A 69,959-nucleotide genomic window follows, 5' to 3' on the forward strand; every position below is an offset into this window, starting at 1 on the left:
ATTCTTTTATGGATGCAAAGCAACAAATTTTTTTGTTTTGCATCCATAAAAGGAGAAATTTGATGGACTGTTGGTTTGTCCAGTGTCATTGGAGAGGTGTCACTTTCACCCTCCAATCCACTGTCACCTTTGGAAATCTATAAATGTTGGAGTCAGAAAATAAACTTCCCTTTTTCTACCTTGAGAACAGCAGTGTATTCACATCTTGTTTTTTCGTGTCCTATAGTGACATGTCCCTGACCCACACAACTGGCCATCCACCAAATCTGGCTATCCTGCCGGGACCTTTGATCATGACTTTGAGCTTGTTAGGAGCTAAACTAACAAGATGATCTTAATGACATTTGCAGCTGAAGCCAGATGGGACAGACCAGTCCATGGAATAAGAGAGCTTCTATGAACCCTTGGTCCTACAAAGGTCTTCTAGGAATATGTGGAAAATACATCTCTTTGGGTGACTGAAGCAGGCACACAACACCACAATGCCACGTGCTGGTTTGTGTGTTTGCCAGTCAGGAGGAGCTTTACTGTATCAGGCAGTCTGCTGGGAACTGACCTTGGCAGGGTGATGTGGAGGATCAAACATGAAGTCTGATGATGGGCACAAATAAAGCCTGCCCCCACAATGTTGTTTCATCTATCACACGTGTGAAGAAGCTTTTACAGCTGAGCTCTTTTGATGGAAAGGGCAAGCAGAGATTATCTAGTGTGGTTTTCTCAATCTGTGTGGCTGGCCTCCCAGGGAAAAGCTCTGATCTTTTCCTAGTACAGCACTCTGGGGCAAATAAGAAATGGAATGTGTGTCATTTATTTGTTTAGTTCTTTGCAGACCCCCAGCACCTTGTGCTGGCCACTCAGTGCTGAATGCTTATTATTCAAAGGATGGCTCCTTGTTAGGGCTAATCCCAGCCTTGAAGAAGTCAATGGGAATCTTCCCCTTGACTTGAGGATGCTTTGGATAGAGACACAATCTTCCACACCTCACGTTCCCATTGAACTCAGCAGGGTGTCTGGATGTGCAAGGAAGGAGCGCTGGTCCTTCAGTTGCTCAGTGTCAATATTAACCACCAAAGTAAATACAAGCTTTCCCACACTTAGTAATTAAATATGCTTCCTCTATTCTCTGCCACTTCTTACCTTAAAGGATCTCCATTGTTTTGGTTTAGCACTAATGGTCATATCTGGGAAGCATGTTTAGAAGAGGGCACCATAATCCCAAGTTACCAAGTGATGTTAGAATGTATTTTTTTAATATGGAAATGGGAAGTCAGAGTTTAGTGAGTGGGTTTTACATTGTTTCTACAATAAACAAATTAAGTTCATCCTGATCATGTGCTAAAATACTAGTTTAATCATAAAAGATAACTCATCTTTTTCTGCCATCTAGTGACAAAAAAGGCAGCTAAGCCAGTTTAAAGACCTTCTAACTATGTCATTTTATTCACTCACACTCAGGCAATAATACACAGCTATCAGCATGGGTTTTTCTGGCAGTCCCAGAGCATTTTGTGTGATTTGAATGGGGGATAAGGCATAGACCTTGTGTTTTGTCCTTTCATGTATCGCCCATTTTGATAAATGCTTTTAGCCTCTCATCATGTACATAACGACTAGGTCAGCCTTTCAATGCAGAAAGAACATCCTTAGTGTAGAAATCTACTTGCCATCCATGTCTTCAAAGAAACTCACCTGACATCATCTGGGGAGACTCTGTCTCTCTGACAAGGAGCATTAAATTCTTCCTTCCACCACTGACAGGCTATACACAAGCACACACAATACAATTATGCATTATTGGTATTAAGATAATCAGCGGCCACCAGGGACAAGCAAATAAATAGTTGCTATATTTAGCCCAAAGACTGTATATTTCTCTTTCTTTCCTTCTGCTGAAATTGAAACCATGCCTCACTGATATCAGTAAAACCATTAATCTACCTAAAATTAAATTATATGTTTAAGATGCTTTGGTCGAGCAAACCATTCACCTCCTATTCCATAAAAACTTCATTGTGAAGCTGTGATATGAGTTCAAAATTTTCCTAATCCTTGCCTAACCATTGCCTTATACAAATATAAGAATTAATTTTCTGGATTCTTCTATTTAGGCACCAGTATAGATGCCAGAAACCCATTTCTCATCTTTTAAAAGCATCTGAGTTACAACAGTCGTTCTATAAGGTTTAAACAGGTTGCCTGATTTTTCCCTAAATGAGAAGCCTCATTCACATCCCATTAAAACATTTTTTAAAAATCTGCAAACTTCAATACACATTGGATCAGACCCAAGATAAGCCCATGAAGAAATGGTAGTGACATTCAGCCTCTGAATAATCCTCACCACTTTGGGAAAGTATATTACCTCTGCTCCTTTTTCCAGACAATGTCAAAGTCATCAGATAAGGTGAGCCAGAATGACAACATACATTAACATATCACTGCTATCTTTACATTAAACATTGCAGCCTTATTAGCAACAGCTGGCTACCTCATTATACTCATCAGAGCAAGCTGACAGACTTGAATTAACAAACCAAAGCCATTATTTTTGCATTGTTTCCAGTGAATTATGGTATTGTTTTCTTCTCTAATAATGGGGAAGTGCTGCAGTGTCTCATTACCCCTGTGTAAGGCATGTGCATTACTAATGAAGACCACTGTGCACTTGGGAGTGTTGTCTTACAGGTATTTGATTGTTGAAGATGTGCATATGTGATTTTTCTGAACTATGACATCAATATGGTTATTGAACAGTAATATACCCCATCACAGAAATTTTGCTGTCATTTTAATGATGTGATTTCAAAGACCATCTATGCCAAAACACTGCACTTTTAATTTCCAATAAAAAGAAAAGGGTTCACATAAAAATTATGTGATAATAAAAACCACTTGTGTCAAATGGATATCAAAACTCTATGAAAACTAGTCTTTTAACTGGGGTCAATGGAAAGTAATGAGAAGTTTTATAAAATACTGAGGCACCAGCCACATTTTATAACTATCTCATAGAAATAACAAGTCCATGACTGTATCTTCTCTAAACAAATGAATGCTATAACATTTTTGTTTAACTTTACATTCTCTTCATTGTCTTTAAGTCTCTTCAGGTACATCACTTTGCATTTATGTGAGCAAAGGATGTGATCTCTTATCTCTGAAATAAAAATGAAATAGAAAACCAAGCCCAGCATTGTTTTTTGGGGTTTCCATCAAGCAGGGTCTTGCTGGAACAAAGCCAGATGACTGTCCTTGTCCCCAGATACTCCACTGGCACAGGCACAGAGGGCTCTTTGAGACATTGGTCTCTGAGATGAATAAGAAAATACTGACCATAAGGGAAAAGAGATATTTTCAGACATCATCATACACTCTTATTTTTTAAATATCCTTTTTCCACTTTGAGATGTTTTCCCATTGAGATGCTTTCCCACAAACTCTCCTTATATTTTATTAATAAATAGACCACACAGAGAAACTTTGGATGAAATCTGAAACACAAGCTGAGAAAATAAGACACTGTGATCCTCAGTCAGTCATGTTTCATCAGTGATTAGTGTAATGCAGCCTCTGTAACTTTCAATATCACAGATCAAACCCTAGAAGGATGGGACAGATCTATAGAAAAATTACCAGTGCTTTTTTTGTTGGTTTTAGGGACTTTTGTTTAGTTTTGTTTGGTTGGGAATGGAGGGGAAAGTTGTAGCTTTTTTAAGGGGGCTTTGCTGTGGGTTTTCTGGTTTGCTTTTTCATGGGCTTTTCCAGTTTAGTTTTTATGGTGAGGAAATATTTGTAACAGCAAATAATTGTACATTTACAGTAAACCATAAGAGTGTAAAGCATTTACTTCAATGAGTCTAAACAGACTTAAGCATGTATATGCACAGAAACTTTAGAAACCTTAAAAGCCTGATTTCTGTATTTTCACGATGACTAATTTAGAGTAGTAATACTGGTGTCTAACAATAACTCAAGAAGGAGTGGCCTCAAAACTAAATCTACCAGCCTGTAGTAGTGGGATCCTTCTGAGTATATCCAGACACCTGTGGATGAACAGGTCACCCTGCTCTCCGCTGCTGTCAGTGCAGAGCCAGACAGTGAAGTCAATGGTGGTTTTGGAGCAATTCATTTTATCCTAAATTCGTTTTCAATATCTGATGGACATGAATCACAGATGGAACTCTGTCAGCTCAGCTGACTGAATCTACACCCACTGCAGATCTACAGGTCTTACAGGGCAGCAATACCCACATCAAAGACACCTGAAATTGAAGATATCTCTACCTTATTCCTGACTTGTGATGCATTCTGAAGATTTGTGATATTCTTTTTTGTTCTCAGCTGAAAAGATATAAGCAAGATGATGTCTTCTATGTATACTAAAATGCCATTCACTGCAGCTATTTGTCAAATTCACAAGGGTAGGAGTCTGAGGACCTCACACAGAGGATGTTCTGGTTAAAGATGCTGTTTTGGAGATGCAACATAAAATAAGAGGTGCTTATATGAAAAGGACTGAAACCTTCTTCAGTTCCTAGAACAGGTATTTAAAATAGTTATGCCTTTTTATGTCTTCATTAAAAAACATACAATTTTATTTAGACTCTAGTTATATACAATGTCTATCTTGAAGCCACCTTGTGGTATGAATCTCTCTAGTCTTCTTTCTAAATTATACATTAATTAACCAGATTTGATTCCTAGAAAAAATAAGCTATTGTCAAATCACTGAGTAAATGTAGAGACTAAATTTAATTCCTGAACCACATGCACACACAGCCGTTCTGTGCATGTGTTGACCTATTTGCAGAGGGTGTGATCAAGAGTTTGTCTGGCTCAAAAGCTCCTGTAGCAAAGCCCTAGAGAGGAAATGCTGTGACGACAGCAATGCAAAATGCATCTGTCAGTTGTAATTACACTGCTATTTATTTACTCAGGGTAGACACTTGTACCTTTAGAAATAGATTGAGACAACTGTCTGATTTAAAACAAGTCATGAGAGACATGGTTATAGCCATGAGGCTGCACAAAGTATGGATGTAGATGTACTTATGGCTCTGTCCCAGTTTTTGATAGTATCAAACCTAGGAGGACTTTAAGGCTGTGAATGGGCAGTTACCCACACAGATAAAAAGATCATTTTAACTCTTATTTGGAATAAGTTCATTTGGTGAAAATGTGAGATACAATTACAGGTTTCATTTAAAAGTAGTTTTATAATAAAAAATCAGGTTACATTTTCCTCAGACTACCAACAGCAACATGAGCCTTATGTTCCAGTTCAGTTTATGAAGCCACTTGCCTCAGTGACCAGAAAACCCAAAGATACAACTTGACCCAGGTTTGCTCACTTCCAGAACTGAGCCACAGAATCTGAGCCACCATGGCTGGGAGACACGTGCACAGAGTTGCTGTGGATCAGGTGGCATGTGGTAACTTGTCCACGTGCCTGTCCGTCCTCCTGGCCTAGTTAGAAGGATTTAAATAGTATTTGGGTTTTATTATTAGATTCCATTATATATATTTGGCACTTTATTTATATACTGTGGATAATATATATCTTTTTAAATGCATGGCAGAGTTATGAATTGAGAGGGCCATCATTTCAGAGTCAGAGTCTGATTTTCAGGCTAGAAATAGTATTGTGTGCTGGTTTACAAGCTTCTCACCACTTTTCTGCTTCTCCCTTCTCATGTCAGATGAAGGATATTAATTTACTAAAGTCCCAAAAAAGCAGTAAATCATCACCCACCATGCAGTGACCATTGTGCAGACAGAGACACAAAAGACATTCCTACTTCTTCTCTTTTGCTTGAGCATTTAATCCAATTTGCAGTCTCAGTGTAAGTTATGGGAATCAGTGATAAGAGTTATGTTCCCAGAACCCACAGAGCATCTCTGTGCAGCAGTGAGCTAAAGCCTCCCTTCACAGGGAAATATTTTAGTCTTTCATTCACCAAGGGCCATGAGAGTCCGATGGAAGGAATTAGCTGTGTGCCAAATATTATTAATAACATTAACATAGCAAGGACTGTCTACTTACTGCCAAGTAAAATAAAATTAAATCATGTTAGCATAGTGGGGAAAACTCATTCAATAAAAAAGAACAAAAACAGTGTGATTATTTGTTCTAAGGTCTGAATTAGGACATATAATTTCAGATCTCAGGCCACATGCAAGTTTGGAGTTATTTTCAGTCATTTTCTTCATTTCTTTGTTATATAGTAGCAGGCTGATCCACAACCATTTTGCTGGTTCACAGGGACTGCCAGATTTTCTACTCATCTGCAGCTAGGGCTACTTTGAAACTATAGCTGGGTCTCCAGTTTGTCACATATGCATGGCTGGTTCCCCCTTGGGATCCAGAAAGGCTGCTGTGCTGGTAGCTCAGTTCCACCATCAAAAACAGCCTTGAAGCCAAAGGTCTCAGGGAAAGGGAGGGGGTGGCAGGAGCATCTCTGCTATAAGGACAGGTTGAGAAAGTTGGGATGGCTCAGCCTGAAGATAAGGTGGCTCTGGAGAGACCTAATAGCAGCCTTTCAGTACCTAAAGAGGATCTACAAGAGACCTGGAGAGGGACTTTTGACAAGGGTGTGCAATGACAGAACAAGAGGGAACGGATTCAAAGTGAAAGAGGGGAGTTTTTTATTAGTTATTAGGAAGAAATTATTTACTGTGAGGGTAGTGAGGCACTGAAATGGGCTGCCCAGAAAAGCTGTGGATAGTGCATTCCTGGAAGGGTTCAAGAACAGGTTGGATGGGCCCCTGAACAACCTGATCCAATGGGTGGCACCCCTGCCCAAAGCCAGGCGGTGGAACTAGGTGATATTTAAGGTCCCTTCCAGCCCAAACCACTCCATAATTCTGTGCTTCTGTGACTGGCTCTGCTATCTGTGCAGCCAGCCAGCTTGACTGACTGTTAGCTTTGTTTCCAGGAGTCAAAAGCTATTCCTTTTAGGTACCCAGAGACAGAGCTTGTCACTTTTAATGAAATGTCATAAAAAGAGTCCAGTTGAAAAGAAAAAAAAAAGGCTTTCACTGCTTGTGGCCTTTTTATTCCTTGCTAGCTTTTTACAAATACATTCTCTGATTCAGCCAGCAAAGCTTTGAACATCTCTGCTCTGCTCATAACTGCTCAGGATTGGCAGTACCAAACTAAGGGTAATAGTTAAGGGTATTAGTCCCTGCTATTTGTCATAGGATTTGAGATTTGCATTTGTCCACAGCTTTTACTTGAAATCACATGTAATGTTACACAAATCACATCACTAGATGATGTTCCAGGCTGAGTGGGCCCTTCAAATGTGAAGAATCAGCTCTTACTGTGGCCTCCAGCCTAGGGAGTAGTAAAGATCCAGCTGCTTCTATAAATAGGTAAACGAAAGTTATTCACATCATTAAATAATCTGAGAGAATATACTGTGTTCTGAGTGCACACTATGCAAGAAGCAGCAGAGAGACCCAGAGAAACAAGGTCTTGATTCTCACATACCCACAAGATGATTTGTGTATTTAATACCAAAAGTACAGAGAGCTAGTCTGGCTGGTACTGGATATAAATGTCTGTACTTCCATTGCTAGATACATATTTGTTCTTAAGGTTTTGCAAATGGACAGATACTTGGGACCGGGAACATATGAAATCCATAGAAACTGTAGCCATACAAACATCTGTGGATGGACACATAAGGACACACATCTGTGATGTCCTTAAGGATGTGTTGATTTGCACTACTGTAAGATGAAATGAAACTAATGTTCCTCACTGTTTCTTAATAGAATACTGTGAAGCATTTCTTGATCCTGAGCATTAACAGTATTCTGCTAGAAGCAGGGGGAAATTATTACTGTTGAGTAATCACTGCCTGGAAATTGTGGTGTTGTCACAGAATGGTTCCAAACTGAGCTTCCAGGATTCAGCAGTATCCTATTATACGTAATAGGCAATTGAATTCAGCCAGACAGTTTGTGCTACACAAAGGAAAAAAATACTCCTGGATCTATTTAAAAAAACATTAAAATTGAATTTTATTTTAGTTTTGAGTCTTAAGCATCAATTATGCCTTTTCTTTTTCTGTAGTTGCCTACACAGGCATTGATATTATATAAACTATTATTCAGAAAATGTACATATAGATGCCACTAACTGTATCAGCACACTTTCCCTGAGGATCATACTGGGAAAACACTCTAGATGAAAGTACAGATGCAGAAATGCTGTTATATGATGACTTCATTCAAAAAAACATCAGTGATGGCAAAGAAAGAAGAACAGTACCTTTCCTAAGCAGCTCCTGGCTCTTTCAGCCAGCTTCATTTAGGGCCACTGGTCTATGATTAGCAACATTTTACTTCCAGCCCAAAATTCAAACACCTTTATTAATTTTATTTTGGCAGAACCTAATGTTAGCAAGAGGCATTAGCATTTTTAATATCTGGGAAAAGAATTTCCTGTTCACTTCTATTTACAGTTGTTTGCATTTCATTATCCTCTATTTAGATTAAGTTTTAATAGTTTACCCGTTTGTGAAAATCTACAGCAATTTCCTTCACCAGATCTAGTTCTAATGAAAGAGTAAAGAAGACATTTTTTAGCAGCATTGCTGACGTACACTACTGGTGATATTACATTTGAAATGCAACAGTTCTCATAGCAGTAAGTATGGAAAGGAAGCTGGGGTGACCCGTATTTCAAATTCCAGTGGTTGTTCAGACAGAATTCTGTTTGTTTGCAATGATGACAAAATGCCTGTTGCTACTTTTACATTGCAAACCATTTTCCTCCTGTGGTTAATTTACTCCAGGTGAACATTTTGGAGAAACTCTGTGTGTAGGATCTACAAATAACTAGGTTCTTTAAACAGATTTTACTAAACAGTATTAAATACTATATTTCACAGAAATAAAAATGGCATGTCCCTGCAATAATAAACACTGAAGGAAGGCAGAGGGAACACCACATCCTCCTGCACTGAGACTCAGGGAGAAATCCTCTTGGGAAGGTGAAAATGGATTTACCATGGATGAAAGAAAAAGGATACAGTGTGAGAGGATGCTATTTTCTCAGCCTTAGGCAATATACAGCACATTTTTACCAGCTGGAAAAGTGTTGCTGTCGCTCACAAAATAACTGTGGTAGAGCTGCAACTTTGATTTTGCCAGATTTGAAGGGTCACATTCATGAAGTCAAGATGATAGGGAAAAAGAAAAATATATGCAAGAAGACTACAGTGAGGACCACTGAAAGGGACCAGGAAATTAAATCGGCACAAGAGGTTTCTCTATGAAATAGCACATATAGTAATACTGATCATCTGCATCTCTTCCAAATTTTAATTATTTCAGGAGTAAGAGCCACAGAAAAAGGCCTGGAAACTCTTTTGAAAGGACTGCACTTGCAGATTTTGTGTGTGGTCTTCTACTTCCTCTCTCCAACATGTAAAAGGTCTTGCTGGCTCACTTACACTGCCATTTTGTGTTTATTCTACAAACTGAATTTAGGCTGAATTTGATAGACAGTGAGTATCTGCTCTTGGAATGATGGAATTGCCCGAAGACTTCATGATTATAAACAAAACATTTTAAACAAGATTCTCTTCCTATTTATTGAATTGCAGCCACATACTCCCACTTTTACTGTGGTTTCCGTTTCACTGTATTCACTTTGTGGGATTCTCTGTAATACTATCTTAATTGCAAGCTTTCTAGTCCTTTCTCTAGCAGTATTTACTCACCAAAATCTCAAGCATGCAGCTACCAGCATTCCCATGGTATTGGTTCTAGTTTGTTTACAGTAGTTTTGAAGTTGCACAACAAAGTCACATATTCCAGTGCATAATATGCTAAATTTTTAGCCAATTTATATCAGCACAGCCTCACATGATCAAGAAAGCAATACCATTCTCTGTTAGCTGGCATTGCACCCACAGACTTGGGGAAAAGGTTTATGTCTGGGAGCTGAATTAAAATCATAGACATTTGAGTACGTATAATTAAAACAAGATTCCTAGTAAATTCATGGACATGTCTGAACACTTTCAGCAGAAATTTTCCATGGTTTTTAATAAGATTTACAAAGAATTGATACATAAATTGAAGTGTGGCGCTGTGGCCGATCTCCATACCTGGTGACTTCTGTCTTTTAAAATATAAAAACATAACCAGTCTTAAATTAAATGCTATACAAGCTGTTCAACAATTTGTTATAATTCTCTGAACAGCTAAACTAAAAACAACTGTGTTCCTAATACACCCTTCAGTGCACTGGAGTGTTTGCAAGCCTCCAGTTTCACAAACTAGCCCAGGATTTTGTATAAGCTTGGTTTGTAAAAGTTCACTGACCTAATCACCCACAGGGCCAAGGTTGTTCAGGGTCTAGGGAAACAGTGTGTTCTTTAGGTCATATTTCTTTACTAATTTAGGGAAAGACACTTTCCCTGTTCATTTTACAGACCAGCAAGATGCTGGGTCTTGTCTATTTTGTTACAACCCTGGTGGAACTCCAGAGGAGACAATTCCTCTTACCCAAGGAGGAATACAATATCAATGTCAAGAATTGAAATAAACGTCAAGCAGGAAATTTTTACCAAAAATTATTCCAAGTTTCTCCTGAACACATCAGACAAAATACAAATAATGTGTTGCAAGTTACAAAACAATGAAACAAAGGCAGTAAGTTTCATAAGGTTGTCTTTAAGAGGCATGTGACATCTGGCCCAGGAAGCAGTGCTCCCTACAAGTCAGGTGATGTTTTCTGACACCCTCCTCAAGGACCAGGCACTGGCCAAGTCCAAACCAAACTGCCAGCCTGGGATGAACCTGGAAGAGTATACAGAGGGAAAAGTACTGCTGACAGGTGACAAAGAACAAAAAAGGAAAGTTTTGTGGGAGCTGAGGGCTCAAAATGGCCTGAGAGGGCACTGAAGGGAGAGCAGAGCACAGAGGGAGAACTAAGGAGCCCCGCAGTGCCCACAGCTCACAGAGCAGCTCCAGACCAGGAGCTCCAGACCAGGTGATGTGCAGGCTGCTCCACACTGGTGCCTCCAGGACAGAGGGCTGTGTCCACCAGCAGCCAAGGTCTCCACCTGGAAACCTTCTGCAACACTGTGAGGAGCCTGTTTCAAGCACTTTTCAGCTACTACAAGGAAAACAGGATGGTTCTTCTCATGTTTACAATCCCACTACCCAGTCTTTTTATGTTCTTGGCTTTCAGTTAATTTTTGGTCAACATCTTTGTATTTTTGGCTCGCCTACTCACATCTTCATCAATTCATGGAAGCAAAAGCCTGTCCTCTATGTTTGAATTCAATTCAGAGGGAAAACCCTCCATCCAGGTTGGATTACTTACTAGTCTTACATAAACCTTAGTTTTAGATGATGTTTCCCATCATTGCAGCTATCTAATTCCCTAAAGAGTGTACTTATTTCTTACATTTATTCTGAATTAAGGACATCTGTTATACCTTCCAAGGTCTTTCACCAGAATAATATTATATGACCTTTCTGTCATTGTCCATTAGTACTAATACAATATTTATTGTAATTCAGTCACTGACATAACCTTAGATTCACTTCTTTCCTCTACAACCTACTGGTTTGGGACACCTTCAGTCTTTATTTCAAGGTGTGTTACACCTCCACAGCTTTTCCTTCAACACCATAGGATCCTTACTTCTTATCTAAAGTAACCCCTTTGCTGGTCTTATTGATTTTGCATTATCTTCCAATCCTGTGCACATGCTTACCTCTTCTCAGACAATATATAGTTTATCCTGTAAAAACTAAATCTTGTTATCCAAATTCTCAAGCCACACAAACACTTGGTAACCTCTCTGACCTCTGTCAGGAATTGTTTATTACACTACCTTGTTATGTAGTCCCCTTGGTGGATGCATACCTTGGATTTATTACTTAAAAATCTGCCCCATTCTTCCTGATCAGCAGAGGAAAACACAGCTTATTTTCTTATAAATACTTCTCTTCCTCAATTAAACACATAAATCCCCCCCTAGCTTGTTCCTTATTCATTTTTCATCAGCCTTTATTAAAGGAAATATTTCCACAGTCAAAAGAATTCTTTGAATGAAAAATATTAATATTTTGTTTAAATTATGTGGTTATTAGCAGTTTTTAGCAGTAACAGGATAAAACAAAGCACATTGGATCAATTCAATTTTCAAACCCAGCTGTGGAAGAGAACAATAGAGACAAAATAGTGATTCCACACAATGGCTTGACAGTAGTTTGCAAATGAACTGAAGTATTTAAATACTCAAGCCTGTGCCTTCTTACAAGTCATCAATGCCTCTGCAGTACCTGGAACCCACTCTGGCAATCTAACTGAAGTCCCTGTCCTTCAAAGAAGTCCCTGAGTACTTCTTAACAATCTGGGAATAATTCTATTGCTGGGAAAGAGAAAGAAACAAGATCAGAGAGAGAAACACATAGAAATGTAGAGTCTTTCCTTTGGGGAGTGTTTCCACTTACTTGGTGGACTTTGTTCCAGGCTTTTGAAGAGAAATCCTGACACAATTAATTTGTGGGAATTTTGCCACTGACTTCAATGGTGCAGGATGTCACCCTTCCTGTTCACACGGACACAGATCAGAATCTGTGAGTTAGTAACCCAGAGGCATGACAACATTTTCTTATACATAAGCCAAGTTTTTCTCTTATTTCTACTTGACCCAAAAGATGACTAGATTTGCACCACAATAAACAAGAACTTGCTTTGGAGGCTAGCATACATCTCCACATATTGCTGCTTTGCTTAAGGGAACTCTGTTTTGGATAAACTCTTTCTCAGTCCAGACAGGCAGCTTTCATTTTTCTTTTCCCTTTCCTTTTATTTTTTTTAAGAAGTAAAATGCAAAAGCATTCTTTAGAATCAAAAAGTGTGTTCTTGACTATTAGACTAATATAACCCATGTTCTGAAGGCCTCAACATGTTGCAAAACACTGAATATTTGTCCTGGTTTAGGGCAAGTTTGGGAGATAACCCCCAAAGGGGCTTCTCTACAAAAGCAGGTTCAATTGCCCCTCCCCCAAAAACTGGTTCGGGAGAAAATATCTCCTTGGAGAAAAAGTGGAAAGAAACCTTTTAGTTTCAGCTACTCTTTGCTAATGAGGACATTTGACAGTAAATATGAATCAATTAGGAGAGGTATGTTTGTGTTAGTAAACCCTGAATTGGCCTTCATGTTCCCAAAGTCTTCTGTTTTGCCTAGAGAAAATCAGTCCAGGTGAGAGAAAGTAATTAATTTAGAGCTAAATGTTGGCAAGTTTGAATCAATAACTTTCTGTCTCCAATCCCATTACATTTTGGCCAAAGAGTATACAAAAATTAGTCATTAACAAGAACAGTCAAACAGAGAGATCCTGGAGATGATTATAAAGAGCTACATATTAAAAAAAAAAAATTAAAGGTTATGTCTTCATTCTCCAATTTTTTTAATGTCTCTAATTTCTCTGGTCTACAATAGCCTCCTGTTCCATTACTCTGTTAAATGGTTCACTATATCGTGACAGCCAAGGGGTATAAAGCTCTTCTAATATGTACATTTAATCTAATGCTTCAGTGAGAAAAGGTATTTCATTCAGTAGAAAATTTCTTTGCATCATTAGTTTTTTCTCAATGTTTTTATGGCTCATCCAATTAAATGTATCTTGTAAAATTAAGATGCCTTATTCTGCCTTGTGCTAGGTGTAAGTCTAGAGGGCTGCTTCCTAAAAAGCAGACCTAATTGTCAAAGTCAAGCAAGATAAATGCTTGGAGTATCTTAAAGCTTATTAGAAAGCCCATGATAACCCCATGGTAGCTGTCACCTGCTGCTGAACTATTCTAGCAGGAAATTACCATACATGCCTTAAAGCCTTTGGCCAGTTTGGTACTGTAGGTCTTGATCACTGTGTGGAGCAAAGCTAATCCTTGCACTCCGTGTTCACACCTCCCCAAACATGAAGAAAGCTTTCAATGACAAATCGTCACTAGCCAGCATGCTGGAAAAAAGTGGATGACAAAACTGAAATATACAATAGCAAAAATGTCATAAGAGTTTCTGAGACCTTGGTACCAACCATGCAGAGTAAATAGTGAATAGATTCTATGCAGTTACATCCTATGAATTAGGTTCAGTCTGGGTCAATTTTCACTATGATATGCCAAGCTTTGAGGGAGAAAAGTAAGGGGATTTCTCAGTTTAGGGATGGGTGCTGTTGGCTATTGCCAGAAATATTCTGTTTTCCTCAGAAAAAATGAACTGCCTGGAACTGATAGTTGCAAGCATTTTGCCTGGTAATTGGCAGACAAGTCCAATAGATATATCTCTCCAAAAATTAAGAAATAATCCCTAACTGAGCCTTGCCGCTTGAACTTAAAGTGTCCCTAGGCTGTATTTACAGGGTGTCTGGTTACAGGAATGGACACTAAAAAAGTAAACACCTGCAAAGGAAGTTTTAAAAGTCAGCTGCACTGCTGCATTCATGGCTGTTGTTTTTGCTTCCAGAAAAACAAAACAAACTCTGTCTTTATTTGACCAGTTCTAAAATAATAGCCTGGAATAAAAAGAATTATATATTCTAACATATGAAAACAAACACCCAAATTTTGTATAAAATTACTTTAAAATCTTATGAATCTTCATTTTTGGTTGCACCCAAACTATGAAATCTCACTTGCTGATTGAAGAGAGCAGAGATGTTGACCTAGTAACAGAGTCTGGCAATCTATTTGTCCTTCTTTCCTATAATAAAAGCTCTTCTTCAAGACACATTGTCTGAGAAGAAACCAATCTCCTCTTTGACTTTGTAGGTGATCTAGGGATTGACTCGTTAAAATGTCAGTTTTCTCCAGGGTCTATATAGGCTTTCCCAGTTAAACTGCAGCCAGTCAAAGGTCTCTCTTTTTTGTTGAATTAGATTTCAAGGAGTTAAAAGAGAGATAAGACCACCCCCTACACACATACTTAGATTTTAATGAATGTTAAATCTGCCTTTAATGAACGTTAAACAGGTAGGAAGATCAAGTAAAGATTAATCAATGATAATGACATCTCTCTATTTGATCACATTCACAAGCATCTACTCAAACTTTAAGCTGCTAAGCCAGATTCAAAGCCAACACTTCAAATGTCTGGGAAAGGGACGCTGTCTGCCTCACTTGGACCAGCACTCACTCCTTATCCTCCTAACCTTTAAAGTATTTTATAGCCAATATGTGCTTATCATTTAATCATTTGACAACATGGTCAATAATTACTATCACCGTATGTCTCAATCTGCTTTCTCAACTCTCATCTAACCCTTTGGAAGTCTTTTCTGAGAGCCTAGCTCTTTCTCCTACTTTACTAGTTCTTACTTTTACATTATCTTTCCAATCTTCAGGACAGCAACAGGACTTTCCCTGTTCTCTGCCCTTTTGGAGACATAATCACTGTAACACAATAGTGTGAAAATCTGTCTTCCTATGTCTGTTTGAAATTTGCTGATTATTTTCCTCTTCTTTCCTCTTGTGAAATACCACAACATTTTTCAATTAGAGTAGGTTCTTGTTGCAACTGCTATCAAAGCTCTGTTATCATAAAGCATCTGTCCTAAATGTAAGAACATCTGTTTCCCAAATTCCTTCTTGGTCCCTAGACAACTCATTTCTTTGATAGCTCTTCTTTTTAAAGGAAGCATTTTTTCTTCTTTTTTTTTTTATGAACTTGGCTTTTAATATTTTTATTTTCATTTAACATGTTAAGCTAGTGCTTCACAATATTAAGTTATGAGATTCTGTGCTTTTCTTGTCATTATTTCTGTAGTACAATACTTACCCAAGTAATATCACTGTTTCAGTTTCTCTTACAAGAACAACTGGTCCTACACTGGTCTTTAAGTGCCCAAGCAGTAAGGTGAAGAATCCTGGATTTCATCCTCTCTGAAATGCAGACACTGAGGTTATGAAAACAGTCTAAGGACCACTGGCCCTAGATACCATTCAAGTTCATTAGAAGGCAGCCATTTGGCTTCTGTAAACTCTTTTGCAACTTTTTAATTTCACATAAATATTGCTGAAACCGAGCATATCAACACAGGTCTTCTAAATTACTCCCTGAATTTTGAAGTCCAGTCTTAGGCAGAAGAGCAGAACCCTACAATTTTGCCAGAATTGAAGGAAATTAAATGCTCAGCAAGGTTGCAGCTGAACTCCCATTGAAAATGTGGTGCTGTTTTTTTATCATTGCTGCTGAGACATTGTCACGTTAGAGTGGCAAATTATACAATCACTATGGTACAAACCGTAGTTATACACTATTTCTCCATTTGGATCCTGTGCAAGCACATAACTGCCAGATAGTCAGAAAGGTTCCTAGCAGTTATTTTCTTTTTCTTTAGCCTGAGCTGTGACTATTTTGATCACACCTTTGAGCTCCGAGTCTCCGCGGGCAGCACCTTGTGGGCAGTGCCGAGCAAACCTTGGGTCAGCCACTGCTTCACAGCCGTGTCCTGTCTTGGAGCACAGAATACTTTTTGGAGCACAGAATGTTTCCTGTGGGTCTCCATCCCAGCTACTGCCCCAGGCAAAGCCGGCTCAGCTGGTGAGATCTGATTCCTTCCCACACCATGCGCTTCCCACTGAGCTTTCAACTCTGGCACACCGGGCTGGGTGGTACAGCCAGCAGTCACCTCAGGACTATTGGCACAAAGTCTGCCTGGCCACTAAACAAAGAGATGGGCATGAGTTAGTGACCTGAAACAAAAGAGGCTATAATAGTCAAAACAATAAACAGCAGAAGGAGATCAAGGTATAGGGTGCACTATAAAAGTGGAGTGCTGGGGCAGAAACAGTAACTAATATAGAGTCAGATAGGGACGGAGTCTGAGGGAAGGGTTCCAATAATAAACTGGTGTTAGGAATATTAAAATCAATGAGACACACTTGGGCCAATAATGGAATAGGGAACAAAGAACTTTCTAGCAAATATTAACATAAGAACTCCCGGGGGGGTGAGTTTTTGCTCACCATAGCTATGGGAATTTCTCCCTCAGCCTTAAGCTAAAGCCTTCATCCTGCTCAACCCCAACATTCAGTCTTAGAAAGTGCCATTCACCCACCTGCCTAGTCCATCGAACAAGTGAGATGTGTCAAACCAGATTCCTTCTGGCCTTAAATCAGCACTGCTTTAGGGAGCTATATTCAGCCTCAGTAAGTAAGGAATGGGGCAGGAAGAAGGTAAAAATAAAAAAGATGCTGTCTGCAGAAATAGACTTCAAATATTCATGAGGGCTCCTGATATGGGCTCCTCTTTCAATTGAGTAAACCCTGAAACCTGTCCTGAGACCTGTGGTTTGCCAGATCCTTCACACAGATAAGGAAAATAGACAGATTGTAGCACTTTTAGTATTATTTTTCATTATTGAATTGAAGGTGAAAGGAAACTGAAAACAGCTTGTCCTGTGTGGTTTTTGAAATAATAGCAGTGTGATTCATGAGTGACTTGGAGCTTTGAGGAAATTAAAATTGGGTTAGACAGTCAATTCCCTGACTCCACGAGCTCAGTGCTTTCTACTGGAGTACCCAGGAGTAATAACATTGGCTTCAAAAAAATTGCGCAGCCCAAATCAGTAGCTGCAGTATTATGACTGAAAAAGCTGGACAAAAGTGTTTAAATGAGCTTTGAAGTTTTCAGTTTCACCCTGAAGTACATTTGTGCCACTACATTTGCCCTGCTTTTCTTACTTCAGCAGTTTCTGGAGATGATCCATAGAACTCATTTTGCTATCAGTCAGTTTGCAGCAAGCAGGAGGATCTGTTGTTGAATTTCCCATATATTAATGTACTTAGCACACTTCTTTTTGGGGATTAAGGAAATTGCCTGTGTTCCTCTGAGACTGCAAGTTAACACTTCTTTGTAAATGAGAGTGAAAAAATGTAAACACCTCAAGAATTCACAGCAGCACTGACCTATGAAAATTAATACCAAGGTGGCTTGTGCCTCTCTTTCATGCTGGCAGTTTTCTGAAAGGCTGGTAAAAATTATCTGTTGATCTGTTCCTTTATGGTATTTCTCAAGGACCTGCTACCATAAGTTCATGAGGACTCAGATTTTCCTTTCAAAAAAGACATGGATCCATAGGCCAAAACAAGGAGAAATTGAAGAAATAAATCAAGCAATGTAGAAAGGATAAATCAGGTGGGATCCCTCATGGTGATGTCCAGATTCTTGATTTCAGTCTTGTAAAGCAAAGAAGGAAAGAAGGCACAGGGTCCATTGTCAGCTGTAACTATTGACAGTGTGGGTCTCACACCTGACTCATCACTTGCATTCCCTCTGCAGCCCATGGTAAGAAAATCCAGTGCTGGAGAGCAGCACCTGTGTTTAGACTACAAGCATCTGTTTCTCTCCACTGTCCCTGACACAAGGTTAGATATTTAGTCCTGCCAGAGCACCAAAAACATCACCCAGCAGCCCTCTCTTCATAGATACATCTAGAGTTCCTAGTCACTGAGGTTTCCAACACTGAAAGCATCTCTGTCTTGGCAGCACTGAGCATCTTGGCTTGCCTGCTAAGCCTGAATTATTCCCACATCTACGGACTTGACATTCCCTTCCCGGTTGTGCATCCAGCACTCAGTGTAGTAGGTTTACTCACAGTACCTTTAGGGCATCAAACACTCAAGGCTTGCCCTAAGAAGACGATCTCCAGCCACAGTACAAAACACTGAATGAGAAACATCTCCCTTGTAGTGCCCAAGGGCATCTCCATCCTTGCACCCCAGGATGGCTCCCACATGCTACATTTGTTCTCAGTGCCTGAAATTCTTCTACTCTTCACAGAATAATTAACTACTAATTGGATGAAAAAGAAGCTAGAGCAAATCTTTACAGCCCCCCAAAAAACATTTCTCATTGAGCTTTCAATCTGTGAAGTAGACCTGACAGCCTTTGAGACACAACAAAAGACCAGGAAGGACTTCAGTCACTCCTACCCCCTTTCGTATACCCATCCATAGCAAAATAAAAATTACTGAAGAGGTTCATTCTAGGGACTCTAAGGCCTGCTGACTCAGCCTTTTATTCATTTCTAATACTGGAGATCACATAATTTGAAATACTCAGGATTTACTCATCAGATATTTTGTTTTAATTGAAAGTTGCAGGCACAAAAACAATGTACAGTGAAGAAGGCAGGTTCCTGAAGGCACACATACAATATGTAAAAGGCAGACATACAATACGTAAAAGGGTATTATAGAATAAACAGGCCAAATTTTTCAAAAGAAGCATGTGAAATAAGGCTTTAAAATTCATATTTCCACACCAGTCTCAACTACAACAAACCAGGCCTTACTTTGACACAGCTTTATTTGATGACATTTCTTTTTAGAATCACAGAATTATTTAGGTTGGAAAAAACCCTTAAGATCTTTGAGTCCCAGCTGTAACCCAACACTGCCAAGTTCATCACTAAACCAAGTTCCTAAGTGCCACTTCTACACACCTTTTAAATGCCTCCAGGGATGGGAAAGACACCACTCCCATGGGCAGTTTGTTCCAATGCCCGACGACCCTTAGTGTGAAGAAATTTTTATTACTATCCAACTTAAACCTTGCTACAATCTCCTTTCAAGTAGCTGTAGAAAGTAATAAAGTCTCCCCTAAGCTTCCTTTTCTTCAGGCTAAACAACCTCAGGACATTCAGCCACTCCTCATAAGACCTATTCTCTTTAGGTGTGTGTATTGGCATTGAACAGCCTAACATCAATTACCCATCTGAAGAAACAACTCTTGACCTCACAGTGTTCTAAACAGAGATTTGGCAATTGCCAGCAAGTAAATAATGCAGTGGTTTTAAGACATAATGACACTTTTAGGAACAAAGCTCTGTGGTGTCACAGGACAAAGAAAGAGATGGTTTCATTGGCATTTTGGCAAATACAGCTCCATCACAAAATTTTGGTTCTTGAAGGCAAAAATTAGGTTTTGAGAAGCAGCTAAAGTAGCCATTCTTACCACATTATGCTAATATATCATGTGTTTAGAAGTGTAGTTGTCAGTATATATGCAATATATGAGCTGTGCTGAATAGATATGTATATATACACACACCTGTACTAAAATCTGACACAGCTGAGTAGCTCTATATGGGAAAAATAGGTGGAATTGTCTCTATATTTTCTTGTGACAAGTCAGTAGAAAAAAAACCAAACAACTCTGCCTCCCCATCCACGCTGCCATGGTCTCCAGTAAGGGTCCCACTGCTGCTGGAAGATCTGCAGTACTTATAAGAAGCAAAAATTTGCCCTTGAATGAGATCTGGGTTTGTTGTTAAAGGCTGAATATCAGCTGTTCCTTTCCACTCATACTCTTTGAGCTGCAAGGCTCCTCTGCTTCCACCCAGTGAATGGGCCACAGGGAGTGGGAGGTGGGGCACAGGTTACACAGCCTCTCCACATATAGGCTCTCAAAATGACTGAAGAGATTTCTGCCCTTCCTCCCCATCACTCCCTTTCCTGGCTGGGGAACTACAACCATTCTGATTTATTAATTTAAATTAAAGAAAACCTTGTCCATAATTTGCAAAGTCCGGATATTGAAACAAACAATATTTTTAATGAATCCCTGAAGTTTCTTCAGTTCCTCTTAGCTGCATAAAAATAACTATATTACAAACCCCTTGTGAATCAAAAATAGAGCATTTTGCCAGATCATACACAGTATCAGGAAGAACAGTCAAAATAGCTGACAACCCAAATTGCAGCATGAATATCTACAAGTGAAAAAACTCATACAATACAGACATTGAAGAAGCTATAACCAGGCTTACAAGTAAATTATTTCCAAGCCAAATACAAGTAAAAGTTGATACATTCTAAATTAGCCAGTCAGCTCCAATTCTCGCAGGAGCCCTTTTTGTTCATTGTCTTGGGCTCCCTCTGACAGAAGATTGATATATGTTACAAGAGGTATTGCAATGATTTTACTATCAAATAACGTGTGGACAAAAGTGCCTGTAGACTGTGGTGGCAAAGGCTCAGTCTGACAAGGACCTCTAGGGCAGCAAGAATATTATCGTTGTCACCTGGCCAAGTTTTCACAGAACAGCAGTTCATTTCTCTCTGTAGTTTTTATCTAAAGCCATGTGTGAGCACCGTTTGTGAGCTGGCTTTAGAGAAAACAAGGTATGCATGAGAAGGGCTGTCTGCTCTATGTTTCAATAACAGCTTAAATTTTCAGCATCTTAACATCTATTTCTTCTAAGCCACAGAATATTACAGAGGTAAAAAACCCCACAAAATCTTAAGTGGAAGCACCATCATCTTTTGAAAGCTCTGACAACAGAATTAAGATTTATCAGCTTCTCTTTGACTCAGTGTCAATGAGCACCAGGTACCAAAACTTTTGAAACAATCCTATTTAGAACCAATATTTTAAGCCCATCTCAGCTGCATAGTATAACAACACTTCTTAACTTAGCATTGAAATAAAGGTTATGTTGTAATATGAATACTTGGAGTAACATCTATAGTTGAGTCAAATATGCTTGCAAGATTAGTGAAAATATTTCATTCTCTTTCTAATCATGGCACTAAACCACATGACCATAAAATCCTGATTGTTATTTACACCCATTATGATTATGTTAAACAAGACAACAAATATCCATTACCACAGAGATATTGCATGTCAATGTTATTAAAACCATATTACAAACTATGTTTCCTAATAAATTTCATTCAATAAAATCCCCTGATAATAAGAGTATTATTAAAATAATATTAGGGTTAAAGCAAGAACTGGCACAGATGCCTGATCTTTTATCCAGCATGAAACAGAGGTTCAGTGAGACAGCATGCAGCTCCCCTGACACAGCTTAGCTCAAAATTCGTAGGGGTTCAATGTTTTGCCATGTCTTACCATCACAGGTATATTATCCCAGTATAAAGCAGAGCTTACAGGTGATGGTATTAATTGTTATCACCCTTGAGCCTTTTGCCAGGACAAGAGAACAAGATCTAAGTAAGATCTGAATTTCTTGGGTTGCTATTTCTCTTAGCACATTTCTGTCACATGTAGGAGTTTAGTCATGAGAAGTTCTTTGCCTTTCTGACAACTTCTTCCCCTTTACCTGGCCCTGTTCTTTGTTAGGATTCCTGCATATCACCAAAATCAATTCAGTAAGTGAACACTGCTGGCCATATGGCAGTGGTAATTCTGATACATTTGGTATATCCAAGAATAAAGTACGTGCACCAGATTAGGAGTATGTAAACTTTGCTTGCCTGCCTTCCCCTTTCCTTCGTGCTGCTTCTCAGGATGCTTCTGTTGAATATCTCATTCTCTTCATCATAGAAATTATCTCTAAGAACTTCATTAAATCGTGTCACCAAATGTCACTGTGACCCAATGACACGAGGGAACCCAATGGCCTAAACCCTCCTCTTTCCCTCCCTGAAGTGGAACTGTGGCAGTGCTTCTCACACCTTCTCCAGGTTGCACCCAGCCCTGAGGTAATCATATAGCATCAATCCTGCATTTTTTGTCAGAGAAATTGTTCTAGAGAGACTGAAGTTATCTTTTATTAATTAATACATCGAGTATATTTTTAAAACAACGAACAAATAAATAATATACATGGGCATCTAAGTTTAGGACACAGATTCAAGATGGTTTATATTAATGCTGAAAAATCAAAGCACTCTAAAACAGTTAAACTACAGTTGGGAAAGAATTTATGGATGCACTACTGCAGAAGTTCAATCCACTTCTGTGCTGGGAAGCCCCCTACACTAACATAGAAGTGGTTCTTCCATTGGGAAAAAATAATCTATTTCTAAACAAAATCCCCTAGCTACAAATCTGTGGTGGGAGAAAGATTTTCAATAAATCCCTGGTATAAGAGGTTTTGCCTCAAACATATCTTCTTGAAACAATCATTTTATAGCTAAATAATTTGCCTGAAAAACATTACTTGTGGGGTTGATTTTTTTTTGTGTCTGTGTGTTTTACTGTGTAATCTGCTAACAATCAATTCCATATGGTCTCCAGATACTCAATGTTTTAAGGATTCTGGAGTTTTGTATTTTACTTCCCTGCATACATACAAAAACACCCTATAATATGCATGTTTTTCTATCCCCTAAAATCATGTGTAAAACTACATTTTACTATTAAGTACCATCATATCTTACATAGATAAGTATCAGAAATAGATAAATGTTCTGTATCAGATGTAAATACTAAACAATTTTCTGCAGTTCATTTAAAGTATAATATAGTCAAGGTGTAAATTTCTATGCATTTATAACCTCCTTATACTTTCAGCTAAATTAAGCTGTCTAACGTGCTACAGTGCAGATAAAGCAGAGAAAGCAAAAGGTTTTATACTGTGAGGTTCTGTCTGCAATCATGCCTTTTTGTTTAACACAGGAATATGCTTTTTAAGTCACCACACAGAGAGAGGCTGTTGGTGAAAATCTTTCAGAGAGCCAAGTCAGCAAGGCTGTGGCTACCTGGTGCACTGAGTAAACCCTCACATGGAGAGAAAGCAGCCTGCAGTGGGCAGAGAGGTGAGAGGGGAACCTCAGGTTTGCTCTACCATTGCCACTAGTTTTAAAGAATGCTGTATCCCAGCAGGGAGATTTTAACACTCTCAGGGTTCATCCCACCCTAAAACTGATCTAAGTGTGACTGCTGGGAAAGGGCTCTTCATCACCCACATCTCCAGGGAAACACATTTGGTGATTTTGCCTATAGAATGAATTGTTTTAAACTAGGGACTAAACTTTCAGCTGCTGCTCCTCAAGGAGATGTTAGGGAGCCCATCTGCCTCCCTGCCAACTACAGAACAAAGCAGAGTACTGGATCTGGCTGGGGCAGCAAGTCACCACCAGTAGGGTGGCATGTGCAATTAGGGTGCTGCTGGTGCCACAGCAGTATCCTCGTTGGGCTGTTTCCCCACATCACAAATTTCTTTATTTTCAAGCTGATTCCTTCTTTGTTCAAAAAGTAATCAAAGTCCTTGTAATTGCCCAGCTACAGTTTAATCTAGCTGACATTCACTGCTTTTAGTGTTAATATATTTGGGCAATTCGTCACAGCTTTCTGTACTTGATCAATTCCAGGCTTAGCAAGGATTTTTATCCAGGACATTCAACCAGGCTGGGTCATGTGAGCTCCTTCTCAGTCATCCTCTCTAGTCATCTTCCCAAATTTCCCTTCCCAATCTTCTTCAGCAAGCTTCTTTTCATTCAGAATTTAAGATATTTCCCATGAAGGCAGACCAAGAGGTCTTCTAGCCTAGTGACAACAGGAGATATCGCTTCAAAGAGCACTCTTAGCAATTTTTTCCAGTCCCAGAGACTTATGAAATTTTTTTTCTGAGCCTTTTCTGATTTCCTAATGCCAGGTTTAGGCTGCAGGTAAGAGGCTTGAAAATGGCTTTCAAGCAATGTTGCACAGTGCCTGTGCAAGTCACTCAGTTACACCATTCTCCAAGAGTAAGATTCAAGTAATTTTTCTTGAAATCTTGATTGTGACAGATCAGTAAACACAATAGAATACAAAGATAGATGGATAAACATGTCCCAGTATATTAACTCATTAATCTAGTATTGCTGAGATATTTGTGACCCAGTGACACAAAACTGCACTGTCTGTGAGCATGCTGAGAAAGTGAAGAACTGGTGCTGAATCAATGTAAGTGCTGCTGAGTCAGCCCTCCAGGAGTTCAGCACATTTCATCATCCTTAGTGATCAAAGAAAGTGAGGGGAGCTAAGAGCAGCCAGCACTACCACCATCCCACACACATAAACCCTCCTGCCACACACCACAGAGCACTACTGAGCAGACAGATAATATTCCATGGGAAACAAGAAGTTTCTGCTCACCACAAGCAGTACTGTGATTAGTGGTAGTATCAGAAGAATCCCTGCCAGAGGATGAACTCCTAGTCTATACTCTTTCCTAAGTAGATTTTTTAAGTACCACTTAAACAAACAAACCACTGTTCCTGGTTTGTCATATGAATAAGGGGAAATACCTCAAATATTATGCACACCAAATGAATTCTTGGGATTGCATTTAAATGCATCCTAGCTTTGATGACTCTTTTTCTGTTCACCCACATCCATACCATTATCAACCAAAGGTTTTTTGCCCTACAAACTTCCTTTCCCAGGTTCTGAGCAGGCAGCAGACTAGACCTAAAGCCTATGCTGAACAGCATGGTCTTCAAATTGAGCTCTGTCAATGATTTGAGCGACAGACTTCAATGTAGTGCCTTGAGTCCCCCCACAACTGCACAATTGGCTAAAAGCTCAATGGTGTTTGGAAAATTGGAATTCATTTTTTCTCAGATGATGTGCTCTTGGTTCCACCCTGATCACTGTTACTCATGTTCCAAATGCTGAAAGAAGGCAAAAACCTTTTCCCATATAAAATAAACAGGGTAAATTTTTACTTATGACTAGATACACACTCTGTGTCAAAATTTGAAGCCAGTGCCACAGAGAAAAATGCTCATACAAATAGACTTATAGTTACCAGACTCTGAATAATTAACAGTGGAACAATAAACTGCCAGAAGGCAGCTAATCAGCACTTGGGAAAGCCTCCATTCCCAGACATGTCACATGGGTGGGTACAGGTGTAGTTACGGGAAGAGCTGCTCCATGTACTGTCACAGCAAACCCCAGCAAACCTCCAGACATGCAAACACTCTGCAAATCTCCCATCAACAAGACATGCAGAATAAGGAGTGAGAAAGGAAAAACAAGTCAGGAGTTGTAATAATTTTCCTAAGAGCCAAGAATAAAATATAGATCTTCCAAGTTCCATACTAAAGCCTTTTCCACCTTCCACTAGGATCTTGCTGTTTGCTGCTTTTTAAATTCTAAAGCACAACCTTAGCATGAATTTCTGGAAAAGGGCTGATTTTTCTTTTGTGTTACTAGCACCCATAGCAACAGGCAATGCCATTTGAAGTGAAGTATGTCCTATTGTCACTTCCTGACATGAGAGCAAGATTTGAGACCCCTCAGTTTGGAATAAGAAAATTAATCTATTCAAAGATTTTTAAGCGGGATACTTGCCAATTCCTTCTTGACAGGGAGGAATAAAAATAGCAAATATTTCAATTCCCATAACCCAAGTATCCTAAAGTATTGCTGGATTCTCTCTAATCTTCAGCCATAATTAGCATGATTAATTACAGTGTCAAGAACAGCAGGTCTTCCTCACCAAATCTGCATGACAAGGTTTTGTTAGTGTGTAAGAATGAAGTACCAGCTGTTTATAGAAGAGTGACCGTTCTTGTGCACATGTTCCAGCTGGGGCCACACAATAAAGTTAAAACATGTAAGAACTCAACATTTTTGTCTATTTCCACATATGCTTTGTGTGTAACTTCACTCATTGTCTCTCCATATGTATATATAATACCCTTTGCCCTATTTCTCTTCTGCACACAGCTGTATGATTTTAACTCACACAACTAATTGGAGAAGATTACTGATAGAAGCATTTTTATATACTTACCTTTTTATTACTAGGAAAGGAAAAAAGAAAATATCAAGAGTCCTCATTTAATCAAATGTTTGATTTCAATTGTCCTGGTCACTGGGTCCTTAATAAGGTTCCCTTGCTTCTGTTGGACAGGTTGAGACCTGAGTTCAACCCTCAGTATGGACTTTGTGCACTTTGTGATAAATATATTTAAAGTCTGTTCTGTTTCAGAATTCTCCCTCCTTCTGTGCCTTGACAGTTCCAAGGAAGGGAGGAATCTGTAACAAGCAGACACCATTTCAGTGAAATATTTGGTCAGTTATGCTAGAAGTCCAAAAGGTATGTAGCAGCCATCTACTGCTCCCATTAACAGAAGTGAGGAGCTGGTACCCCAAACAAGATTTCAGTTTCTGCCAGATCCAGAGTCCTCCACACAACCTGGGCAACAGGTTTTGCGACCCTCTGACTACATCCCACTGGCCTCCTGTGGCCCTTGAAGCCTCTCCACTGTATCTTCAAATGGAAAGTGTCTACTCCACATTATGGTGTTGGCAGCTCACTCCCCTTGTGAGATGGTGCACAGGGGTCTCTCAGAGCTGGACAGAAGTCATCACCATAATTGTCAACAGTGTAGAGAGACAGGAAAAGCTAAGGATAAGCAAGGAGAGGGAAGGATCCAGTCAGCACAGTCAAATTCCTTCAATGCTAGTTGGTGAAGCCTATCCCTGGCCTTATGACTACATGTGCAGTAGTAAACTTAAACCAGGCAGGGAACAGGTTTGAGTGATATCTCGTGACCGCCTCTACCATCAACTCCAAATAACAGTGCTAGCCACAATGGAGAATTCATTCCAGTGTGCTTCTTTGACCCACCTCTTTTAAAGGGAACAGTTTAGACATACACTTGTGAGTCATACTGTGAGGATATGCCCAGGTCAGAGAACAGTCCTGACTTATTCTCTTTAGTAGCATAGGTGTGGCCAAAGGGTGAGAACACTGCATTCCTGTCTCTATTTTTCTTGTAGCCTGCATCTAAAATGTATTTGAATGATTGCATTTCTTGCTCTGCACAGAGCACACCATAAAAACACACTAAACTAGGTTGTCTTCAAATCCATTCTGGAAGTGTATTTAGGATTGAAAACTTGTTTGCAGCAGCACTGGACAGTCAGATTCAGTTGCTGCATTGGCATCATTTGGTTCCATGAGATCCGATGCACTCCCAAGCACATTGCATGTCCACCAACACCACACTTGCAGGTCACAGTGCCTCATTGGCAGCCAAAGCTGGGACTTGGATGTTGCAGTTAGAGGTCCAATAAGAAGGTGACAAGGAGGGAGAACTAGATCTTGCCCATTTAAAGAGTCTGCTAAATCAGTGTTGAGCACATGAGTGCTCTTCTGTATCTCACACGCCTCCATGTGGCATTCAAAATGCAGATTATCTTTCTGCTTCAGAAATGAAAGCTTCAGTAATCAGCAAGTCATTATTTGAATAGGCATAAGATGAATTCCTGCAGCTGACTTTTCGAATCTCTAATTTCCTCCTTGGTAGCTTTCATAAATGATAGTGAGACTGAAATGGATAGGTACCCTTCCTTGGAGGTTATTAAAGTAAATATAGCATTAACTGGATTTGGTCCCAGTGGAAGTGTACTTTGATCTCCAGTCTAGGTAATATTTCTCTTCCTCTCTTCAGATGTACTCTATCTGCTCTCTTTAGAAGTTACAATTGCAAGACCATCAGTTATTTAAAAGGCCTGCCATGGCAGGATTTTAAAAGCAAACTCCAATGCAAAAGCTGTACTTCTGAGGCTGAAGAAATACAATGCCCACAGCCTTTTATTACACTAAGCACTGAAGATTTTCAAGAAAAAATAAGATAGAACCCCTCAGTTTAGATACCCTTTATCTACTCCTTCCTGGAAAAACAAGATTTATGACTCCAAACTGAGCACAAAGGAAAATGAAGCACTGAGAAACACTGAAGGCATTCAGTTTCAAAGAGAGACAGTGTAATGTTGTGTCCTCAAAAACATTTGCTATTTTTGAGCTAAAGATTAAATAATGCTCATTAAATTAAGCAGTGTTCAGTGTCAGACAAGAGGTTGATTGAAAGGTTAGAATTCAGCACTTCCCTACTACCTCTGTTCATAGACCATTCCTTCACATGAGCATCATGTTTCCTTGCATATAGTTTGTCCCATTGAGCCTCCCCTCAGTATTTTCCTACTACTTGCAAGATCACAGCTTTCAAATCTTCCCTAAGTACATAGGATCTTAAACCCTGGTTTTCATAATGAAGGGAACACAAAATGTTTCTGAAACACATCATAATATGTTTTGTCAGTTCCTCCCCAAGACAGTGATTCTTTCCAACTCCCTAAACATGGTGGAAGAACAAATTTATGACACAATATGTATGCCAATCAGCAGGCTGGTGGATGCAGGAAAACAACTCATTGTGACACCTTAAGATTTTAGCCTTTATATTTTTCAAATCCTGTGCTGCATTAGTGCATAACTCTAAACTTCATATAAAGTGTAAACCACTGTCTTCACACTTTGGTCAGACAAAACAATTCCTCTGGGCCTGGAACCCAAGGACACCCTACAGCCTCACGCCCCAAAAAGTATAAACAGAAGTGAATTAAGGGGCAGTGACTTCATAACCTGAACTTGTAATTGGAGAATTAACCTCTGATATAAATAGACCAAACTTATAGCTGTCTGAAAAAATTGTGACTGTTGTCCACCTTGGCTGTAGCCTCTGGGAGGCTTTTGCCTGCCCAAGGTGTATCTGTTGAAGGCCTTTAATAAATACCCACTTTATTCTCCTAACTTTGTCTAGCCTCTGTTCTAGGTAGCCACTCCAAGACATCAACGGAAAGGCTTCTACATCTCATGAGTGTTTTAATGACCAACTAAAATCAGTCAAGATACTTTCACCTTTTTTCCATTTATCTCCCTGGGTGAAAAAGTCACAGATGTCTGTCAGGGAACATGATATGATGTTCAGCCAAATCATACAACACTGACATTCAGTTTGAGCCAGAAGGATGATGTGTCACATGTGCACAGCAGGAAAAGGAACTTTCCCCAAATCTTCAGTGTGAAATTTTGTGCCCAGAGTTTAGAATAATTGCATTTCACAATGCTGCACCTCTGAGTGTCTCTGACTGGCAACAGATGATGTGAATTAAACAGTAGATTACGTCAACACTGCCAGATGTTATGCTAACCATGGCTCCTTTCCTTTGAGGAAACTTTGTGTCATGAAACTCCTGACTTGCTTATTAAAACAGTGATGAATACACAGCCAAGCTACATACTTTGGGTCAGGAGTTTGAGTTTTCTCTTCATCCAGAAGGACTGCAGATGTAAGTGGAGAAGAATATATGGAGTTTTCCACACTAGAATAGTGAATTCCCAAAAAGTATTTTGACAACAGATGGGTCAGGTGATATGGGAAAATTGTTGCAAGTCAGGCTGACTGGTCCTGCCTCTGAATTTCTGTTTGCTATTGCTTTTGTTATCTGAAATTGACCATTGTGAGAAATTTTAAGTTATTTAATATATTGTCCATTTTCTTCTCTTTCTGTATGGTGCCTTGCAGGTGAGAGGGGGGAGTGTCTACATGATCCTGGGTTCAAATTATTATAATATTTCTATTCTTCAACACCAGCGGAGGACAGAGGAGAGGAGACTTCCTCTCCACAAACAGCACACATATGATCTGTCTAGTAAAGAAAAATAGAATCCCAGTACCCACCTGGTGATGTCCTCCATGGCAGCACTCACCCCAGTGGTGCTCCATGACCTTACCTCATCTGGCCTAGTCTGTGAAGTGAAACAGAGCCCGCAAAGGAGAAAAAGTTAAATCTGGAATGCATTTAGGCAGCATTATAGAAAGGAGCTAAGCACAGCTGAAACATAATGAGCACTCCAGAAAACCAGCCCAACAGCATTGATTAATTGCCCTCAGCCTTTTTTAAATGAGATCTTGAGAAAATCAGATCATCTCCAAATGGAGAGAAAACAACCAGCAATGAATAAAACAGCCAAGACAGTAGTAAGCTAGCTTCTAAAAACTGTTGGGATTTGAAAGAATGATACATTAACTCTGCTATTTAAGTGATTATTTTTACTGTGGCTCCCCACGGGTCTGATCCAAAGCTGACAGTCATCATCCGGAAACAAAGGCCTGTGGCTCCACTCTGAACTGGTGCTCCTTTGTGTAGTGAGCTCTGCTGTGTATGTGCCCCATAAATTACATCTGCAGTTTTCTTACTAGCAAGGATGAGAAACATTACCAAGGCTGAAGCTTTGAGGAAGAAAAAGAAAATGTTGCTTATGGCTGTTCCATCGATATAGAAAGATGCAACAGGGTAATACCTATGTCAAAAAAAATTTAGACTAAATCTCTGAGGAAAAAAAATCATTAAATAGTATGTTTCAGACTGTTAAATATTCTCCCTAGACCAGAGAGAAAAATTTCCCTAAGTATTAAGAACCAGATTAGACAAGAAATTTGCCAATATGCTGCAAACAGTAATTCCCCTCAATGGAGTAAGTGGTCTGCAGGGGTGCTTTACATGAAACTTTTGTGATGTGGTTATTTATATATAACACATCTCCCAGATGGTCCCTCAAAAGAAACACACATCTTCTCCAAGGACTGCTGTCACCTCTAATTTTGGAGGCCCTTTTCAAGAATTTGCCTTCCCTGCACACCACCTTGGAGCACAGAGGTGACAATCTGCTGCTGCCCCTTTGATGGTGCTTAGAGCAGTGAGCTCTGAGAAGCCCTGCAGTTCCCTTATTTCCATGTCCACACACAATTGACTCATTAGCTAAGGTGCCATGCTGGCACACTGAAGCCTCACAACCTTTTCCAGCACTCCTAGCCCATCTCAAGCCAGCTTTGGCACCCAAGCAGCACATTCCCCATTGCTGATGCACCGGTAGAGGGTGGAATAGTTATTTTTCTTCATAGTAGCTCATATGGTGCTATGTTTTAGATTTGTGCTTGAAAGCAGTGTTGAGGACACCCTGACGTTTTTGTTATTGGTGAGCAGGGCTTACACACCACCAAGGCCTTTTCTGCTTCTCATGCTGCCCTGACAGTGAGGAGGCTGAGAGTACGGCAGGAGCTGGGAGGGAACACAGCCAAGACAGCTGACCCAGCTGAACAAAAGGATATTCCCTACCATACAGTGCTGTGCTCAGCATATACACCTGGGGAAAGAGGGATGAAAAAGACAATGTTTAAACATATGGTATTTTGTCTTCCTAAGTAACTATTGCATATGATGAAGACCTGCATTCCTGGAAATGGCTAAACATCATTCTTCAGGTGGGAAGTGGCAAAAGAATTTCTTGGTTTACTTTGCATTGCTTACTTGGATGCACAGCTTTTGCTTTACTTATTAAATTTGTTTATCTTAATGCATGAATCTTCTTATTTTTACCCTCTCAATTCTGTCCCCCAGTACACTGAGGGAAGTGTGAGCAAGCAACTCTGTGGGGCTGAGTTGTCTACCAGCACTAAAACCCAGTAAGTGGTTACTCTGGACTGACCCAGAAAGGATGTCATTCCACCCAATGAGCAGAGTCACCATCAGTGTCCCTAATGAACATTGCAGGAAATGAAAGAATATGGGGAAATCTGTTTTTTGGGAGAATACCAAATTTAAAATGAAAAGCAGATTATAAACTTCAAACACATGTGACAAGCTTTGTGGGAACAGGAAATCCTGGTAATGACCATCAATATCATGGGTTGAAATGTCTATGTCACACAGACACATCAGATTACAAAAGAGGCAGCACAACATAGTAACTCAGCAAGAGCCTTTTGGGGCCATTTCCATGCTTATCCAAGTATCATGAAGCCCACAGTTCCTGTAAGGAACATTAGGCACACAATTGTAGTGTTTGTCAGCCTGAAAAAGAGAAGGCTTTGGGGTGACCTAATTGCAGTACTTACAAGAAACATGGAGAGAGACTGTTTATAAGGGCATGCAGTCACAGGGCAGCAGGGAACTCTGGAAGAGAGTAGATTTAAGTTAGATATTAGGAAGAAATATCTTCACCCTTAGAACTGTGAGGCACTGGAACACATCACCCAGAGTAGTTGTGGATGCCCCATCTCTGGAAATTTTCAAAACCAGATTGGATAGGGTTCTGAAAAACCTGGTATAATGGGAGGTGTCTCTGATGATGGCAGGGTGCTTAGAACTAGAAGACCTTTGTGGTCCCTTCCAACCCATGACATTTTTTTGATTCTGTGGTATTTCCCTCTGTAGTTAAAGAGGCACCTTCAGAAGGAAAGTCATGCAATAGCAATCACCAAAGACCATTGTCACTCTCCCTTTACTTATATGTCAATTTAGTATGTTAACTGGGGCATTACAACAGATATTTCAAGTTAGATGGCCAAAAGCAGAACAGGAAGGCCAGGTAGGCTACTGTAGACATTTAAGATGATTAATTCAAAAGAAAGAACTGTCCTTAGACCACTGAAAGGTGCTAAATATCTGTCAAAGTGAAGAATCATTCATGACCATTTCATTGAGATCCTGCCATCATGGTTAAACCAGTGTCAACCCACTACTACTCTTCAAAACTGATCACTTATGGTGGATATCATATGTGCAACTCTTTTGGACTTTGGGCCCCATCAAGATAATATATGGAGGTCTCCATATGCTGACGGAGATCACAGCTTCCACTGCCTTCAGAGCAAGGAAGACTGGTTTGGTCTTCCACACCTCACCTGCAAATTGGTCATCGACATGGACTCACTGTGTCTTTCTTGTGTTGGGGGTCATGGGGTTGGACACAGTGCTACAGGTGGGATATCACAAGAGCAGAGCAGAGGGGGAGAATCACCTCCTTCAACCATGATTGTTGTTGTGAATCTTTCAATACAGCCCAGGGTGCAGTTGCCTTTGGGCTGCAGTCATGCATTGTCACTTCCTCCCACTCCATGTGCAGCTCCCACAGAGCCCTGCTTGCTCTGGTTTCAGCAGGTTTGCTAAAACATTGCTCTGTGATTTCCAGCTCGTGCTCTGCATTGCATTAGCAGACTCTACTCCAAACAACCAGCTTATTCTGCTTTCCCTCCTGGGAATCACTCCGTGGGTATATGAGGGTCTCATGGCCAGACCATTTATCACCAAAATGCAGTATCCCATAGTCATGCCAGCAGTAAGTGAAACTATGATACATAACTGTTGAAAAGACTCAGAGCTTCATCTCACTACATTGGGTGAGAATCAATTCAAAGACTGTAAGCAATCAACATGTGGCATTGTTTTAATAAATATTCAAAATGACAACCATAAGGCCCAGCCAATGCCAGGAAAGCAAATGTCCATACAAATTTTCTGTGGTAAGCACTTTCCACACTTAATATATCCCTAGAGGCTACTGTTGTCATTACTTCATGTTTCAGTTATTTTGAGTTTTTCCACTTCTATATACTTCTTCACTAAATCCCTGTGATTCACTAAAGCCCTGTGAACACATCTATCCACTGCACAACTTAAAGGGATGTCTAAGGCATAGATACACTGCACACTATCATATGGGAGCAGCACTATGGGTTCATTCCTATTAGAGCACCGGCATTTTGCAGAAGAATGCTTCTAGTTGTGTAGGCTTTGCAAAAGCATTTTCCACTCTTTTTTCTTCCAGTCATACCTGGGTAATGAATTCTTCTGGCTTTGAAATGTAACTTATTGACCACCTTTATTTTTTACCATCCGTAGCAGCAACATTAAGATTTGTAGAAAATTTGCAGCAAAAAGCCATAACATCTCAGGAAGATTTCAGCTCTCCTTCACACTTGGGAACAGCAGTGTGTAATGCACTCACACAGAGAAACAAAAGGCTAGTCAGTTATTTAAATATTGAGAATTCTGAAGTTGTTTTTCAAAAGTACATCCATTGATATCAATTGAACACAAGGAAAGATATGCTAGAAGTTTAAACATTATGTGAAACTTGAGACCTGAAGGAATATCTACAAATAACATGTCTAAGAACAAAAAATCCAATTCATCTGTAATCAAGGAACAAAAACTTATCTCAGATGGACCTGTCCACAAACTTTTTACACAGGTTTCATATGGAAATCACATATCCACTGGAAGCCACAAATAGGAGTCCTCAAAAAGGAAGATACTATGAATCAAACTTTCTATCTACTTACACAAGTATGATTCATGACTTCTCTGCTAAGTGTCTGTGAGTGCACTGGTGTGGGAGCAGCAGAAACAAGAGCAGATCAAAGCACTGCTTTTTATCCTAAATAGGCATGGTTTGAGTTTACCATGATATGGAGCAATAGCAGATGCAAATTTGTACCAAGCTTTTTTCCCAGACTCTCTTCCAGAAGAGAGAGAGTAGCTATTCTCTTAATTTCAAAACTCAGACACTAAAGTCTACAGATGCATTCTCAATGATATATTTGTGCTTAAAATATCTGATACACACACCAGATATAGAATAAGAACACATGCACAAAGAATCTTTTGTGCATGATCCATGCACAAAGAATTCTGTCACATATAGTATAAGTCCTGTAATATGACAACACTTATAGTCAGCATGGAGAAAATAATGCAGAAAGATTGTGTAAAGAACAGCAGTAATAAGGGCTATAGCAATTATAGATGTACCTTTGTCGGCCTGGGAAAAAACCCATAACTTTGTAAAATACTTAAATTTGCAAAAATCAAGGGTAGTCTCAGCAGCCTAGCTCTGAAAGTAGGGTTTTCTGTGGTATTGCAAATGCCAAATAGTTTAGAAAAGCAAAATTATTTTCTGTAGGTGTCTGAACCAGAAAAATGTTCCTCAATCTTTTTTTCGTTTGGATGATCTCCTAGTTCTACCCACACATTGTACTCTTAATCCTGCTGTGCAGTTTAGCTAAGGAGGCCACAGAGATTGCATCACATGGGGTGAACTCCAGAATATGTGGGGAAATACATGAACTTTGCCATATTGGGGATGTGGGCTTGGACTCAAAATGAAGTTAGTTATTCTTGCTGTGGTACAATTTCTTTTTTTATCCATCACAACCATTTAAAAGTAGCTCTCTAAGACTCACAGAATCTCTCTATATTTGCTATTTTAAAACAGATGCTTCTTTACACAGACTGAAGCAAGAGCTATTTATTTATCATTGCTTGACTTTCTCTCTAAAACTATCTATCTTCACAAAGGCAGAAATTCTGCCCCCAGCACTGTTTATAACTGGGTGTTCATGGTTAAGCCACGATGAAGACTTATCCTCCAGAGCAGTTTGTAAAAGATTTTTCTTTCACACCATAAACACAACAGTCTAGTCAGGTCTAAGGATTTGAATCACAGATATTTGTACAAAAAAACCACATGTTCCCCAAAAAAATGGCTTTCAGCTTTTATCTGTCATGAAGCATGCCTGCACTGCTCTCTGCAGGCCTGGGTAAGGCAAGTCCTGAAGCAAATTTTGACTCTGGACAAAGGCTGGTCAGGATCTTTCATTATTCTCCTGGCCTGGGCAGATGCAACATCTCAATTAGGCACACGTAGATCAGCATATGATGTGAAAACCCACTTCAGATCATAAAAAGATGTCATAAATTCTAGAAATGCTTAACACAAAGTAAACAGCTCAGCAGATTATGAAGAATCAATCTGGCTTGAATGCTTCAGCCTGTGAACTTGTGCTAAATCAAGCATGTACTTCTTTCTAACCTAAGCAAGCACTTAATTGACTTGGGTGTTTTTAAATAAATCTGGAGCTTGAAAAAGTTAATGCTGGACTACTCAGACAGCAACCTAGACCATGAATACCTTAGAGACCATGATCATGTCCATTTTAAACCAAAAAGGATCATGACCATGTACATCTTCAATAAGAAAAAAAACATGTGACCATGACTTGCTTAGCCTTAGACCAGCTCCAAAATGTAAAACATAAAACTGTTTTTTGGTTTTTTTTTCTGTGTCCACTGTAGCTAACATAAGGAATAGAAGACTTCAAAAATACAAGGAAATATAGTCTAGATATCACAAACATTGTTCTGACTTCAGTACTACTTAAGACCTAGAATAAGCTAGAGACTTAACTTATAAAATGCAGAACAAGTTGTGATATTACCAGACCTCAGTGAAAACAACAACAACACAACTCTATAAGCAACTAATCACACTCAGAAATGGTGTCTGTCAATATCTCATTTTAATCCAACCTCTGGGCTACCTGACACCACAAAAGTCCACATCTGGTCCCTAGCAGTCACACTGAGGCTCCTCTGGCGCGGTCACACCATGGCAATAAACACCTGAACGTTTGCAGTAGGCACCCATGCCTCCCACCCAGGGGTTACTGCTGCACAGGTCACTGGAGAAACAGGAAGAAAATAACATAAACAAACTCCATTTAATTTTATGACTCCCAGTTGATGTGTATATGTGGGGTTCAAGCTTATTCTCCTTCCAGGTGTGCTCTGTCTCCAGGATCCTACCAAGTCTTTGAAGCAAGTAGAGACCTTACCTTTTCCTTGTTTTTCCTTTCCCCCATCCCAGTCTGTTAAGTATTACCCCATGACCTTTCACTGATTGGCTTCAATTAAGGCCATGGATTTCCTCTTCCTGAACCAAAGTCAGGTTACAGTGCAAGAATAATAAAGGCATAACGAATGTGTTGCAGTCATCCATGTACAGTCCCCAGACAGCATTTGGAGTAAAATTTTACTTGGAACTCCCACATTTCAAAAGCCTCAAGACACAAATTTGCTGATTTGGAAATCTCAGTGTTTCTCTGCAGAAAAGAATTCTGGGTCTTTCTTTTTATTTTTCTTTTTTCTTCTTTTTCATTGTCTTTTTTTTTTAATAAAAAGGCAATTCTGACAGAGGGGCTATAAGGAAAAACTGGTTTTGCTTAAGCTCAAGCAAAACTGGACAAATCTAGGACATTTTGATTAATATGAAGTTTTACAGCATATACCCTGTACCTTTTTATCATAATGAAGGATTAGCTGTATTTCAGTAGTGACAAAAGGACCCAGGTGGGATCAGGGGCCTGCATTAGCTGTCGACTGCTGAAAAATAAATAAAAATCCTTGCTCCTTTACTGAAAATTATTCTTCATAAAACCTCCCCATTTCCATTCATTTATTACAAAAATATATTGTCCTGAAGTGAAAGGTTTATTTATGAGGAAGACTGTGTTTTATTCTGGGTTCTATTTAATATGAAGTGGTGGCCTTATTTTGTTGATGCTGTTGAGATATCAACGTTTTATTTCATATGAGTTTTTATTTTTCTTTCTTTTTTATTTTTATTTTGGTCACATTCCTCCTGGTAGAATGCATCTTGTACATTCAGTATTCATCCTTTATAAGAAAAATCTTTTGGACCGCGGTAATTTGTGCGGAGAAAATGCTCATACACTGAAATGCATGGCTAAAATTTGATGAGGAGATTTACCTTGTAGCTCTCAAACCAAACCCCTCTCACCTTTTAGCACCAAAAGCCAACTTTTGTGCTTCCCAGTACCACTAGAAAATGTTTGTATATAAACCTTTTATAAAAATTTTCCTCAGCAAGTCAGCAGCTGCACATAAAGGCTCTCAGTCATTCTTTATTTAAGCACCACTCTCAGTATGCCTTTAATATAAGGAACGTAGGTTTACAGCATGAAACATCACCATACAGACTTCCTGAAACACTGAAGGTTGACCCAAGCATCACATTTCAGGGCTGAGGGCTAAAGGATTTCATTCATTTTTAAAAGAACATTGCTCCATCTAACTGGAGGGCAACAGAGTTTATATGACTTTCTCAACTTGAAAAGCCTGAGACGTCACAAGCGTCAGTCTGCATCTGACAACTACTGATATAACCAAAAGCCCTCATGAAAGCAAATCAAACAAATGATGGTTATTTGGAAAAGTGATTTAACTTAATCTTGCTTCACTGTAAAAATTGGATTACATCCAAGTTGCTGGGGCTATGGTGGGTTCCACAATCACTCTTTTATGAGGCACAATCAACTTATCAAAAATGATCCTAACTAATTATTTATAATACTGGCTTTCAGATGGTGTTGGTTTTCCTTGGGTTTGAAACCCAGCCAATACCTATATTGCTTCCGTCTACCACCAGGCTTCCTCTGCAGAGGGAATTTCATACACTTGTGAATGGAGGAGACAAAGCAGCTTCTCCTGAGCTCAGGAAAGGCCAGTGTGTTTTTAGATCAGTCTGTTCCACTTTAAACATTTCATCCAAGAAAATTTAAAGTCTGTCATGAAATTTATGATGTCCTACTGGACAAATATTTTCTTTTACTTCATAAGGCACCGGCTACTGTAATATAACAAAGTGAAAATTGCTTTCCAGGGAAACATGTAGAGATTTATCAGAGATACCTCATTTAATCACATTCCACTAGGCCAGGCTCAGTCATTCATCTTTGACAAGTGGAAGGGTGTGGGTTAAATTATAATTTAAGCCATTATCAGGGCTGCTGTTAAAGACTTTTTGACAATGAAGTACCTGCATCATACCCCTAACAGGAAATTATTAAAATATTTATATGAGCTTTATGTGCACCTTGTAAGTACTAGAGCAATTGAAAAATTCAGTGACAACAAAGTGCTGAATAGGTACACCTCATTCTAGTTCTCATGGAACTTGCATAACTGGGAACTGCTGAACTTCAGCTGTAAAAATATTCTCTTTGTAACACAGTCAGTCCGATGACCCAGCAAATAACCACACAGATTAAGAAAGTCAGGGACCCTCTGTAACCTCAAGCAGCAAAGCTCTCTACATGGCAGAGGAGATCCTTGCACTGACACACCAGAGCAGCAGATGAGGGACAGTTTACACCAACTGGCCAGTCATTCCACGTGCTGGAAGGTTGCAGGATGATCAAATGCTGAGATGTCTGTGTTAGCTGAGAAAGCACTGTCAGGAAGAGCATGGGAGGGAAAGACAGGGGCCATTGCCCTTGAGTGTAAAGGTGGCAGCACTAATTGGCCATGAGGATGGGAACAGTGTTTGGGTAAGGAAGTAGTCAAGCTTGTTATTAAGTTCAAATCTTTAATAGCTCACTAATTCTTTTGAGTCTGCAGCCTGCTTTGTAATTACTTTTAAAATCTCTATGCTTCTCTGTCTATTAGAGCAAGACCAACCTGCCAGGGCCACTCTTCCCAGCACACAAACAAGATCAGCAGTTTTATCAGTTCCCTCTGTGAGACAGAATTTAAAAAGAGCAAAGCTGGTTCATTGGCTCAGAGGACAAGCATCACAGCATGACTGCTTCCTACAGTGGGAAATTCTCTCCCTTCCAAAGCCAAGCCAGCCTCATCCTTAAGGCCTGCATAAGGAGAGTGTCTGGACAGGGCACTGCCTCCAACCCTTCCTGGGCATTGCCTGGACAATGCTAGAGGCACCAGCCAAAGTTCTCCTGGGGGACTTGTGAGCAGGCAGAAAGGATGGTCCCAATGAGAGCTCAAACCCCAGCCTAGCAGAGGCACACAGGTGCACTCCTGGGCTCTGGTTTGCACCTTTGCTTCCCAGCACGAGGAACAAACCAGGGCAGTGCTCTAAGGCTGTGCAGGTCAGGAGCTCTCAGCCCGCCCAGGTGTGTCTACACCAGCACATCCAGCAGCGCTGGCACCTTTGGGGAGAGTTGAGGGGATCAGCACAGCCCTGGGCACATGTTAGAGGATCTGGAGTGCCACCTTCTGGCACCGTGTCCCTGCACATTCCCGGCACGAGCATGAATGCAGCCAGATGTGTGGGGCAGCTGGGGAACACACAAACACACACACACACAGAGCAACATGCCCACCAGGCTCCTGCCTCTGTGCCAGCCCTGTCTGGGTGCAAAGCCATCCTCTAACCCAAGGGCAGCCACCTGCCTGCATGCAGAGTGCAATGGAGAACAGCCCTCAGATGCTCCAGCACACAAAGCATGAGCCTTCCCTGACAGCTCAGGTTCACACCCTTGACATAGGTGCCAAAACAAGAAACTTTGCAATAAACTACAGACATATTCCCATAAAAGAAGTACAAACAGGACCCAAACCTCAAAACTAGGGAAAGGAGTGAACAGCCATTCAAAATATTCAGGCCTTTCCCTGAATTTCACAGAAATTTGGCAAAATTCCATCTTTTTCTAGTCACTGTAAGTGCAAGGCAATAGATGCTCTTTGCAGACAATCCACTTGTGGAAAATAATCTCTGAGGCACAGCTTAGTGCTCTGTGTGAACTCCTCAGCAACATATAACAGGAGCATTGACAGCTTCCCACAATATGTAGCCATCTCCCTAGTAACATTTCGGCCAGCTATGATCCCAGCAACCCGTGGTTATGTTTGTACTACACACAGTTCCTGAGAGAACAGGGAGAAAATGCACCACAGAGAAAGAGGAGCAATGACAAACAAAAGAGCAAATCCTTATGGACATTTCCTGAAACACTCCCTTATGTTCCCACCACTGATTTGGGGAAAAAGCCAGATGCAAAGTGGCATGTAGAGTTTCAGCTGTCTGATGTGAAAAATTTTATGCCAACACCAAGATATCTAATATAATTTTTATCTACTAGTCTAACAATTGGCTGTCTGTGTAGTGATGTGTCCTTCCCCTTTTCCCAAGCTGTGTGTGCAGAATGAATTGTAAAGCCATAGACTTTGCTTCCTGCCATATTCAGGGAGTTCAGATCTATAGCAGAACTTTCTAAGGTTCACAGGAACCTGTTACTGGAACTTTCTACCACAACTGATGGACAGAGAGGATGGCTAACACAACAGAGGACAGCTGCTGGAGATTCTGCCTTTGCTCCTGAAGGGACTCAGCTCAGCCCCCAGCTCTCCTACAAGTGTATGAAGCTGGACAAGTCACTGAGGGTGGCATTTGTCTGCCCTCTTGTAGGAGAGCCATGTATCTTCCTGCTGGCTCAAAGCTGAAATGGTGATGCCCATGGTGGGTATAAAGTGAACCCGCCCCTTCTCACCACTGGCTGCTGGGACAACCCACACAGCCAGGTCATCACTGAAGGGGATTGAAGGATGGAGCATCTCTCCTGTGAGGAAAGGCTGAGTTAGGGCTGTTCAGCCTGGAGAAGAGAAGGCTCCCAAAAGACCTTACTGCATGGTTTGTAAGTAAGACAGGGACAGACTTTTTAGCAGGACCTGTTACAATAGGACAAGAGGTAATGATTTTAAAATAAGAAGGGTCAATGTAGACTAGATATAAGGAAGAAAGAGTTTGTTTTTTGTGTTGTTTTTGGGGTGGTTTTTTTTGGTTTTTTGGGTTTTTTTTTTAATGAAGGTTGTAAAATATTGAAACAGATTTCCCAAGAAGGTGGCGAATGCCTCATCCCTGGAAATATCCAGGGTGAGGCTGGATAGGACTCTGAGCAACATTATCTGGCTAAAGACATCCCTGCTTATTAGAGGGAGATTGGACTAGATGGCTTTTAAAGGTCCCTTCCAACCCAAACTATTTTATGATTCTATGATCATTGGCAGGCCGCCCCACTTGTGGCTATCTACAAAAGGGTGAGGTGAATATCACCTTATGTATCCATTCTGCATCTATCCTGGGTGAAGAATCATCCCTTTTTTTATGTTTTCTAGCTGATTATAAACTTATTGGCAGCCAGAAGGGTCTTCAAGCACACACACACACAGAGAGGCACCCACAGAGGTGGAGTGGACATGTAGCACAGTCAGAAAGTGAATAACCATGGGCTTGCTCTTAACATTCAGGCTTTAGTCAAAGCACTTCAATGCAGCTAGTTAGCATGAGTAAACTTGCAAGTGTCATGTAAGATTCTAGGTTTGACAAAGCCAGAGCTTTGTATTTGCAGATGTTAACTTGTGGACACTAAATATCCTCCACTAATTCACAGGGACTGATAAGAACAGCCAGAGACATCTGATGAAGTCTGTGAAGTATTTTACATCTTCACTCTCTATTTATGAAAACGGGAAAACTGCTACCTCTACCTTAGCACACCATCCCCCTTCCAGGCCTCCTCTAGAAAAGGCATGATTATAAAAATACTCCAACATCAAGTTTTCATCATCATATCTTGCCATTGTGAAAAGACAGAAATCTTCACTAAAAACCTAAACCTGCCAGATGCTGATGGCTTTCACATCTCACTGACAGCAGGTCATATTTTGAGAAATGGCTAAAACTTACAGTGGTACCATGAAATACCCCCCCCCCCCCCGCCCCCCGCCGCTGCCTCTTCCCTTGCATCTTTTCAACACCTGCATCTTTATTCAGCCCCTGACAACCTTCCTCTGCTCCCAGCAGAGTAACCAATTTTCCATGGGCTGTGTCTGGCTTTAGCAGAGAGCCCTTAAAAATTTAACAGCCAGCTACTGACACTGTTTGGATGGCCCTGTCCACAAATTGAAGAGTGCTCTTTTTCGCTTGTGCAGTTGTATCAGTTGGTCTAATATCAGATGTTGCCTGTCCTTGCAGTTGAAAGAGAGCGATTCATCATAAAATAGTATTAATTTTAATAATTGGCTCCAGACTTTTACCTTAATTTTTACCCAGCAATAAACGCTCACAAGATTTCAGCAGCACATCTAATTACCAGCAATGTAAAGAACATCTTTTTCTTGGTAGATTGAGTCACTGCCCCTATGTTTTTATACTGCAAGCAACTATGCAAACACCAGCCCACCCTAGAGAAATTTGGGGAGTATTGGAAAACTCACAGCCTTTCACAGCAGTTCAGCACAATGCTATTTCACTCACTCTTTCCTGTCATTTGATACAGGGTAAATATTCTGTGTTCAGTGGCCTCCACACACACATTTCCACCTGTGTGGCAGAGCAGTGCTCTCCTGCTGGTTTATAACATAGAACATGTGGGAATACTGAAGGTCTCAAGAGGTCTGTCTTACACTTCCTGTTCTTTATTTACCTTGCTGTGTTCAGTTTGTTTTTCCATTTATATTTAGCTCAGATAAAAGCAGGGCAACCAAGCTCATATGTCTTAGTGAAATAATGGGAAGAGCTGAACACAAAAGCCATCAAAAGGCAGGATGAGGCACCTCCACCACCCAAACACAGGACAAAACTTTAAGCCAGCTTTGAACCATAATGCATACAATTAAGTGCTTTTTTCCAAGCCTGCATAAGCAGGTGAAAATCTCTCACGCATTCACTCCTCACAGGTTGAATAGGTTTGTTATTTTCAGTCCAAGTGCTGGGGAACTGCATGATTAGGAGACTGCTTTGATCACACCATGCAAAATCCTGCTCTCAGAGCTGGGCAATTACAGACTGCCCCTTGCAGAGGACTTGAGGCAAAGCTACCTGCAAGCCCCTCAAATGTTCATTCAGAGCCAGAATCAGTACTAGCTCCAGTTCAATTTGTCCAAATGAAGTATGACGGGACTATTAAAGGGCCTTTGTCTGCGTTTGCATAATCCGTGTGCTCATTATTTCACAACTCTATCCACATGTAAAGCCACGCCGCCTTCCACCATGCTCTGTCTCCTCCACACTACAAGCACTGGCCCCCAGATGGTGAACAGACTTGGAATGAAAATGCCAAAAGTTTTGAAAAGAAGCACAACAAAGCCTGGACCTATATGTTCAAAAAGCACAGCAATGGGCAGCAAAGCCCTATGCATAGTCAACTGAACACATGCACCAGGCTCACTGAGACACTTGTAAATATGACAAATATCTAAAACTCTAAAATAGGGAGAAAGAAAAAAGATCACATAAAACAAATGTACAATCTGGCTAACTCTTTAGAAAATCTCAAAAACCACTTGAATAACTGTAAAAAATGAGTGAGGGAGTAAAAGGAAAAGCATTTCTTAATTCGAAAATGCAGTTGTTAGACACACCACCTTAATGCTCCCAGGCACTGTCCACCAGACAAACAAAATGAGATGACAATGCTTGATTAACTTCCACTATTGCACCAATGAATCTTTGGAATCATATGCTCATTTTCCAAAAATAAGCACAGTGGTCTGGCAGCACTTCAAGCCTGAAATCATAAATGTAAATGTAAACACATATTTGTGTGAGGGTGATAAGTAAGAGGTACTAATTTCAGGGACCTTACACATGAGTAGCCATCAGGGCTTGGTATCATCTTGTGACATTGCAGCTCTCTCCCATGATCATAAATCACTCTGCAACAGCTCAGCCAGCCTGCCCAATGAAAGCAATGCTGGGCTGGCAGGGACACTCTGCAGGATGGGCCACAAGACCCTGGTTACCAAACTCCAGCCCAAGATTCTCCTGGGCACATGCAAGAGTGGGTGTGACCATAACAGGGATGGATCCAAGATGCCATCATACATCACAGAAACCACAAGGGCTGCTGATCAGGAGTAGGGACACCAGCCACCACAGCAATGTTTACTCTGGTGCATACCATGTTGTGATGTACTTCTACCACAACAAAAATCAAATGTGTGGTTTTACAGTGCATTTTTAAATACTGGTGACCAGCCATAATCATCTTGTGAACAACCTCTTATCTAGTTACTATTTCTTCACATAAGAGCAGGCGTTTGGAACTTTAAGAAAGTGACTTTGATAGACAAAATGGACACTAAGTGAAAAAATATCATGAGAAACTGGCAGCCAAACATGGCACAGGAAAGGGTGTGACAAACCCAGGCAGCAGTGGCTGGGAGGGTGAACTACAATGATAACACTATATAATGAATCCCAGAATCAGCAATGCACACAGCACAGTGACTTTCCTTCACCTCTCTCTGTTTTTTCAAAGGAAATTAATACCTTTCCAGAGAATGCTTATTTCCAACAAATAACCTCAGGATTTCTTCACAAGCCAGAATTAGCCACTATTTCCTGAGATTGTCTAGAATTATTGACCAAAAATAAAGTGAATAAGTTCCAAGTAAAAAGATGGTTGAGCACCACTAAGACACTAAATATCCCCAGAATACCAAGTTGTGTAGATGCAATGCTTTATGAGAAAGCACTGACAACTTAAAGAAAACTCTACCATTTGAAGAAAGAGGAACTCATAACAGCAATAATTCTACTCTGCCCCACAAGTTCCTATGATAGTTTCTATATCGATTAGGGCCTGTGCATCCAGGGGCAGATTTGTCCACTAATTTCAGCTTCTCTTTGAGCTTTTCTTTGTCAAAATGCTTTGTCAAAAGCATTCTGCTTTTGGTTATTGCCACACCCAAAGACACAATCCACCAGCAGTGACCTGGAAGGTTTATTGGTAGGATATTTAGTTTAAGGTCATTTCTGTCCCAGCTGTCACCAGAAGCAGTTTTATAGTGTTTCATGAATGAAGCAAAATGGGGCTTTTTACAAGGTGTGCGTTGGCTTTCCATCGAACCCTGACTGAAGGATCCATTTACTGGGGCGAGGGGAAAATGTGCTAAACCCTAGAGCACTGTGGTAACCTACAGACCTGGCTGTGCCTTCTGTGGAAGGCAAAGGGCAATCAACAGCTTTTTGTGGTGGGCATAGATCCCACAGCTCTCAGATTTCCCCATACTGCTGCCCTATCCCAAGACACAGCACATCAAATACGTGCACTGCCATGAGAAAGTAGGCATTTGGAAGGATTGGTCCCTTTAACTCTCCTCATTTTCTGGGGGAAGGGACAACTTGGAATGACTCTTTCAGGTCAACCACATCAGTGTTGCTGTGTCCAGCAAACCTCTACCAAGGAGCATGGCCAAGTAAGAGTCAGCAGATGAGGCGGTGAGGACCAGGAGTGCCTACTGGCAATGCACATGGCAAGACCCTTGTACACTGCTCTAGTTCTGGGCTCAGTTGTTCTAACTCCAGCAAATCCAGTTCAAGGGAAAATCCCATGCTTACAACATCATCCAGCCGCAGCCACTTTGCTGGGATTGCCCTTCACTGCTGGGTTCTATGTGTTTGCTGTGAGATGCAGTCATGATTGCAGAAGTCACCAGAGAAAAGGCTTTGTGTGCTACCAACAGAAATGATTTTCAGGAAAGCGTTGTCTCATCCACATCATACCCCACTGTGAACACTCAGCAAGGAGCAATTCTGCCCGTGCTGCAGGTCTCTGCTTGTGAACCAGGACTGGCACAGCAATTGCTCAGGGGGCTTCATGAAGTGGAGTGGAGCACAGAGCCCTGGGGATTCACTTTGAACCCCTGAGTCACGCTCCAGTTGGCTCAAGTCAATGACTCACTCCAGTGAATGCTAAAGTCATTCATGATTTCTTTTTCTTAAACAACAAAAGTAATGTTTTATGTGTCCAGAAAGGGTAATAAAACGTAATGGACACTCTTGTGAGCCTAAATCAAAACCTAGTGAAGGCAATGGAAGGAGTTCTGTGGCTTACGCACACACTTTCAATCATGCTGCCTTCAGTTTTTCTTCAAGAGATCTTTCCATTTAGCAATGAGGAAAGATTTTTTTTTATAGCACATTTGTTCACCTCTCTTTGAAGCAGTCTCATTTGCTACAGTGTTCTTTAGAGAAAGAAGCAAAGAAAGAAAAAAAGATTGATTCCTCTTTTTGTCTTAATGTAAAATGCAGTAATATCTTAACCCTGGGCTTCAAAATACTGTACTAGCATCACCAAGAGGTCTTAAGGAAAAAAATCAGATCCAAACCTGTGGGAGGTAAAGATTACCCAAGGCCTGGAAGGAAGAGAAAGAGTCTTTATTTTAATGACAAAATTATCTTCCAATCAGAAATGTTTATATATTATTAAGCATTGGACATTTTTACCTTTTTTTCCGATGTTACATTACAAAAAAAAAAATCCCACAGAATTAGAAAAAAAAAGAAACATTAAAGGCTCATGAGTACAGTCAGGTCCCACTGAGTTATCCAAGTAATTGTTATTTATTCCCATTGTTAAAGCTGTTAGTAAGCACTTGGGGGCAAAGCTTCCCTTACTGTAAATAGGAAAGTTGTGCAGCAGTCCAAGATGTCCCTGACTAACACATATTTTCCAGATATGCCTCAGCTAAGCTACTTGCATAGACAAATGTAACTTCTGAGATAACCTATACATTAAAAGAAAATCTCTTTTTGTGAACACTATTTCTAAAAGGAATGAGGTATGCAAATGTCTGAGAAAGAAAACCCCACAATATTAAGACATACATCCTTGAATTTGGAAAGGAGCTACTAAATTTGTAATTGAGCAGTACTGGATGCTACCAACACATTTCTCTGCTCAGATTCATCTTGCTGCAATCCAGGTCCTTTCAGTCAGGGCTGGAATTTCACAAATACTTCTGCAAGGGTGTGAGAAGTCACTATTTTTTAACAAATTGTAATGAGGGGGAGGTGCCTGCAGCCTGCTTCTCAGCCAGCAGGATGAAGTAAGGGATTCCCTCCCAAAATGCAACTTAGGACCACAGTCATTTACATACCTACTCCAGAATGCCTCTTACTCACAAGCTACACACAGGTTACAACTCCCTCCCTCAGCTCTGAAGGAGCATAGTGTTTATTAGCTATCCCTAACTTCATATTAACTACTCTTTAAGCTATATTCCTTATTCATCTAGGTCAAGGCAGTGTTGGGTTAACAACTTTATAATTAAAATGTAACATCATTATACATAATTAAAGTCAATCCCAGCATCTGACCCAGCCTTGAATCCATGACTTTGGCCGGTAGCCTTAAAAAGGATTATTCCCTTTTCTTTGGGAGATGTCCCTCCTTTTTTTTTTTCTTTAAAGCTGGGTTTTATCAGGGCAGCTTTCCAGTCTGCGTGGCTTCCCTTCCAGACTTTTTCAAAACAGCCCTTTAGTCCCTTGCTCTGTGGTTTCTTTCACATTTAAGACAAGCACTGTTCTAAAACCCACATGTCAGAATTTGGGATTAAAAATAGCCATTGCAGACTGGTTAGCATGAAGCAGCCATTCATGGCACACAATAGCCACAGCCACAGCCGCGCCAGCTCCCAGCACAGCCCCAGCCATGGGCACAGTGCTGGGCCACTGCCTTTCCCAGGCAGCCTCAGCCCTCCTGCCTCCTCCCTCTGACAGCCTTGCAGAGCTCCCAGAGTACGTTGGCTCTTCCAGAGCAGAGCCACAGCACTCAGAAACCTCAACGAGTCTCGTGTTCAGTAACCACAAGCAAATTTCTAGGATCAGTTCCTCAAGCCAGCATTAAACACTGGCTTGCAATGCGTATAATCTGATAATATAGTGTATTTCACAAGATCCCTGTGAAACTCTGCAATGTGCCATTACATATGAATAGTTCTGGCAAGTTTAGAGGAACATCTATAATTACTAAAAAACTGATATGCAAAAGAACAAAAGTCCTTCTTCCCAATTGCTATAAATACTAATTTGTTGTTGGAAAGCCTTTTACACACTTTAAACCCTTCCATTTTCTCACGATTGTTTCAGAGTAATGGTTTTCCTATTTACGCTTTATGCACACCCCACTTCTTTATAGTTATTCCTCTTTTATATACTTCTCAATCCCTTCCCCTGGCCAGGTCTTAACCCCTCCACCTCATTGCCTCTCCCACCTTATGCAGGCTCTTCTCCCTGCTTCAAAAGACATTAGCACTTAGTAAACCTTAGTCTCCCAACCTGACAATCTGTTGCCATGATTTACAAAGTTTAAGACAAGTATATCACTCTGTCCAACCACAATAAAATAATTTTAGAATCATTTTACACAAAAGGAACAACAAAAACTTCAGTTGGACTAAAAGGTGAAGCTGGGAACACTTCCAGACCTTCCTTTGGCAGGGCCTTACTGCTGGCTTCAGTAAGTGCAAGATCAAAACCCAGCTCCTAAGCAGGTTCCTAACCCAGCTTTCCTGTCAAAGCACAGATACTGCTAATGCTAGGTCAGGTGTGTTACAGCTGCAGAACCTCCAAGGGTGGTGCTCCTGGTCTCTGTTCCACTGCTGCTTTCCTGCTGAAGCAGTGTTTGGCTCATAACTGATGTGAGCTCCCACAAAGGCTCTGTTGGGCATCCTTCATGCTGCACCAGAGAGCAATTTGGCTCTCTCAGCCCTCTAACTCCTCCTGGAGCAGCTGTGGTCTGCTGGCTGATCACCCTGAAGCCACCACTGCATCAAATAAGCTCAGTCCATAGGTCCCAGCCTCTCCTCAAAGCCTCTGACCACCTTGGGAGCTCTGCTCTGGAACCTCCTCAGTTCACCCAAATCCCTCTTGAGCTGGGGAGCCCACAGCTCTGTGTCCAGTGCTAAACAAATGGGAACATAGGTTCCTCTTGATCTTCTGGCCATACTACCACTGAGAGAGCCAAGTGGGCAGCTTGCCTTGTTCCCTCTGTGTAATTTTGACTGGTATATTCCATGTGGTGTCCATCACAGCCCTGTGTCCTTTCTCACAGAGTGGCTTTTCAGACACTCAGGTCAACTGGGGCAGGGGATCATCGTGTGCAGAGTTTCTAGCCCTCTGATGAACTTTTTCAAACCTCACAATAATTAGCATTCTTCTTGAATCTTTTCCATTAAGCAAATCAATCCCTCCTTCTAACTTAGTGCAATCTGTGTACTTTCTAAAATTGCACTCCATTTCCCCATGCAGAGCTCAGAAAATATGACCAGCATCAGGGTCAGTGTGAATCTCCAAGTTGCTTGTGTGAAGTGCTTCATGTCTTATTAATCATGTCTATGCTTCATGCCTTATTAACCAAATGGGCTTTGACTAAGACCCAGTGAGCCTGGTGATCCATCATGTTTTTCACCCATCCAACAGTCCGTTTTCCCAGCTGGAAACAGGTAGATCCTGTTTTCCCTCTATTCCATTATCTCTGCAAATCTTCTTTCAGGCAGTGCAAAAAACAGATTTTAGTAATGTGATGCTATTCATTTTAGTCAAAATTACTAGTTCCATAAGCCCAGAATTGAAAAAAAATAGATAAGAGCATGGTGAAAATTGGTGTATTTTTCACTATATTAAGTTGCATCCACTGCGATTGTCTTGGTTTGACTAAAGCTAGGAAACATCTTTTGGATTGCACAGAGAGGAGGGAGTTGGCAACAAAGAGACTGAGAAGAGCCAATCCCCCTGCTCCACAAGCTCCACAACAACAGCTTCATATGGCTCCAAGCCATCAGGCACAAAGCACCATACACAGCCTTGCAGAAGTCAAATCTCTTGGAGGAGGTCATGGGCAGGAGGCACCCGGATCCTGTCAGAGACCCACCACTCCATTACAGAGCAAAACTGGCTTCCAGCTGGCTTCCAGGGAGAGCTGGCTTTATCTCCCTTCAGTTGAGCAATTCTCTGATTTCACTGTTGAAATCTTTGCCCCTCATTTTTAACTAATAGCTCTGTTCACTCTACTTTTACAATGGAATAATAAACTTCTGGGGGAAAAGCCAAGCATTTCAATCTCTACTGTACAAAACACAAAAATAAAATAACAGTGTGTGACTGTTCTTTAGAGGCTTTTAAATTCTCAGGAAATGAGCTCTCCATGTGCAGGTAAGTTAGGGGGTTTTGATGATGTCTTGTGAATCAGATGACACATGAGGGAAGCAAGGAAAAGGGAGAAAAATATTCTTGTAATCTGTTCTCAAACAAATTGTTCAAATGTGCTCCTGCTGAAGCCAAGTATTTTACAATTTAAATGACTGGACACAAATCTAGTTCCGGTAAGAACTGACAACATGTGAACTCCTGAGGGCTAAAACACAGTGGACAGTACCAAGAATCAGCACTGGATCTCTCCCACAGCCGCCATCCAGGTGAGAATAAATGAGTCAAGAGAATGAGACTCTGTACCTTCTTCTGCTCACACAAACAAGCTTTCAAAAATCAAATTCCAAAAAGGCAGTTAGTCCTAGAAGACATCAGTCACCAAAGCAAAAAGATCAAATTCAGAACACCTCTTTCTCTGCAATGACAAGGGACATTGAACCCACCCCATGATAGGTGGCCTTGACACACCATAGATACTAAAAGTATGAAATTAATATTCACGAATTATAAAAGAATAAAAACAAAAAAAATCCAGAAATGTATTTAAAGGTCTGGCTCCTAACCTTCCACATGAGAAAGAGAAATTTCCCAGGGTCCAGATCACTTCCTACAGGACTTGTGGACTCTGCAGGTGTCTTCACTGACCTAGGGGATCAGGGAGGGAGGAACCCTCACCCGTCTGCAGTCAGTGGCTGGGCATCCCCTGTGCTCACATGGACCAGAGCTCCCAAAGGCAGCAGCTCTGGAGGGGCCTGGGACCATCATGAGGTGTCACAATTCTGAGCCAAATACTGTGGGTCCCCAAGCACCTTCCATCCCATGCTGGGCACTCACAACATGCACAGGCATGTAAAATCATGTAAAATAATACCTGGGCCAGCAAATGGCACAACATTAACTTGTGACCTGCAGGTTGTAGCTCAGTCCAGGCTGTCTTTCTTGGTCAACATTGCATTGCACATGTCTGGACAGTAGTAGCAGCTCACAAATATGAAATATTAAAACCAAGAAAACATTTTCTGCATGATCTCTCTTCAGATAAATAACCTAAGTATAATGGAAATGCATTCAGTGATGAATCCCACAATTCTTTTTCAGGCCACCAGAAGTCACTGAGAGTTTTCTCTGGTTTAATTTCCTTTCCTCCTCCTGTAGTACATTATTACAGTCTGTTTTTCTATAAGTACTCATTCATTTAATTTTCATTCATGCCTATCTGTGAGCAAAAATATAGAGAACAGTTCATGAGAAGACACGAATACTAAAATCAGATTCAATTCCTCTGGTGTGGCTTCAGAAGTGAAAAATCAAAGCCTCCCTTTGGAAAATTTTCACGGTGAGTATTATAGTAAATGATTAAGTGATGGAGTGGTTACTTGATACCCATGGAGACAGAATCCATCTGTCAGATTACCTGTGAAAATGGTGGACTTTTTTCATATATAAATGTGTCTTCATGGGCACTGAGCTTCAAACATCCCCAAAGTGCAATAACCACGTGATTTATGGCAGCACAGAGCTGTTAGCAGAGGAGACTTTGTTGACATTTGAGATCAGCTGTACAAAGAAAAGTTCTTCTAACATGAAATTAAATTAGTGTTAAAAAAGAGATGCTAAAACTGAGAGAATGTACAATTCTTACAATCCTTCCTGATCTTCCACTGTGTGAAAGAGACTTTAAAGATTAGGACAGAAATTGTCCCGAAAGAAATAATTTGATTTGTTCTGTAAATCTGCTCACTTGATCTATAATCCCTCAGATATCTCTCAGATGAGGGACCTCCCAGAGGCAGCACTGTGCTTTTGTTTGCCCTGCTGTTTGAACTGACAGCCCAACTGAGAGTCAGTACTAAAATGGTAACAAGATCTTATTTCCACTCTAACAGAAAAGTATTCCACCATATGATAAGAATAAAATAATATAAATATCACAGGCTTGTTAAACCTTTTGTAAAAGGGCCTACTTAAAAAAAAATTAGTTTGTAATTCCCTTAAACCCTTCTGTAGTCCTGTAGTAGAGACACAATCATTTTTAGTCTTTCCAGGGATTGAAACTCTCCAGAAAAAAAATCACAGACCATTACACTCAAATCAGCTTTCCTTTTTCTTCATGACACTGACTTGTGTTTGGACATTGCTGTTTGCTGAAGGGGAGGGCATCACGAGGGCAACAGAAAGCTGATGATGTTTTTATTGGCTCACTCAGCAAAAAATGACAAGCAGAGAGTTTACCCTCTTGATGGTTGATACTGATATGAAAAATTACCTTTTTCTTTTTCAATTAAAATAATTTGGCATTGATCATCCAGTGCCAGGCTGATAACACAATGCAGGAAAGAGCCTTCCCCAGATGTCAGTGTGTTCCCCAGGTGCTGCCAGTGTGCCCCAGCTCTGCCCCTGTGGTGGTCCTGGTTGTTTTCTGTAGGAAAGTGTTACTCAGGACAAATGTCTTTAGGACTCTGCAACAAAACATGCAAAAATAAAAAAAAAGTTTGACTGTCACAGTGTCACAGCCAAACTAGGTGTCCCAAAAGAGTCCAATAGCAACCATTTCTTCTTTTTGTTTTTACTAGTATTGAAGATAGACAGTAATGTGCCTAGGTACCAATCACAGAGGCATTCCCACCATTTCTGATTGGACCAGCCTTGGCCAGCGGCGCATCCACCTTTGGAGCCATCAGGGATTGGCTCTGCTGGTGAAAGCTTACAGCAAGTTCTCACAGAAACCACCTCTGTGTGTCCCCACCCACCCCTTAAAAAAAAAAAAAACCTAACAGGCCATGCAAAACAAATGCATTGGCACAGAAAACATTATGAGATCCCCCAAAAGAGAAGCAGCATGCTTTCCTCTAAGTGACAATTAGAAATGCATTAAATTCAGAATACTACATCCAGTTGCTGCTGTCTCTGGGCTATGTGCAGACAGTTTTCAACCTGTGTTACTCATATTTTACTGCCTGACCTCCCAACAGTTGCCTTCCCAGAACCTTTGGTTATCTCACACAAGAGGCATTTGAGACCACCATCGGTGGTGAGATAAAGTAAAGGTTATACTGATTTCAGGCTTGCTGCTGCCTGGAAATGCTGTAATTGGTGGCATGAATTAAATCTTCTCCAAGGAGTACGGAACAGGCTCTAGAGTTACTTGTTCACCCTTTTCCTCTAAGTGGTGTTGGCCAAGTTCTTTATACAGCTGCCCTGTTTTCCTCTGGTGGACACCTGGCTCTTGCCTCTCATGGATATCTGGCCCTTGCCAGCTCCAAGAGAGCTCACCTGCTCCCAGTGAAGGAGAGCCAGCAGGGCCACTCATATTTCTGGATAGTTGAATGTCAGCCAGGTCTCATTTTATCCTGTAAGTATGAAAAAAGCACCCACCTGAGTCTCACTTAAATTTCCTTCCAACTATTTGTAAGGCTTATTACCTATCCTGAGAGGCCTGTGTTGAAACAAGACTTTGCAAAAGCTACATTTTTTTTTTAAAGGCAGGTTTTCACTGTGTATTCACTAATAATAACTTCCTTACCTGGGTATTTTACAGCAAAGGCTTATCACACTGAGTTGCTTGAAGGTTTTCCTGCCTTTATGCAACTTTCACGAGTGTGCAGACAGATCTGCTGTTGTGAGTGGTGTCAACATTTGCAGAAGCACTCACTGCATGGGCTCTTCACTAACACCTGGTTGCCACAGGAGAATGATGCAGAGGTCTTCCCAGAGGGAGCTCTGAAAATCATACTGTGTGCAGCATGATCTGAGGTTGTTACTGTGAGTTTCTGGAGTTTTTATAAGGGAACAAAACCGCATTGTGAACCACAGAGCCCTTCTTGCTGAACCCCAACAAAGCCTTCGTTTGGAACTGCTCCCAGAACTATCTCATCAGGTCTAGAAAGCAAAGGAAATGATTGCTAAACATAACATCCCAGAACTGTGTAGCACTGATCTCCTTTCTACAAGCTGGATTTTCCAAGCACATCATGAAACTGCAGGTGGATGTCATGGGGTCCTGAGGAACTACTAATCTGGATGCCATGAACACCATTCTGGGAGGTCCTCTCAGCTGAGGGGCAGCACACCCAGGCATTCTGCACCCACACCAATCTTAGCCTTTCTAGCACAACTGTCTGAAAAAAAAATATAGGCAGAGGTAAAATAATCTTTCTTAACACAGAAAAATTACTGCAAAATCATCTGGCAGATAAAAATGAGTAAAAATTCATCTGAGGTACGCAGCAAAGCCTAACTTGCAGCAAAATGGAAGAGAATGAAGTATCTGAATTTAAAATAATTTTGTGTAGAAACTCCTCTCCCAAACAGAAAGTTTTGAATAGTAGCAGACAGATTATGGACAAAAATATTAGGAAGGAAGCTTATATCACTGAGCTAAAGCAAAGAAGATTGCAAAAGGGAGCGACTCAATTTTATATTAAATTTTATCATTAATTGAATAGTTTAAAGTGTTTTACCATTAATTGAATAGTTTAAAGTGTTTTCCAAATGCATGCTTTTCTTTTTATATACAAGAAAGGCAAAGTTGGGGAACTTTGTGCTTGGAACATAGCCTGGTAAGGGATGTGATGGTCATCTGTGCTCACAGAGCTTATCTTACTGTTTGGACAGCCCATTAAACAATTATGTCCCTTGATTTTTACCAAGAGCTGCTGGAAATCATAGAGGGTTTTTTCAGAGTTACTGTGATAAATTGATTAATATATTTTTAATAACACAATCCTTGTGACCTGAATTATAGCAATTCTGTACAAGAAAGGAAGGAACATAATGTTGTATTTTTTTCTCTTACTAGTATAGCTTTTTCACAACCAGGGTGGATTCATCTAACATTAGAAGAGGACAGCTAACTTTTACACCTCTGAAGTTGGATGAGACATTGAAAGGGCCATTAATTCTGTCAATAATGACATCTTTGCAGTCAGCAACATGCATCCTTATGAATTTTTTTTTTGTCCAAGTGAAACCACAGAAGAGAATGCAGGGAATATCTCAAGAAAGAGTTAGGAAGAAAAAATAGAAGAAAAGGCAAAGAAGAAATTTTAGAAACTCAGGACAGAAAGAATAGCAGCTTGTAAGTCCCAACTGCTTGTTAGGTAGCATGTTTGAAGAAGCTGAAGACAGCCAATGTCCTGGAGACAACCCTGGTGAGCAGTTCCTGATGCCAAAACACAAATTTACAAGAGAAGAGTCAGGTAAAGTGTGATTTTGATTAAGGGGAAAGAAATTTTGCCTTGAAAAAAGATCCGAGCCAGGAAGGCTGGACTAAAGAGGGAACAGAAGAGTCTGAGAGCAGCAGCAGGAAAGGTTACACAAGTCTTTAGATGAGGGGGAAAGTGCATAATAGAAAGCACATGACAAGAGAGTAGTCCCGAAAGGAGATGAGGTATTAATGAAAATGTAAGCATATGTATCTCTACCTGCTGCATGCAGACAGAATCCCTGTGTGTTTATGATCCTGCATATGGGAATGAACAAAAATGTAAAAGCTGAAGTTCTGAACAAAGAATATAAAGAGAATGTCCAGGTATAATCTACATTTTGAAATGGACATTTCTCTGATTGTCTCCCTTTTTCAGTTTAAAGTTCACCCATTAGACAGCTTGCATTGATATTTGCAATATAACCAGCTGTGTTTTATCAATTCAAAAGGGAGGAATCCATGTTGAACTTTGTGGAGAAGGAAAAGCTATGAGCAAATCATATCAAAGGAGTCAAAGAAGGGAAAAAAACTTTTTTTTTTTTCTGACTTTAAAGAGACCTGGACATTATGAATACAAAAAGTGCACTAAGCATTGTTAGAAAGGGGAAAAATATAAGTAGGGAATGCCTCACTTATAAGGCTATACAAAGTGTTTAGAAGATGTAATATGTTATGGACAGATTAGCCCTTTTTGGGAAATACAAATTATGGGGAAATCTTCTTTAAGTAGATAGCACATCTGCAGAGCAACATTTCAGTTTCCTGAAGAATGCTGCTTGTGGAAACATGCTGGTACTTCCTTCATTAATTTCGGTTTTCACCTAATATTGTGAGGAATTTTCACCTAAAATTTGTATTTTTTACATCAGATGAGGTTCACATTCAGTATACAAATTTATCCCATCAGGTTTTTTTCTCTGAGGAGGAGAAGCCAGTAGACAATGCTGCAACTGATACTCATTGACACTCATGGTGAGAGCACTGTAGGGCAGAAGCCAAGTGAAGAGCAATCCTATGTTGGCAGGGTGTGTACAAAATGGCATTTAATGTCAGTGCATAATCAAGCAGAAGTAGAGATTTATTGCTGGTAATGATGGCCAGGAGTATTGCAGATTATTTTGGTTTTTATTTTTGGATAAAGGAAAGGTTATCCATCATTCTTTCCTTGTGTCACATAGTTCAGACATACTTTTCAACTGAATTAGCCATAACTGTTGACACAGTCTTCATAAATGCCTCAAACCTTAGGAATTAATTGTGTTCATTATTGTTCTGATTGATTTGGCAGCTTTCACAGATATAAAAAAATGTTCTCATCTTTTCTTATGTTTGCATTTTCATCTGACAGTCTTTTATCCAACCTTTGCTAGTGTAGGTAGCAGCGTTGTAGAAACCATTTCAGAAACTGCCAGCTCCATCTTAAGAGTCATATGGGTTTGTAATGATTTCTCAGAGTTCAGCACCTCTTAGGCTTAGGAATTCATTCCCATTTTCCTGGAAAAATATATGCATTATACTTATTGGCCCCCATTTTCAGCAAAGCTGTTTAGGGTTTTTTTCAGTCTCTCTTATGGATTGTCCTCTCCCAATCTTTCAATGTTTCATACTAAGCAGGACAATTTCTTTTAAGTTTTTTTGCATCAAATGCCCCTTTACTCAGTTATCATTAGCAATCCTCTTCTACAGCTCAACTCTGAATGTCCATGGCCAGAAGTGAACATCCTATCTATATGGTCTTATGTTGTGATTCTGTGTGTATAAAAAATCAGCTGAAAATATTTTCCCTAAAGCCTTTTAGGACAAGTTTTTCTTTCGTTGTTGGTTTGGGTTTTTTGGTTTTGGTTTGGGGTTTTTTGTTGTTTTTGTTTTTTTGGGTTCTTTTTAAGTTTAGCAGATTATCTGTATGTGAGAATCCTATATGTGATATATGAACCCACACATGTAATAATTTCCCAGTTTATTAGCAGAAGTTTCACTTACTTTGCAAGGACAAAGGTTTGAATTTTGTCTAGTTGAGTAGTTGAGTGTCACTTCTGTAACTCCAGTCTGCCAGGGCACCCAGCTCTTCTCAAAGGTAACAAAGTGCCCTGCAGCACTGGACAAACCTCTCAGTTTCAAGAAACTACAAAATGTCACCAGCACATCCTTACTTTTTATCCTCTTGTCATTAACACAAATGCATTGCACGGTGTCACTGCCTGGACACTGCCCTTTGTGTGAGTGTTCCCTCCTCTCTTGCCTGCCTGAGTGCTCACCCACCCCAAAACCCCTCTGTTCATCCCTCCATCCTGAAGCATGCCTGTGTTTCCCACACAGACCCCTAAGGGAACCTGAAATCCGGGACATACTGCATTTCTTCTTTTTAAAAAGGGAGCTTGTCCATTCACACAGCTGCTACACAAGCTGGCAAATCCATTTACACAGCTGCTACTGCATTTTCTCTGATCCTCAGTATTATCAGAGCTGTAGTTTTTTAGTAGTAAAACTTCTCTTGTTTTCTTTCCCATTGGCTGTTACACTTTGACTCATCATCAGTGCCATATCTGTTACTGAGAACTTAATCCAAGTAATCATTTAATTTTGGTGTTAAATTTTGTATACTTAACAAGTGTAAAATTCCAGCTGCATAACAGAGTCATTTCTCTTCCTACCACTAAAGAACTTTCTGTATTTGTTTTAATATCCTTTTCTGGTCTGTCTCAGTTAGGTGTGTTTGGCAGTTTGCCCTTCATCCCACCCCATTTTGACCTCTATGACTCCTGATGGCCCCTTTTCCACACTTTGAAATCCCTCTCTCCTCTCTTTAAGGCAGTTATTTATCTTACTTAACCTGGAGAGTTTCTCTGTAAGATTTTCCTCGTGGTTGGAATGGAGAATTCTGTCACTTCAACAGAGGAATTTGTGGCCACTCACACCCTGGAATACCTGGGTGCTGCTGTCATCAGTACCACTTGTCCTTCAGCCTACTCCAGATGAATTAGGGTATCTCATAATGCTCAACACAATCCCCAGTAATCTGCATCTCCTTAACACTGTTACAATATCTACACATACTTCTTGCTATCCCTGATACCCTTCTCTCACCCTTAAGGTCCAGGGCTAAGGCTAATTAAAGATTCCTGTCAATCATTATTGATATTTAGGAACCCTAAAGTCAAGCTTCTTTCAGAGGCAGGGTTTGTTCTTTGTTTGCTTTTGCTCCAGTTTAGTACTTGGTCTGGCACCTCCCTCCTCTGACACTTCTTTTTTCCTATGTTGTCTATATATTTTCTGTATTGTCTCTGCAGTCTTTTCACTTCCCTTCCCTGTAGCCTTTCCTGTGCTGCTCCAGCATAGGAAACTGAGTAACATCTGACATTTCTGAAGTGCTCACCACACTTAGGCACAGCATTCACATGTACACGAACAGGATCCTATCTGGAAACACAGATTTGATTTTAAATGACCATATGCCAGGCTTTCTCATTTTCCCATTCCATTAGGTCATCTAAAGAAATAATAAGACAGCATTTTAATCCTGTAACAAAGCAAATATAAAACATGGTTGTTTCACTGAGACAACAAAAAATATTGTCACTGGAACACAAGCCAAAACTCATATAAGAAATGTAATTTCCATAATATTCCAACTACTCTTCTCAAAACAAGAAACCCTTCTCTAATATATGAATTGCGACTGTATTTTTACTAAACTCTCAACAAAGCAGCCCAATTCCAAAGTTACCAGAGCCATTTTGATCAGAACAATGGTTTCATCCTTCAATTTTTCTATAGCTGCAGCTGAGAAAATGAGGAATTGAAAAAAAAAAAAAAAGGAAAGCATATGAGAATTACATCATATTTTTAAAGAGACAGAAATAATCTGTCATATTCCCTGGGTAAATTAACATCGAATCTCTCCTCCTCCTTTCATTTTTCTTCAATTGACACCTCTTCACAATGCTGATTTCACCATCTGGCTGTGGTTTTTTAATCAAGTCTATGTTAAAAACTCAAATTAAAAAAGAACAGGGAGTGGGAGACACCAGTATAAAGAACTCTAAGAGATTTCTCAAGCAACTACACTTTAGCTTTTTTTTCATCATCTCCTATACCTTTCCCTGTAGGAAAGGTTTCTCATCTAAACTTTATTATTTCCATAACCCTATAGGTAACCCAGAAGTTATAAGCACTGCTTTAAAGGGTGCCCATTTCCCCAGAAGCTGCCTTTTCCCCAGTGCCCATTTCTCCAGGCACTGCTCTTTCTGCTGCTGGGCACCTTCCTATCTCTCATCCAGATTTGCTCAGGCAGGAATGAACCCCAACAACAGCTACCCACAAGCCCTGTCCTTGGAATCCCAAAGGAGATGTTCCTCTGGCCAAGAAGGAGCAGCTCCTCACCCTGCCTGATTTTTCCCCTTCCTTGTGTTTCCCTCTAGAGCAAAGGTAAGTGCCCTTCATCTCCTACAAGCCGAGAAGTAAATCTAAGCAAGACCTGAAGGCAAAGTTAAAGGAATTGCATGGAAGGAACAAAGTACAGCTACCCTAATTCTTCTGAAAAGATAAATTAAAATAGTTGTAAATGCATTATTCTTACTACTGGGATAACAGCTCCAAGAATAGATCTGGGAAACTGGCTGAAGTATTGGAAAAAATCTTCAGACACAGACCTGGGTAAGAGAGAAAGCTCACACAGCTACCTGTTCCCAGACACCTTTGCATGAGCACCATGTGCTCCAACAGCAACTCCCAAAGGTTTTGGACTTCCTGCCCTGGAACAATATCCAATTTTGGTCATGAGGTCTGAGTAGAGCTTCAACAAGGCCTGAATGTTTAAAAAATTTTGCAAGACTTTCACCTTCAAAGACAGCCCTAAAATTAGTGCAGGGGTTCCCTCCTGTCAGCCCCCTTGCCCTTCTTTATAGGCCACAACTGCTCACACTGCCCAATCCTGCAAGAATAAGAGCAGTCACAGCATGTTCCCTTTTCGGTAAGCTCTGGTTTTACAAGCATCTTAATAAATCAAGGAAAACACCTTGAAAAACATGTACTGAGCACAAAAGTTTGAGGAAGAAAAAAAAAAAAGTAGGTGGGTAGGACAGTCTTTAGGTACAGAGTGAATATCATCTGAGTAATGCAGGAACCTTGCACTATACGATATACACAAAGACAGAAAATGCAGACATCTACCCCTACTAGGTGCAACTTTGAAGCAGTCTTGGGATCATGCAGGATAGAGCTTCAGCTCATCAGTTCATCAAAGGGATAATTTAATTGCATTAATAACAGCTTCCATGAAGAACAAGAACAGATGATGGAAACTTTCTGAGATGTTTAACAAAGTTCGGATAGCTTAAAGCTTAGAAGCTAAAAATTTTTCACCAGAAAACAAGTAGCTATTGAAAAACAAAACAGACTGGATTTTTTCACTGGGAACATTTCCATCATGATTTGTCTTTCCCAAAAGAGATGAGGGAAAATGAGAATGAATTCAGGGAAGTCCTGCAAGGAGTGTTACATGGGGAATTGTTCTAGATCAGCACTATTTTGCCTTCCAAACTTGTAACCTATGATCTCAAGGAAAAAAGTAAAAAAGACAAGACACTCTCAACAGTCACTGACTTTCTGACAAACATAGTTATCAACATTTCCAGACAAACAGATCCAGTTGTTCTTTTCTGCCCTGGAAATGTTCATTAAGCTGTTATTTGTTTGTGCAACAAAGAACCCTAGTGACCTGAAGCTGTTTTGTTTTCGCTCTGTGGAGGTCCAGTGGAGACATCAGCTGTAGAAATGCCCCACTCTGACCAGTGCCAGAGAAAGTACAATTGGAAAAGCACTGAGCTCATCCATTCTCCCAAGGCCCTGGTTGGATTACATCAAGTGTATAAAGGTGACTACAGTAGAGATGTGATAGGGAAAATTGAGAGACTGAACATGGTGACCTAACTCCCAAGGCATGTCCCCTTTATTTACCTTTTCTCCTTCTCTCAACTGTCAAACTGACTACTTACAAAACTTTTGTAATCTTCCCCTTCCTATTTTAGCATATTTTTATCTGAAACCTACTATGGAGAAATACTTTTTTACTTTCTTATAGGTGGCTTTGTAGCACTTTACTACTGACCACGATGACAAGGCTACAGCTTAAACATCCCAGGAAATTACACATACACACACGCAAAATAAAAGATTAATATAATAAATTTTGGAAGAGACACCTGCAGATCTTTTAGTCCAGCACCTGGCTGAAAAACAGGGCTAAATTCAAATTTGTATTCAGAGAACTCTCCAGTCAAGTTCTCATTATCTCCAGAGGATGGAAAACCCAGAGTCTCTCTAGAATCTACATCTTCCAAAGCCACCACATATCTGCAGTAACTCCTTCAGGATGTGCACACTTCCATTTGACACACCACTCTTTGGGAATCCCTATGTTGGCTTGGCATCAGCTTGTGATCCTCATTAAAATAGCTCCTCAGCCCTTGACCAATTGGCCCACATCACTTCCTGGCTTATTGGAAATCAGGAAGAAAAGCTGGATCTTGAATCAGTAGTTTCTGTCTTCAGGCAGGAGGCAGTCACATGTTACTGATTGGATCATAGGTTTTGGAAGTCTTCCATGGAAATCTCGCAGCACAGCGGATTGTTCTGGCACCTTACAATCTCAGCCTTTCTGAATCAATGCTCTAGCTTTCTTCTATCAAATATTTTCCAGATAAATCTTATTTAAAAATTTTATATCATTTCAAAAACTTTACCACATGCATCCCATTTGCACCATGGCACAACCCTTTCCATCTGTACTGATCCTCCCATTAGCTCTGTCCATGAAGCAGTTATGGCAGGCCATAAAGTTTGGGGTAGATTTGGATTGTCTGCTAAGTGGGGTAAAACAGGCTTCTAGTTTGTACTGCAGACATATTGTGCTTTTTTCACCCTAATGAAAAGTTCTTATGGTGATAGGAAAATGTAGAGCACTTGGTCAGCTGAAAGAAGGTGATATGGAAAACCAAGTAGAAAGCTGAAGATCTGAAAGCGACCTCAATGTTCTGATTTCCTTATTGGAACAGAACTGGAATTAACCTCTTCTAGGCCATGATTTTAGCATGATCTTAGCATCAGATGCATGACACTGGCAGCTGGAATATGCCTGCCTATTAGACTGTGTGAAATAAAACAATGACACTCAGCACACATACATCCTCCTTTATACCTACACATGTAGGTAAAACTCTCTCTTTTTCTTAGGCACTCAGAACTATCAACCCTAAACACAGCTGCTGGGAGCTATTCAGCATTTTTTCATACCTAGTTATTTATTAGCCTACATAAAAATGTCAGAGCCAAATATTAATCTCCTAATTATGGAAACTTTTGGCTTGTGCCTGTTTCGTTTCATTTCATTAGTATCTCCACAAAGAAATAAATCAGTCTGACAACTCAAGTTTCTGCTTGTTTCAGAATTGGGATACCATCAGGTAACAGGGAAAAACAGTTTGAAAGGAAACCTGCAGCCAGGATCATGTGTAAGAAACCACTGTCAGCTCCAGAAGAGGCAAAGACTATGCATTGTCAGGTAGAGGAAAATACAGCAGTGTATTTATTTTCAAAGTATAGGCAGTGAGGAATGGGGCACTCCTTCCAAATTTCCACAAAACTTTGAAAAATATATTGTTTGTAGAAGTCAGCTGAAGTGCAACTGGTGCCAAAGGGAACCAGCTTTAAAAATCAGTAATGGCTTAATGCCTTACTCCTATGCAAGAGTTCAAGCAGAGAATTAGACAGGAGAGGGAATGCCAACTGGAAGCAGGAACCTGTCCAAAACATTGCTGGAATTCATTCACTGATTGTTACAGCCCTGGCACCTCCATTAAATTGACAAGTGCTCATTGTCTGAAATAGCCCAGGCTGCAAAAGTCATTATATGATGTTGGTTTTATAATATCTTCTTGGAAAAAACAGAATCTCTGTACCAGATGCAGGAAAATATTTATCCTATTATGGAAGAGAAGCTATCATATAACACAAGGAAGAGAGAAAATAAAAAGAGAATAATTAGTTGTTCTCCCTATCTTATCTTTCCTTCATCATGTCCTTTCTGGTATTTTTATGCTTATTTTGAATAAAAGTGGCCTTAAGGTTCTTAATTTCACCTGTTCACATCCACTGATGTGCTAAAGAGCTTACTGACTCTATTTCCACCCTAAATCCACGTCCTTTTGCTCTGCAACAACTCTTCAGGCAGAAGCAGCATCTGCTGCCAGTGTTCTGACACCCTCCAGTCCATACCTGCCACTTTGCTACCCAGGTGCTGCCAAGCAAAAAGACCATTACTGAGATATTCAGATTTTATCTGGAACAAATCAGCTGGCAACTTCATGAATTACAGGCAGACAGTGTAATAATTACACAGCCTTTTCCTCGTCGGAAATGATAACAACAACTTGCACAGAACACTTTAACAAAATAAAAATAACCTATGATCTCAAAAAATCCTCTGGGATAAACAGACAGCCTGTAGCTAACTTTCAAATTGTGTATGGATGGAAAATATGTAAGGATCTGGCATAAAGGTGATTGCATGCTAGATCTACAAAGATTTTGGTGATTTAGCAAATTTTCTGTCAACTGTGCCTACTGTGGGAGATTTTGGGATGTTGTACCCAAAAGGCTGCTTTATGCTTCAGCCATAGCACTAATCCTCTGTGAAAGAAATGTGGAGCCTAAAGCATTCAGCTGCATACAAGATACTGGTTAGAGCTAGTTCTGCTTCAACACTGTACCTCATGAAATAAAATTAAAATAAAAAGCCACTGGCAGCACTGTCCTAATGGGTGGTACATTCTTCCCACAAAACCAGATATTCCTGACTGGAAGCATCTTATGGAGTCCCTCTCTCCCTATTCTTCCTATGTTTACAACGGTGCCCCCTCTAGCAGGGTTTGGCACCTGAAAAAAACAAACAAATTCAAATCACCAAGCAGGGGCCAAAAGGAACAATTTTCTTCCCGTTGCAGAGCTACCCAAGCACAAGCACAACCACCTGGCTCCATACCAGTTTGAGCTCTTGGACAGGTCTCCAGACTCCTTTCCTGCTCCTTTCATGTGCACACAGTAGCCTGAATTTGTCACCTTGCAGGCATGTAATAGTTACCCATTCTCATGACACCTTCCTGTGAATGTTTTTCATTTGTTCTTTTACAATCCAATAGGTCTACAAAATATGGTCAAAACCAGGGGGTTCTTCAGAAGTTTTCTCTGAAAAAAAAAAGGAAAAAGGAAAAAAGCAATGAGTTATGGTTATTAAAATAAGATGTAGTACTGTCTTCCAGACAGTCTCTAGCTTTGTTATTTCAGGCACTCAGCCAACAGAGAGGCAAAGCAATGAGCAAATCTGCAGAGTGCAAAGTCTAATTTGAAGAATAATTATTATCATTATATTGTGAGACCATGCTCCCTCGCTGGGACCAGCATGAGGAGTTTCAGCCTCCAACTAACATTTGGCAGTAGGTTCAGAAAATAGGGATCTGCAAGGGTCTTGCAAAAGTTACCAGCTGCAAAAGAGACAGAGCAGAAGGAGGGAGATCTCTGGCTTTCAAATAGTGGGGGGAGGACACTGAGGGACACCCTGTCTCCGAGGAGCTTGAAAAATGAGAGCTGTCACTGGAGCAGGGCAGGAGCAGGGGCTGTTTACGGAAATGATGATAGTCCTTATTCCCCTCCAGGCAAGGCTGGCAAGATACTTGCTAACTTTGTAAAACTGCAGTTTTACCCTGCTGAAGCTCCTTCAGATTCTTCTGTTTGTAAAGGGGAAGGGCTTCAAACCCAGTTAAGTACCACTGATCCTGAGTCCAAGCTGGGCAAGCTGTCTTGTCCTCTTGCCACACTGCCAGAGGACAGTGCCTAGAGTGACACCCAAAATCAGTGCTGAGCACTCAGGCAGCCCCTACAAGGCTGGATATCTAGGCATGTCAAAAGCTGATAGGAGGCATTAAATTAAGGGCAATATGTAAATCCCCCCCTCCACTCCGGTATGGAGCACAGGACTTGAATCCTGTCTAAGAACTGAAGCACCATAGATGTGGTTTCACAAGATGTGTTATAAGCAGCAGGAGTCAGGTTTTGGGTACATTGAAAATCCTGTCTATTTAGGTGCTCAGCCCAAAGTGATGGAGACATTTGGGTGAATCTTACACTTGCATCCTACAACTTTTTGTAGAGTGCCCTGAGCTCCCTTTTTCCACATCACAAGATTCATTTAAATTGTATCTAATACCCTCAAAACAGGAATGCCAGCCCTTGTGCACAGAAGACTCCTCTCATTTTAAAGTCTGGCAAAAGTAAAATCCAAAGAAAACAAGAGGGCAATCCCACAAAGCAATGCAGTGTAACTGTACTGCAACAGCAACTCATCTGTACCAACAGCTGATAGGAAAAAAGATAAATGTTGGCCACAGACACCAGGAGTTACCAGAAACCACAATAAAAAAAAAATTTAAAAAACCAACTCCCATAACAACAACAATAATAATAATAATAATATTTTTTTAATTATGTCCTTTAAAAGACAAGAGCCATGGAAGGAATGCAGTAATATTTCTCTTTAACACTCATCAGGAAAGATACAAGCTGTAAATAAAATAATTTCAGGAGCCTGGTCTGAGCTGCCGCACTGAGGCCCGCTCTCACAGATGCAAGGGCAGTGTCCCGTAAGTGGGTCACTTTGGAAAGGCTTGAGCTTTGTAGAAGTGTCCATGAGCTTTGACATATCCTTGACACATGTCTACACATCCTCAAAGCACCTGGGCAGAGACAAACACATGGCTCTGAAATCTCCCAGTGACCTCATTATCGAGGGTCACTGACTGGGGCGGCTCTCCAAGCTCCTGTCTGCCTGGGGAGGTTTTAACCCATGACTGCTCATGTGCTCTGAAATGTTGAAGACAAAGGATTCCTCTCAGGCATCTAATTGAAAGCAGTCAAAGGCAGAAGCTTTGATATTTTCACTTGTTCTGAATGAAGCACTACGAATGGGCAAAGCCACAAAATCTGCAATATAGCTGTCCAGCCCGGACAGTGGGAGAGGAAAGCTTGCCACCCCACTGCCCAAGCAGTGAGGCAGTGGGACTCCTGCATTTCACTCCTTATGGCCCTTTCATCTTTGGCCTTAAACCCTGCTAAGCCACCTGCTATCAGCAACTAAGAGGAGAGAGTAGCATGAGAAGCAATAAAACACAGCAGGTCCTGGGAAAACAGCATGGTCAGTGAGGGCAGTTCCCTTCCAAAGTGGAAGAGGCAATGGCTCATCCTGGGCAGCTGACAGCTGATAAGCAGCAGGTGGGAGGCAGGGAGGAGAGCAAACCCTCCTCCCCATGCCCAGCACTTCTGCTGAGAGGTGCTGGCAGAGCTTGTGGGGACAGGGACAGAAATAGCCGTGTCCAACTGCAGCAAAAGCTGCAGGACACTGAGGTTTGTGTCAACACGCCAGTGCCCAGGCAGAGAGGACACAGCAGGCCACAGCCATCAAGGCAAGATCTGCACTCAGCAGCAACCTGTTTTAGTGGAGAAATCTGTAGAAAGGCTGGTTGAAACAAGAAACAAACCAAAGCCAAGAATTGTACTAAATCACATCTTCTTTCCCTTGGGTTGAGAGGTGAGTATTCACCTACATGTGACTGCAGAGCAGCCTGCTGGTCAGCTCCCACTTCCAGCCTCCCTTGCTCGTTTCTCCTTCCCCACAGAAGGCATAGTATTTGATTACTTGCAAAAATAATATTATTTTTATATGAATATATATAAACATCCTGAGAAAAATCTCTGTAATGGTCCTCTTTATGGGCTTATCTAGCCCATTCATTTCAGTAATTTCCCCAAAGCTGGACTTTGGAGGATAAGTCCCCACTTCTTCAGCACTTTAGCATCTGAAATTTGCATGATGTCTTGCAGTTTGACATTGCTTTCCCCTGAACTTGCTGCCATCTATAAACTGAACACTGTGATTCATGGACCCGAAATGCCTGTGAAACAGTGAGACTGCACCACATCATGGAGAGTGGTCCTGGGCAGGTGGGGTAGGACAACAGCTGTCAGGAAAGGTCCTCCCCTAAAGTCTGGTTCAGCAGTAGGATTGACAATAATCTAGAAGTCCTGTCAGTAAAAACAAGGGTCAAAGAAAGAAAAATGCTCAAGTTATCAATGTACCTGTGTTCTGTAAAATTTTCCTCTGTGTTTCCATAAAAAAATATAATTCTGAAGGCAATGAAAAACAGTACTGCTACCATATCCTGGGCTGACAATGGTGTCAGCCCAAGCAAGAGCACATAGTTAAGATCTTCCAGAAAATTGCCCAAGTTGCTCTATGTATGGCACAGCCTTCAAGTGAATTCCTCTCTAAAGTTACAAAGAGATTTGCTATTAACCTCATCCAGGCCAAAGTTTTACCCAATATTTTGATTATGAAGTCCTCCTTTATTGCAGTATCCTGAGTATAACATTACTTTATCTTGGCTTCTGGGCCCCACCAAATCCCATTATAATTAATTTTACTTCTACGATAACTCTGGCTCAAAGGATGCTGTCATAATGACCATGAATATAATTGCCTCACCATGCTGCAAGCTGTAGTAAATCATCAGCCACCATAGAAGAGATCAAAGTAGGCTAATTAAACTGTATCCTCAGCTGTCTGCTGCAGACATTTCAAACTGCTTTGGCTCCCAGCTGGAAATCAGTTCTTCACAAGAGCTAAAGCAACTCTGAACAAAGACCAAGAAAAATATATACTTGTACTTAAACAGCTGTTTAGTCTGTCAAACTGTTATAAAATGCTGAAAAAGCAACTGGTAGATAATGAATAATACAGTCAAAAGCATCTATAAGAATCGTCCTACTAGTGAGAAACAGGAAAGTAGATACATAATGTATTGAATGGTCTTGATTTCAGTCATGTAGAAACAGCACACCCTAATTTTCTTAATTAGAAAAGAGTAAAACATAGAAGTTCTTGGCAAACCTCTTTGGTTATCAACAAATATAACTAGTTTCCCAATGAAAAAATTATAGTGTTTGCTAAGGACATTTATTAATTGTAGAACAACTAGGACTATAATAAAGAGCTGATCCTTGATCCCTCTACCTGGATTTAGAAGTCAGAAGGACTTGAAGGAAACTATTCCTCTCTCCCAAAGTCTTCCTAAATTAACAAACATGAAGAGCAGATAAATTCACAGTTTTAACTAATTCAGAAATAGACTTGGATTTTTAAAATTATTTGTCTGAATCATAGAATTTGTTCCATGTCAATGCAAAACATCTGATGTTTCTAAGGAGCTAAGATCTGGCATTAAGATGCTCCTTGGGCTTCTCAGTGTTGAGATGAATTCTGGCTGGCCATCACAAGCTGTAGTGGATTGGCCCTGGCCTGTTTCCTACAAAATATGTTTCTGAGAGATATCAATGACTGATGCAGATAAGGCTGCCCTGACTGACTCACAGAGTTCAGTATACACCTCAAAAGGTCTGTGGAGTTTTAAGAACCCTTGTTATTCCACTTTTTTTTCACAGAAAAAAGTGAAGGATGTTCACCACTTCATTACTGCAGAAGGAGCCAGTGTTGAGGTGTGACAGGAATAATCTTTTACAGACTCCTGCTCAGCCCCAGAAAGAGCTGTGCTGCCTTCCCCATTACTGAAAGTGCAGAAGTTCCTGTTATGAATGATGACCTAAAAATAGAGCTAGAGAAAAAAGGGAAAAATGCATACTTCTGACATAGTGATTAAAAAATTAAATACTTTGGTGAAGAACAAATATTTAT

General features: G+C 40.4%; 1 long non-coding RNA gene across 2 annotated transcripts; it reads right to left on the minus strand.

The window, feature by feature from the left end:
• Window positions 1-13,863: 13,863 nt before the first annotated feature.
• LOC135289944 (uncharacterized) lies at window positions 13,864-44,773 on the minus strand. 2 transcript variants are annotated; one of them, XR_010352674.1, is made up of 4 exons: window positions 44,609-44,773; window positions 32,480-32,537; window positions 15,816-15,919; window positions 13,864-13,998 (listed from the first exon to the last, which is right to left on the minus strand). It is a non-coding gene; the product is annotated as an uncharacterized LOC135289944 (long non-coding RNA). The 2 variants fall into 2 exon arrangements; XR_010352675.1 differs by having other exon boundaries at window positions 44,604-44,773.
• Window positions 44,774-69,959: the final 25,186 nt, after the last annotated feature.

Source organism: Passer domesticus, chromosome 1, assembly GCF_036417665.1.
Source record: "Passer domesticus isolate bPasDom1 chromosome 1, bPasDom1.hap1, whole genome shotgun sequence".
NCBI lineage: Eukaryota > Metazoa > Chordata > Aves > Passeriformes > Passeridae > Passer > Passer domesticus.